We start from the raw sequence: 72089 nt of genomic DNA on the forward strand, positions 1-72089 counted from the left end.
TATTCAACATTGTGCTAGAAGTCCTAGCCAGGGCAATTAGGCTAGACAAAGAAATAAAAGGTATCCGGATTGGCAAGGAAGAAGTAAAGTTATCACTATTTGCAGATGACATGATTATATACACAGAAAACCCTAAGGAATCCTCCAGAAAACTACTGAAACTAATAGAAGAGTTTGGAAGAGTCTCAGGTTATAAAATAAACATACAAAAATCACTTGGATTCCTCTACATCAACAAAAGGAACACCGAAGAGGAAATAACCAAATCAATACCATTCACAGTAGCCCCCAAGAAGATAAGATACTTAGGAATAAATCTTACCAAGGATGTAAAAGACCTATACAAAGAAAACTACAAAGCTCTACTACAAGAAATTAACAAGGACATACTTAAGTGGAAAAACATACCCTGCTCATGGATAGGAAGACTTAACATAGTAAAAATGTCTATTCTACCAAAAGCCATCTATACATTTAACGCACTTCCGATCCAAATTCCAATGTCATATTTTAAGGGGATAGAGAAACAAATCACCCATTTCATATGGAAGGGAAAGAAGCCCCGGATAAGCAAAGCACTACTGAAAAAGAAGAAGAAAGTGGGAGGCCTCGCCTTACCTGACTTCACAACCTATTATACAGCCACAGTAGTCAAAACAGCCTGGTATTGGTACAACAACAGACACATAGACCAATGGAACAGAATTGAGAACCCAGACATAGATCGATCCACGTATGAGCAGCTGATATTTGACAAAGGACCAGTGTCAATTAACTGGGGAAAAGATAGCCTTTTTAACAAATGGTACTGGCATAACTGGATATCCCTTTGCAAAAAAATGAAACAGGACCCATACCTCACACCATGCGCAAAAACTAACTGCAAGTGGATCAAAGACCTAAACATAAAGACTAAAACAATAAAGATCATGGAAGAAAAAATTGGGACAACCCTAGGAGCCCTAATACAAGGTATAAACAGAATACAAAACATTACCAAAAATGATGAAGAGAAACCAGATAACTGGGAGCTCCTAAAAATCAAACACCTATGCTCATCTAAAGATTTCTCCAAAAGAGTAAAAAGACCACCTACAGACTGGGAAAGAATTTTCAGCTATGACATCTCCGACCAGCGCCTGATCTCTAAAATCTACATGATTCTGTCAAAACTCAACCACAAAAAGACAAACAACCCAATCAAGAAGTGGGCAAAGGATAAGAACACACATTTCTCTAAAGAAGATATTCAGGCAGCCAACAGATACATGAGAAAATGCTCCCGATCATTAGCCATTAGAGAAATGCAAATTAAAACTACCATGAGATTCCATCTCACACCAGCAAGGCTGGCATTAATCCAAAAATCACAAAATAATAAATGTTGGAGAGGCTGCGGAGAGATTGGAACTCTCATACACTGCTGGTGGGAATGTAAAATGGTACAACCACTTTGGAAATCTATCTGGCGTTATCTTAAACAGTTAGAAATAGAACTACCATACAACCCAGAAATCCCTCTCCTAGGAATATACCGTAGAGATACAAGAGCCTTCATACAAACAGATACATGCACACCCATGTTTATTGCAGCTCTGTTTACAATAGCAAAAAGCTGGAAGCAACCAAGATGTCCGTCAACGGATGAATGGGTAAATAAATTGTGGTATATTCACACAATGGAATCCTACGCATCGATAAAGAACAGTGACGAATCTCTGAAACATTTCATAACATGGAGGAACCTGGAAGGCATTATGCTGAGCGAAATTAGTCAGAGGCAAAAGGACAAATATTGTATAAGACCACTATTATAAGATCTTGAGAAATAGTAAACCTGAGAAGAACACATACTTTTGTGGTTACGAGGGGGGGAGGGAGGGAGGGTGGGAGAGGGTTTTTTTATTGATTAATCAGTAGATAAGAACTGCTTTAGGTGAAGGGAAAGACAACACTCAATACATGGAAGGTCAGCTCAATTGGACTGGACCAAAGGCAAAGAAGTTTCTGGGATAAAATGGATGCTTCAAAGGTCAGCGGAGCAAGTGCGGGGGTCTGGGGAACATGGTTTGCGGGGACTTCTAAGTCAATTGGCAAAATAATTCTATTATGAAATCATTCTGCATCCCACTTTGAAATGTGGCGTCTGGGGTATTAAATGCTAACAAGCGGCCATCTAAGATGCAGCAATTGGTCTCAACCCACCTGGAGCAAAGGAAAATGAAGAACACCAAGGCCACACAACAACTAAGAGCCCAAGAGACAGAAAGGGCCACATGAACCAGAGACCTACATCATCCTGAGACCAGAAGAACTAGTTGGTGCCCGGCCACAATCGATGACTGCCCTGACAGGGAGCACAGCAGAGGACCCCTGAGGGAGCAGGAGATCAGTGGGATACAGACCCCAAATTCTCATAAAAAGACCAAACTTAATGGTCTGACTGAGACTGGAGGAATCCCGGCGGCCATGCTCCCCAGACCTTCAGTTGACACAGGACAGGAACCATCCCCGAAGACAACTCATCAGAAATGAAAGGGACTGGTCAGCGGGTGGGAGAGAGACGCTGATGAAGAGTGAGCTAATTATATCAGGTGGACACTTGAGATTGTGTTGGCAACTCTTGTCTGGAGGGGGGATGGGAGGATAGAGAGAGAGGGAAGCCGACAAAATTGTCAAGAAAGGAGAGACTGAAAGGGCTGACTCAAGAGGGGGAGAGCAAGTGGGAGTAGGGAGTGAGATGTATGTAAACTTATATGTGACAGACTGATTGGATTTGTAAATGTTCACTTGAAGCTTAATAAAAGTTATTAAAAAAAAAAAACCACAGAAAAATTTGGAAATGGATAATGGTGATGGCTGCACAACAGGATTAACACAGTGATGCTGAATTGTACATGTGTAAATTGTTGAAATGGCGAATGTTTTGTTACATATATACTTATCACAATAAAATTTTTTAAATTAATTTTTATTAAGCTTCAAGTGAACATTTACCATTCCAATCAGTCTGTCACATGTAGGTTTACATACATCTTACTCCCTTCTCCCACTTGCTCTCCCCCTATTGAGTCAGCCCTTTCAGTCTCTTTCGTGCCAATTTTGCCATCTTCCCTCTCTCTCTATCTTCCCATCGCCCCTCCAGTCAAGAGTTGCCAACACACTCTCCAGTGTCCACCTGATTTAATTAGCTCACTCTTCATCAGCATCTCTCTCCCCCCCACTGACCAGTCCTTTTCATGCCTGATGATTTGTCTTCGGGGATGGTTCCTGTCCTGTGCCATCAGAAGTTCTGGGGAGCGTTGTCTCTGGGATTCCTCTAGTCGCAGTCATACCATTAGGTATGGTCTTTTCATGAGAATTTGGGGACTGCATCCCATTGGTCTCCTGCTCCCTCAGGAGTTGTCTGTTGTGTTCCCTGACAGGGCAGACGTCGATTGTGGCCGGGCACCAACTAGTTCTTCTGGTCTCAGGATAATGTAGGTCTCTGGTTCATGTGGCCCTTTCTGTCTCTTGGGTTCTTAGTTGTCGTTTGACCTTGGTGTTCTTCCTTTGACTTTGCTCCAGGTGGGTTGAGACCAATTAATGTATCTTAGAAGGCCACTTGTTGGCATTTAGGACCCCAGGCGCCACAATTCAAAGTGGGATGCAGAGTGTTTTCATAATAGTTATTTTGCCCATTGACTTAGAAGTCCCCTCAAACCAAGTTCCCCAGACCCCAGCCCCTGCTCAGCTGACCTTTGAAGCTTTCATTTTATCCCGGAAACCTCTTTGCTTTTAGTCCAGTCCAATTAGGCTGACCTTCCTTGTATTGAGTGTTGTCTTTCCCTTTACCCAAAGCAGTTCTTATCTACAGATTGATCAATAAAAAGCCCTCTCCCTCCCTCCCTCCCTCCCTCCCCCCTTTGTAAACACAAAAGTATGTGTTCTTCTCCGTTTTTTCTATTTCTCAAGATCTTATAATAGTGGTCTTATACAATATTTGTCCTTTTGCAACTGAATCATTTTGCTCAGCATAATGCCTTCCAGATTCCTCCATGTTATGAAATGTTTCAGAGATTCGTCACTGTTCTTTATCGATGCGTAGTATTCCATTGTGTGAATATACCACAATTTATTTACCCATTCATCCGTTGACGGACATCTTGGTTGCTTCCAGCTTTTTGCTATTGTAAACAGAGCTGCAATAAACATGGGTGTGCATATATCTGTTTGTGTGAAGGCTCTTGTATCTCTAGGGTATATTCCGAGGAGAGGGATTTCTGGGTTGTATGGTAGTTCTGTTTCTAACTGTTTAAGATAACGCCAGATAGATTTCCAAAGTGGTTGTACCATTTTACAATCCCACCAGCAGTGTATGAGAGTTCCAATCTCTCCGCAGCCTCTCCAACATTTATTATTTTGTGTTTTTTGGATTAATGCCAGTCTAGTTGGTGTGAGATGGAATCTCATGGTAGTTTTAATTTGCATTTCTCTAATGGCTAATGATCGGGAGCATTTTTTCATGTATCTGTTGGCTGCCTGAATATCTTCTTTAGTGAAATGTGTGTTCATATCCTTTGCCCACTTCTTGATTGGGTTGTTTGTCTTTTTGTGGTTGAGTTTTGACAGAATCATGTAGATTTTAGAGATCAGGCGCTGGTCAGAGATGTCATAGCTGAATATTCTTTCCCCGTCTGTAGGTGGTCTTTTTACTCTTTTGGTGAAGTCTTTAGATGAGCATAGGTGTTTGATTTTTAGGAGCTCCCAGTTATCTGGTTTCTCTTCATCATTTTTGGTAATGTTTTGTATTCTGTTTATGCCCTGTATTAGGGCTTCTAGGGTTGATCCTATTTTTTCTTCCATGATCTTTATCATTTTAGTCTTTATGTTTAGGTCTTTGATCCACTTGGAGTGAGTTTTTGTGCATGGAGTGAGGTATGGGTTCTGTTTCATTCTTTTGCAAGTGGATATCCAATTCTGCCAGCACCATTTGTTAAAAAGACTATCATTTCCCCAATTGACTGACACTGGTCCTTTGTCAAATATCAGCTGCTCATACGTGGATGGATTTATATCTGGGTTCTCAATTCTGTTCCACTGGTCTATGTGCCTGTTGTTGTACCAGTACCAGGCTGTTTTGACTAGTGTAGCTGTATAATAGGTTCTGAAATCAGGTAGAGTGAGGCCTCCCACTTTCTTCTTTTTCAGTAATGTTTTGCTTATCTGGGGGTTCTTTCCCTTCCATATGAAATTAGTGATTTGTTTCTCTATCCCCTTAAAATATGACATTGGTATTTGGATTGGAAGTGCATTCTATGAATAGATGGCTTTTGGTAGAATAGACATTTTTACTATGTTAAGTCTTCCTATCCATGAGCAGGGTATGTTTTTCCACTTAAGTATGTCCTTTTGAATTTCTTGTAGCAGAGTTTTATAGTTTTCTTTGTATAGGTCTTTTACATCCTTGGTAAGATTTATTCCTAAGTATTTTATCTTCTTGGGGGCTACTGTGAATGGTATTGATTTGGTTATTTCCTCTTCGGTGTTCTTTTTGTTGATGTAGAGGAATCCAAGTGATTTTTGTATGTTTATTTTATAACCTGAGACTCTTCCAAACTCTTCTATTAGTTTCAGTAGTTTTCTGGAGGATCCCTTAGGGTTTTCCATGTATACGATCATGTCATCTGCAAATAGTGATAGCTTTACTTCCTCCTTACCAATCTGGATACCCTTTATTTCTTTGTCTAGCCTAATTGCCCTGGCTAGGACTTCAAGCACGATGTTGAATAAGAGTGGTGATAAAGGGCATCCTTGTCTGGTTCCCGTTCTCAAGGGAAATGCTTTCAGGTTCTCTCCATTTAGAGTGATATTGGCTGTTGGCTTTGCATAGATGCCCTTTATTATGTTGAGGAATTTTCCTTCAATTCCTATTTTGGTAAGAGTTTTTATCATAAATGGGTGTTGAACTCTGTCAAATGCCTTTTCTGCATCTATTGATAAGATCATGTGGTTTTTATCTTTTGTTTTATTTATGTGATGGATTACATTAATGGTTTTTCTGATATTAAACCAGCCTTGCATACCTGGTATAAATCCCACTTGATCAGGGTGAATTATTTTTTTGATGTGTTGTTGGATTCTATTGGCTAGAATTTTTTTGAGGATTTTTACATCTATGTTCATGAGGGATATAGGTCTAAAATTTTCTTTGTAATGTCTTTACCTGGTTTTGGTATCAGGGAGATGGTGGCTTCATAGAATGAGTTGGGTAGTATTCCATCTTTTTCTATGCTTTGAAATACCTTCAATAGTAATGGTGCTAAGTCTTCTCTGAAGGTTTGGAAGAACTCTGCAGTGAAGCCGTCTGGGCCAGGACTCTTTTTTGTTGGAAGTTTTTTGATTACCGTTTCAATCTCTTTTTTTGTTATGGGTCTATTTAGTTGTTCTACTTCTGAATGTGTTAGTTTAGGTAGGTAGTATTGTTCCAAGAATTTATCCATTTCTTCTAGGTTTTCAAATTTGTTAGAGTACAATTTTTCGTAGTCATCTGAAATGATTCTTTTAATTTCATTTGGTTCTGTTGTGCTGTGGTCCTTCTCGTTTCTTATTCGGGTTATTTGTTCCCTTTCCTGTTTTTCTTTAGTCAGTCTAGCCAATGGTTTATCAATTTTGTTAATTTTTTCAAAGAATCAGCTTTTGGCTTTGTTAATTCTTTCAATTGTTTTTCTGTTCTCTAATTCATTTAGTTCAGCTCTAATTTTTATTATTTGTTTTCTTCTGGTGCCTGAGGGGTTCTTTTGTTGCTTACTTTCTATTTGTTCAAGCTGTCGGGACAGTTCTCTGCTTTTGGCTCTTTCTTCTTTTTGTATGTGTGCATTTATCGATATAAATTGGCCTCTGAGCACTGCTTTTGCTGTGTCCCAGAGGTTTTGATAGGAAGTATTTTCATTCTCGTTGCTTTCTAAGAATTTCCTTATTCCCTCCTTAATGTCTTCTATAACCCAGTCTTTTTTCAAAAGGGTGTTGTTCATTTTCCAAGTATTTGATTTCTTTTCCGTAGTTTTTCTGTTATTGATCTCTAGTTTTTTTGCCTTGTGGTCTGAGAAGATGCTTTGTAATATTTCGATGTTTTGGATTCTGCAAAGATTTGTTTTATAACCTAATATGTGGTCTATTCTAGAGAATGTTCCATGTGCACTAGAAAAAAAAGTATATTTTGCAGCAGTTGCGGGGAGAGTTCTGTATAAGTCAATGAGGTCAAGTTGGTTGATTGTTGTAAGTAGGTCTTCCGTGTCTCTATTGAGCTTCTTACTGGATGTCCTGTCCTTCTCCGAAAGTGGTGTGTTGAAGTCTCGTACTATAAATGTGGAGGTGTCTATCTCACTTTTCAATTCTGTTAAAATTTGATTTATGTATCTTGCAGCCCTGTCATTGGGTGCATAAATATTTAATATGGTTATGTCTTCCTGATCAATTGTCCCTTTTATCATTATATAGTGTCCTTCTTTGTCCTTTGTGGCGGATTTAAGTCTAAAGTCTATTTTGTCAGAAATTAATATTGCTACTCCTCTTCCTTTTTGCTTATTGTTTGCTTGATATATTTTTTTCCATCCTTTGAGTTTTAGTTTGTTTGTGTCTCTAAGTCTAAGATGTGTCTCTTGTAGGCAGCATATAGACGGTTCGTGTTTCTTTATCCAGTCGGTGACTCTCTGTCTCTTTATTGGTGCATTTAGTCCATTTACATTCAGTGTAATTATAGATAAATAAGTGTTTAGTGTTGTCATTTTGATGCCTTTTCATGTGTGTTGTTGGCCATTTCATTTTTCCACATGCTTTTTTGTGCTGAGACGTTTTTCTTAGTAGCTTGTGAGATCCTCATTTACATAATGTTTAACTTTGTAAATGTTGAGTCTTTACGTTTTTCTTGGCTTTTTTCTTGAGTTATGGAATTGGTATTCCTTTTTGTGGTTACCTTATTATTTACCCCTATTTTTCTAAGTAAAAACCTAACTTGTATCCTTCTATATTGCCTTGTATCATTCTCCATCTGGCAGTTCAATGCCTCCTATATTTAGTCCCTCTTTTTGATTATTTTGATCGTTTATCTATTGATTTCCATGATTTCCTGTTATGTGTATTATTTTGTATATTTATTTATTTTTTAGAATTAGTCTTTGTTTGTTTTTGTGCTTTCCCTATTTGAGTTGCGCTAATATCAGTATGTTCTGTTTTGTGACCTTGTATTGTGCTGGTACCTGATATTATTGGTCATCAGGCCAAACAATCTCCTTTAGCATTTCTTGCAGTCTTGGTTTAGTTTTTGCAAATTCTCTAAACTTGTGTTTATCTGTAAATATCTTAATTTCTCCTTCACATTTCAGAGAGAGTTTTGCTGGGTATATGATCCTTGGTTGGCAGTTTTTCTCCTTCAGTGTTCTGTATATGTCGTCCCATTCCCTTCTTGCCTGCATAGTTTCTGCTGAGTAGTCTGAACTCATTCTTATTGATTCTCCCTTGAAGGAAACCTTTCTTTTCTCCCTGGCTGCTTTTAAAATTTTCTGTTTGTCTTTGGTTTTGGCAAGTTTGACGATAATATGTCTTGGTGTTTTTCTTTTTGGATCAATCTTAAATGGGGTTCGATGAGCATCTTGGATAGATATCCTTTCGTCTTTCATGATGTCAGGGAAGTTTTGTGTCAGGAGTTCTTCCACTATTTTCTGTGTGTTTTCTGTCCCCCCTCCCTGTTCTGGGACTCCAATCACTCGCAAGTTATCCTTCTTGATAGAGTCCCACATGATTCTTAGGGTTTCTTCATTTTTTTTAATTCTTTTATCTGATTTTTTTTTCAGCTATGTTGGTGTTGATTCCCTGGTCCTCCAGATGTCCCAGTCTGCATTCTAATTGCTCGAGTCTGCTCCTCTGACTTTCTACTGCATTGTCAAATTCTGTAATTTTATTGTTAATCTTTTGGATTTCCACATGCTGTCTCTCTATGGATTCTTGCAACTTATTAATTTTTCCACTATGTTCTTGAATAATCTTTTTGAGTTCTTCAACAGTTTTATCAGTGTGTTCCTTGGCTTTTTCTGCATTTATCCTAATTTCATTTGTGATATCTTTAAGCATTCCGTAAATTAGTTTTTTATATTCTGTATCTGATAATTCCAGGATTGTATCTTCATTTGGGAAAGATTTTGATTCTTTTGTTTGGGGGGTTGGTGAAGCTGTCATGGTCTGTTTCTTTATGTGGTTTGATATGGACTGCTGTCTCCGAGCCATCACTGGGAAACTAGATTTTCCAGGTAATCAGCTAAAAAAAATGCAGTCAAATCCCTATCTGAATTCTCCCTCTGGCTCCAGGTATTCGGATGTTAATGGAGCCTCCTGGGGAGGGTGGGGGAGGGATCAGAGAGCTAGGAGTGTAGCACCACAGAATATAGAGCTGATCACCGCGTTCACGCTCCGCCCCCGTCCGCCAAAATCCGGGTGGCATGGCTCCCTGGTTGGGAGGCTACTCTCCCCACTCTGAGACCAGTGACTTCCTCCCGGGGACTTCTCCCTCTGGTGTGCCGCACTGCTCTTGCAAACTGGGTGGGCATCTCCCGCACGAACGGGTGGGCCCGCCCCCAGGGTCTATTCGGGAGAATATAATTGGACCCCACGCTAACTCCCCGCCCGCTTTCGCCAAACTCCCGGCGGGATGGCTCCCCGGCTGGGATGCTGCTTCCCCCACTCTGAGACCCGTCACTTCCTCCCAGGGACTCCTCCCTCCAGTGCACCGCACTGCTCGCGCGAACTGGGTGGGCGTCACCCGCACGACCAGGTGGGCCAGCCCCCTGGGTCAATTCAGGGGAGTATAATTGGACCCCGCTCTCATGCCCCGCCCGCTTTTGCCAAAATCCCAGCGGGACGGCTCCCCGGCTGGGATGCTGCTCTCCCCGCTCCAAGACCAATCACTTCCTCCTGGGGACTTCTCCCTCCGGTGCACCGCACCACACGCGTGAACTGAGTGGGCGTCCCCCCCGCACAAACGTGTGGGCCCCGCCCCGGGGTCGCTTAGGGAAATATAGCTGACCCCCCCCCCGCTCGCGCCCCGCCCGCTTCCCGCCAAACTCCTGGCGGGACGGCTCCCCACCTGGGACGCTGCTCTCCCCGCTCCAAGATCAGTCACTGCCTCCCGGGTGCTTCTCCCTCTGGCTGTGCCGCTACGCGGCCCACGCCAACCAGCTAGACTCTCTCCCGGGTTGGGTTCAGGCGAGTAGGGCTGGGCCCCTTGTCTGTGCCGTCTGCCCCCCTGAGCTCTGCCCCAGATCGGGCTCCGAAGGTCACCTGCCTGGTACGCTGGCTCCCAGTTCTGAAAACGGTCGCTGTCTGCCTGTATTTGTTCGTTTTCCGTCTCTAAGTCTGTGCTTGTTGTTCAGAGTTCGTAGATTGTTATGTATGTGATCGATTCACTTGTTTTTCTGAGTCTTTGTTGCAAGAGGGATCGCGGTAGCGTCCACCTAGTCCGCCATCTTGGCCCCTCCTCTGCTAAAATTTTTTTCATATAAAAAAAAGAAAGGAGAAGTGTCTTCAACAAATGGAGCAGAAAAATTGGGTTTCCACATGTAGAAAAATGAGTCAAGATTTATACATCACACCTTACACAAAACTAACTTCATATTGATCAAGACATAAGTGTTAAATCTACAACAAAGTTCTTGGAAGAAAATATAGAGGTGAAGCTATGGGACCTAGATTTTTGCTTGTTTCATTTTATGATAGATTATAAAATAAAGCAAATTCTCAAGCAACAGAAGACAAAATAGAACAATTCGGACCTCATAAAAATTAAATACGTATATTCATCAAAGGACTTTATCGAAAGAGTAAAAAGACAACTTATAGACTGGGAAAAAATCTTTGGGACCCATATATATGATAAGGGTCTGATATACAAAATATGTATAAAATTTCTACAACTTTAAAACAAAAAGGCAAATAACCCAATGAAAAATTAGCAAAAGACATGAACAGATACTTCACCAAAGAGAACATCCAAGTGGCCAACAACAAGAAAAGATGCTCAGCGTTCTTAGCCATTAGAGATGCCAATCAAAACTCTAATGAGATATCACTTCACTGCTATTATAATGACAATGATAACAAAAAAATAAAATAGGGAAGAAAAAGAAAATAACAAACGTTGAAGAGTGTGTGGGCAGATCAGAACACTTATCCATTGCTGGTGGTAACATAAAATGGTGAAAACTATTGTGTAAAGCAGTATGAAAATTCCTCAAAAAATTAAAAATAGAACTATCATATGACCCAGGAATTCCATTCCTAGGCATGTACTCTGATTTTGTTGTTAGGTGCCATCTAGTTGGTTCCGACTCATAGTGACCCTATGTAAAACAGAATGAAACAATGCCTGTCTTTTGATATCCACATAATTATTGATATGTTTGACTCTGTCTCGGAAGCCACAGTGTCAATCCATCTCATCTAGGGTCTTCCTCTTTTTCCTTGACCCCCTACTTTACCAAGCATGATATCCTTCTCCAGGGATTGGATGCTCCTGATAACATATCCAAAGTACGTGAGACAAAGTCTCACAATTCTCCTTCCAAGGAACAATCTGGCTGTATTTCTTCCAAGACAGACTTGTTTGTTCTTCTAGCAGCCCACGGTATATTCAATACTCTTTGCCAACACCATAATTTAAAAACATCAATTCTTTGGTCTTCCTTATTCATTGTCCAGTTTTCGCATGCATATGAGGTGACTGAAAATACCATGGCTTGGTTCAGGAGCACCTTAGCCCTAGAAGTGACATCTGTGCTTTTTAACACTTTAAAGAGGTCTTTTTGCAGCTGATTTGCCCAATGAAATATGTTGTTTGATTTCTTGAATGCTGCTTCCATGGGGGTTGATTGTGGATCCAAGTAAAATGAAATTCTTGAGAACGTCAATCATTTCTCCATTTATCATGAAGTTGCTTATCGATCCAGTGTTGTAAGGATTTTTGTTTTCTTTATGTTGAGGTATAATCCATACTGAAGGCTGTAGTCTTTAATCTTTATCAGTAAATGCTTCAAGTCCTCCTCACTTTCAGCAAGCAAAGTTATGTCCTCTGCATATCACAGATTGTTAATGAGTCTTCCACCAATCCTTATGCCCCATTTTTCTTTACATAATCTAGCTTCTCGAATTATTTCTTCAGCATACAGATTGAATAAGCATGGTGAAAGATAAAACTCTGACACACTCCTTTCCTGATTTTAAACCATGCAGTATCCACTTGCTCTGTTCGAACAACCATCTCTTGATCTAAGTATAGGTTTTACAACAGCACAATTGGGTGTTCTGGAATTCCCATTTTGACAATGTCATCCATAATTTGTTATGATCCATACAGTCAAATGATTTTGCATAGTCAATAAAACACAGGTAAATATCTTTCTGATATTTTCTGCTTTCAGCCAAGATCCATTTGACATCAGCAATGTTGTCCCTCATTCCACTTCTTCTTCTGAATCTGGCTTAAATTTCTGGAAGCTCCCCGTCAATGTACTGCTGCAACCACTTTTGAATGATCTTTGGCAAATTTTACTTGTGTGTGATGTTAATGATATGTTTGATAATTTCCTCATTCTGTTGGATAATCATTCTTTGGAATGGGCATAGATATGGATCTCTTCCAGTTGACTGGTCAGGTAGCTGTCTTCCAAATTTCTTGGCAAAGACGAATGAGCACTTCTAGCACAGCACAGCATTTGTTGAAACATCTCAGTTGGCATTCCATCAGTGCAGCTTGGACTTCTTCCTTCAGTATCATCAGCTCTTGACCATATGCTACCTCCTTAAAATTTGAACATCAGCCAATTCTTTTTGGTACAGTGACTCTCTATTCCTTCCATCTTCTTTTGATGCTTCCTGCCACGTTTAATATTTGGCCCATAAAGTTCTTCAAAATTGCAACTCCAAGCTTGAATGTTTTCCTCAGTTCTTTCAGCTTGAGAAATGCCACACATGTTCTTCCCTTTTGATTTTCTGACTCCATGCCTTTGCATATTTCATTATAATACTTTACTTTGTCTTCTTAAGCCTCCCTTGAAAGTCTTCTGTTTATCTCTTTTACTTCATCATTTCTTTCATTCACTTTACCTTCTCTCCACTCAAGAGCAAGTTTCAGAGTCTCTTCTGACATCCATTTTGGTCTTTTCCTTCTGACGCGTCTTTTTAATCACCTTTTGCTTTCTTCATATATGATGTCCCACAATTCATCTGGCGTTTAGTTATCAGTGTTCAGTTGATCAAATGTATTCTTTATATGATCCCTAAATTCAGATGGGATATACACAAGGTCAAACTTTAGCTCCTGTTTTAATTTTCTTCAGTTTCAACTTGAACTTGCATATGAGCAATTTAGAGTCTGTTCCACAGTTGGACCCTGGCCTTGTTCTGGCTGACAATATTGAGTTTTTCTATTGTCTCTTTCCAGAGATGTAGTTGACTGGATTCTTGTGTGTTCCATCTGGTGAGATCCACGTGGATAGTCACCATTTATGTTGTTGAAAAAAGGTATTTGCAAAGAATAATCCACTGGTTTTGCAAAATTCTGTCATGTGATCTCTAGTGTCGTTATTATCACCAAAGCCTTATTTTCCAACTGCCAATCCTTCTTCTTTGTTTCCAACTTTCACATTTCAATCATCAATAATTATCAATGCATCTTGATTGCATTTTTTTTTTTTTTTTATCAATTTCAGACTGAAGAAGTTGGTAGAAATCTTCAATTTTTTCATCTTTGGCCTTAGAGGTTGGTGCTTAAATTTGAATAGTATTTGTATTAACTGGTCTTCCTTGTAGGCATATGAATATGATCCTTTCCCTGACAGCATTGTACTTCAGGATAGATTTTGATGATGAATGCAACACCATTCCTCTTCAAGTTGTCATTCCTGGCATAGTAGACAATATGATTATCCAATTCAAAATGGCCAATACCAGTCCATTTCAGTTCACTAATGCCTAGGATATTTATCTTTAAGCATTCCATTTATTTTTGACTTGATGGCAATGAGTTTGTGTCTTGTGATCTTGCTAAGTTTACATACTAGTTGCAGTAGCTTTTTTGTAGATTCCACAGCTGATTTTATTTACTTGATCATTTGAATAAAACAGTTTTTTCTTTCTTTTTCCAATATGTATAACTTTTATTTTCTTATTGTACTAGTTAGAACATCCAAACCACTGTGTAAAGGTATTAGTTAAAGTGAGAATCATTGTCTTTTCCCTGGTCTAAGGAGTTGCTATCCAGTTTTTCATCATTAAGTATAATAATGTTAGCTTATATGCCTTTTATCAGATTGAAAACCTTGCCCTCTATTCTTAGTTTCCTTAGAACTTTTGTCATCAATGGGGGTTGAATTTTGTCATATATTTTTTCTCTGAATTTATGAGCATGATCATGTTATTTTTTTCCTTTTATATTTTGATGAATTGCATTCATAGTTTTTGGAATGTTAAACAAATCTTTCATTATGGGATGAACTCCTTTGGTCAGGATGTAATATTACCTGTAAATATGGCTGGATTCTACTTGCTACTACTTTGTTAAGACTTCATGCAACTATGTTCATGAGTGATAGTTTTAGTTTTAATATTTTGTTTGGTTTTGGGTATGAGAAATGATGGCCTTTTAAGTCAGTTAGATAGCATTGCCTTCTCTCTTTCCTTTTGTGTAAAGTTGGTGTTGTTTTTCTTAAATGCTTGATGGAATTTGCCATTGAGGCCATTTGATTCAGACATTTTCTCTGTGGAAAAACTTTATTTACAAATTAAATTTCTCTAATAGGTGCAACTCTATTCAGATTTCCTATTCCCTCTCTATTTTGTCTATTTCAAGGAATAATTCATTACAACTAAGCCATTTATTTTCATGTTTGTTATATCCTCTAATTACTTTTTGATATTGTAATAGCTGTAGTAAATTTTCCATTTTTCAGTCTGATATTGACAATTTGCATCTTTTCTTCTTGGTAAGTTTAGCTAGATATTTATAAATTTAATTAACCTCTTCAAAGAAACAGTTAATAAGAAAGAAAAATTGATAATTTTATTGTTTTCCTGTTTCCTATTTCTTTGGTTTTCAACCTATTTCTTCCTCTATTCTTTGGGTTTAATTTGTTCCCCTTTTTTGTTTGTTTTTAAGTTGAGAGATAAGATCATTCATATGATCATTAGCACGACTTCTTTTCTGGGCTATGCATTTAAAGGTCTAGATTTTTTCCTAAGCACTGTTTCAGCTACATCCCACATATTTTGATATGTTGTGTTTTCATTTGTATTCATTTCACATACTTTTGTAATTGCTTATGTGATTTCTTTCTTTGCCATGGAATACTTAAGAGTGTGTTGTTTAATTTCCACACATTTGTGAATTTTCCAGCTACGTTTTTTGTTATTTATTCTAATTGAATTCTTTTGAGGTCAGAGAACATTCTCTGCATGATTTCAATCCTTTTAAATTTATTGAGACATATTTTATAACCCAGCATATGGATTGTTTTGGTAAATAATCCATTTGAAAAGAATATAAATTCTGCTGTTGGGGGGAGTTAAATAATGTCAGTTAGGTTAAGTTGCATGATACCACTGTATAAGTCTTCTCTACGTTCTACGATTTCTGTGCCCTCTATGATTTCCTGTTTTCTTGTTCTACCAATTACTGAGAGAGAAGTGTTAGAATCTCCACCATATTGTAGATTTGTCAATTTCTTATTTAAATTCTATCAGTTTTTTCTTCATTTAATTTGAAGACATGCAATTATGGACAGACATTTAGGATTAGTATGTCTCCTTGATTATTTGACTCTTTTATCGACACCTTTCTTATTATTTCTTTTCCTGATGCCTACTTTCACTTAAATTAATACAGCCACTCCAGCTGGCATATGGTTAGAATTTACACTGTATGTTTTTTTTCCCATTCTTTTGCTTTTAACCTGTATATGTATGTATATAAATACATACAGGAAACCCTGGTGGTGTAGTGGCTAAGAGCTATGGCTGCTAACCAAAAGGTCTGCAGTTCAAACCTACCAGGCACTCCTTGGAAACTCTGTGGGGCAGTTCTACTCTGTCCTAGAGGGTCGCTATGAGTCAGAATCACCTTGATGGTAGTGGTTCTTTCTTAAAGACACACAGAGGTTGAGAGAAAAAGAATATACATATAGACAGCAACTAATTGCATTTTTAAGTCCTACTAACAATCACTGAATTTTATTTGGAATGTTTGGACTATTTACTTTTACTTTAATGACTCATATGGTTGATTTTGTCTATCATATTGCTGCCTTCTGTATAGTTCATCTGTTCTTTGCCCCTCTTTTTCTCTTTTCTTGCCACTTTTTAAAATTAATTTCTATAATTCTGTTTTATTTCCACTATTGGTTTATTAACTATGTATCTTTGTTTTATTTTTAGTTGTTCTAACGTACACAATATGCATCTTTAACCTATTGTAATCCATCTTCAAATAATACTGTACCACTTTGTGTTAAATGCAAGAAACTTACCGTAATATACCATATCTTTCTGCTTCAATATACAGCATGCAGTATACAGTATACTTCCATTTTTTTGTGTTAAATTTTTGGTATGTTTTATTCATACATATATAATAAAATCCATAATACATTGCTATTTTTTTCTTAAATTCAATTATTGTTTAAAAATGTTTAAAAACTAAAGGAATCCAAACAAAAAAAGTACATTATACTCAAGGGAACAGGTAAAGAATGAACCTAGATTTCTCTTAAGGAACAAAGACAAGCCATGCGACTGAAGATTAGTTCTGCATCCCTTCCCAGAACCATAGGAAAAAAGAATGCATCCAGAAAACCAAAGCACAAATTTATGAGGCTATAAAGCAAAACTATTTGTTTTATTCCTTTATGCTGTATAATACTATCTTATTCTGTCAAGCTCTTAACCCACTCCTTGTCAAAGTCCTATAGCTTTTTCATTCAATATGAAAAATCAAACGATATGAGGGCTTAATGTTTTTGTTATACCTTCCTCAGGAAACTTAATTGCCTATTCCAAGTCCCCAAGTGCAGGCAGAAAGAGGAAATTTTTTTTATTGTACTTTAGATGCAGGTTTACAGATCAAACTGGTTTCTCATTAAATAATTAATACATATCTTGTTTTGTGACATTGGTTGCCAGCCTAAGACATGTCAACACTCTCCACTTGTTGGCCTTGGGCTCCCCATTACCAACTTTCATGTCCCCTCCTGCTTTCTTGTCCTTGCACCAGGGCTGGTGTGCCCATTTAATCTCATTTTGTTTTGTGAGACTGTCTAATCTCTGGCTGAAAGGTGAACCTCAGGAGGACTTCATTACTGAGCTATAATGGTGTCAGGGGGCCATACTCTTGGGGTTTCTCCAGTCTCTGTCAGACCAGTAAGTCTGGTCTTTTTTGTGTGTGTACGAGTTAGAATTTTGTTCTACATTTTTCTCCAGCTCTGTCCATGACCATCTATTGTGATCTCTGTCAGAGCAGTCGGTGGTGATAACCAGGTACCATCTAATTGTGCCGGACTCAGTCTGGTAGAGGCTGTGGTAGTTGTGGTCCATTAGTCCTTTGGACTAATCTTTCCCTTGTGTCTTTGGTTTCATTCATTCTTCCATGCTCCAAATGGGGTAAGACCAGAGGAGTATCTTAGATGGACTGTTACAAACTTTTAAGACCCCAGATGCAACTCACAAAAGTAGACTGCAGAACATTGTCTTCATAAACTATGTTATGCCAGCTGAGCTTTATGGTCCCCACAGGCCTCAGCCCAGTAATTTTGTCCCTCAGAGAGTTTGTGGTATGACCTTGCCTTGGACAAGTTGGGTTGGCTTCCCAAGTATTGTCTACTGTCTTACTCTTCACCAAAGTTGCTACTTATCTATCATTTATTTAGTGTTTTTTCCCTCCCACCCCTCAGCTCCCTCATAACCGTCAAAGATTATTTTTGTGTGTAAACATTTTAATAAGTTTTTATAGTAGTAATCTCATAAAATATTTGTCCCTTTGTGATTGACTTATTTCATTCATTGTAATGCTCTCCAGATTCATCCATGTTGTGACATGCTTCACAGATTCACCATTGTTTGCTATTGTTGCGTGGTATTGTGTGTGAACCATAGTTTGTTTATCCATTCATCTGTTGATGTCCATGTAGATTGTTTCCATCTTTTTGCTATTGTGAACAATGCTGCAATGAACATGAGTGTGCATATGTCTATTTATGTGACAGCTCTTATTTCTCTTGCATGTATTCCTAGGAGTGGGATTGCTGGATCATATGGTATTTCTATTTCTAGCTTTTTAAGGAAGTGCCATATCATTTCCAAAATGGTTGTACCATTTTGTCTTACCACCAGCAGCGCTTCCAATCCCCCTGCAGCCTCCAAAGTTTGTTATTTTCTGGATTTCTTTTTTTTGTGTGTGTGCCAGTATTGTTGGGATGAGATAGAATCTCATTGTGCTTTTGACTTGCATTTCTCTAATGGCTAGTGATCTCGAGCGTTTCCTCATGTATCTGTTAGCTGTTTGAATGTCTTCTTTGAAGAAGTGTCTGTTCCTAACTTTTGCTCATTTTTAAATTGGATTATTTGCCTTTTTGCTATAGATGTGTCCCAGTTTCCTGCAGAATTCAGAGATTAGACTTTTATTGGATTTGTCATAGCCAAAGATTTTTTCTCAGTCTGTAGGTTCTGTTTTCACTCTTTTGGTGAAGTCTTTTGATGAGCATAAATGTGTAATTTTTAGAGGATCCCAGTTATCTAGCTTATTTTCTGGTGTTTTTGTATTGTTACTTATGATCTGTTTCCAGTTAATGCCATATATTAGGGCCTCTAAAGTTGACCCTATTTTTTCTTCTTGACCTTTGTAGTTTTTGGTCTTATATTTAGGTCTTTGATCCATTTTGAATTAGTTTTTGTGTATGGTATGAGGTATGGGTCCTGCTTTGTTTTTTTGGTTTTTTTTGCAGATGGACATCCAGTTTTGCCAGCACTATTTGTTAAAAAGACTGTCTTTTCCCTCTTTAATGGACATTGGGCTTTTAGGTAACCATGGGTGGATGGATTTGCATATGGTTTCTCAATTCTGTTCCATTGATCAATGTCCATTGCTTTTGACTACCATGGCTGTATAGTAGATTCTAAGGTCAGTTACTTCAAGGCCTCCTACTTTATTCTTCTTCTTCAATAGTGCTTAACTTTTCCAGGGCCTCGTCCATTTCCATATAAAGTTAATGATTAGTTTTTCATCTCTTTGACGAATGCTGCTGGTATTTGGATTGGGATTGCATTATATTTGTAGATTGCTTTGGGCAGAAATGACATTTTCACAATGTTATGTCTACTTATCCCTGAGCATGATATTTTTTTCATCTATGTTCATGACAGATATTGGTCTGTAATTTTCTTTTTTTGTAGTGTCTTTGCCTAGTTTTGGTGTCAGGTCGTTGCTGGCTTCATAGAATGAATTCGGGAGTATCCCTTCCATTTCTGTGTTCTGAAATAGTTTGAGTAGTACTGGTGTAAACTTTTCTCTGAACATTTGGTAGAATTCTCCAGTGCAGCCATCTGGGCCAGGGCTTTTGTTGTTGTTGGGAGTTTTTATTATTATTATCATTATTACATTTTCAATCTCTTCTCTCATTATGAATCTTTTCAGGTTTTCAACTTCAGTTTGTGTTAGTTTGGGTAGGTTGTGTGTTTCAAGAAATTTGTGCATTTCCTCTAGGTTTTCAAATTTGTTGGAGTATAGCTTTTCATAGTACTTTGTTATGACCCTTCTTATTTTAGTTGTGTCTATTGTAATGTCCCCATTTCATTTCTTATTTGGGTTAATTGCTTCCTCTCCTGTTTTTCTTTTGTCAATTAGGCAGATGCTTTGTTGATCCTTTCAAAGAACCAACTTTTGATTTTGCTGATTTTTCTATTCTCTATTTCATTTATTTCTACTCTGATCTTTATTATTTCCTTTTTCTGGTGGCTGTGGGCTTCTTTTGCTGTACTCTTTCTATTTGAGTTGTGTAGCTAATGTTTTGATTTTGTTCCTTCCTTCTTTTTTGATGTGTGCTTCTATTACTATAAATCGACCTCTGAGCACTGCCTTTGCTGTGTCCCAAAGGTTTTGGTATGAAGTGTTTTCATTCTCATTTGATTCTAGAAATTTTTAGATTCCATCTTTGATTTCTTCTATTAGCCAGTGGTTTTTAAGCAGGGTGTTATTCATTTCCCATGCATTTGATTTTTTTTTCCCTAGCTCTTCTTCTTGTTGATGTCTGCCTTGATAGCATTGTGATCAGAGAAGATATTTTTATTACCTCAATGTTTTGGATTTTGTTGAAGGTTGCTTTTTTGCCTAAGATGTGATCTATTCTGGAGACCGTACGGTGCACACTGGAAAGGAATGTGTAATTTGCTGCTGTTGGGTGGAGTGTTCTATTATGTCTATGAGGTCAAGTTGATTGATTGTGACCTTTAGATCTTCTCCATCTTTGTTGAGTTTCTTTCTAGATGTTCTGTCCTTTACTGAGAGTGGTGTGTCTAATTCTCCTACTACTACTGTGGAAATGATCAATTTCTCTTTTCAGTGCTGTTAGTTTGTTTTATGTATTTTGGAGCCTTGTCACTGGGAGTATAAATATTTATTATGGGTATGTTTTTACAGTGAATTGCCCTTTTAATCAATATATAATCCCCTTCTTTGTCTTTTATGGTGGATTTTGTTTTAAAGTCTATTTTTTCTGAGATTGGTATTGTTATTCCTGCTCTTTGTGGTAGATATTTGCTTGATATATATTTTTCCATCCTTTGATTTTTAATAAATGCATGCCTTTGTTTCTATGGTGTGTCTCTTGTAGGCGGCATATTGATAGATGCTGTTTTTTAATCCACTCTGTCACTCTCTGTCCCTTTATGGGTGCATTCAAACCATTTATGTTTATTCTAATTATTGATAGGTGTGATTTTATTGCTGTCATTTTCTAGTGCTTTTTTTGTGGTGCTTACATTTTCTTTGTTCCTTTTTCTCTTCTGACCTGAATTCCTTTTGTGTGTGGATTTTTTTTTTTTTGCTTCTTTCATTTTTGTAGATTTTGTGTTTACTGGGATTTTGTTTTCTTTATTTTGATGAGTAGGTTTGTTAACTTTCTTTGTTGCCTTGAAATTTACCCTGTCTTCCAAAATTTGAATCAGTGTTTTCCTACTTGATTATACCTTGACTTCCTCTTCATTTGAAAATTCTGTACGTACACTGATTATTTCCTTTTATTGTTCTGACATTGTCATTTACGGATTGATGTCTCCGGTTCCCCATTGTAGTTTAGGTTTTTTTTCCTTGAGTTTTCATTATCTTGGTTGGTATCTGGCTGATGCCACCTTAGGTGCGAGACTCAGGTTGTTGTCTGATGTTGTTGGTACTCTAACCAAAGGACTCCCTTTAATAAATCTTGCAAATTTGGTTGGATTTTTATGTACCCCGTTAATTTCTTTTTGCCTGGAAATGTCCTAATTTTGTCATCATATCTGAGTGAGAGTTCTGCAGGATATATTATTCTTGGTTGGCATTTTTTCTTTCAAGTCTTTATGTATGTCATCCCATTGCCTTCTTGCCTGCATGGCTTCTGCCGAGTAATCAAAGTTCAATCTTATTGTTTTTTCCTTTGTACGTGAGTTTTCATTTGTCTTGGGCTGCTGTCAGGGTTCTTTCTTTGTCTTTGGTGTTAGCAAGCATGATTATGATTTTTTTTTTTCTTTTACGGCCTATCCTATACAGGGTTCATTGAGCTTCTTGGATAGTTGGCTTTTCATCTTTCATGATATTAGACAAGTTTTATGTCAGCAAATCTTCAATGATCCTCTCTGTGTTTTCCATTTTCTCCCCATGTTCTGGAACTCCAAATGCATGCAAATTTTTGCCTTTGATTATATCCCACATCGTTTTCAGAGTTTCTTCATTTTTCTTTGTTTTTTTGCTGATTTTTCCTCAAAATGATATTCAACAATTTGTCTTCAATTTCAATGTTCCTTTCTTTCCTTGTTTCAAACTTGCTCATAAAACCTTCTGTTGCACTGTCCATTTTCAAAATCTGGTTGTTTATCTTTTGGTTTTCTAATTGCTGTTTTTGTATAATTTCTATTTATTTACTTTGACATTTTGTTCCTGTATTTTCCTGATTTCTGCCATCATTTTGTCTGTCTTTTTCATGATTTTGTCTGTATTTTCAATAATTTTGTCTATTTTTTCCTTATTTTTGCCTGAATTTTTTTTTCATCTGTTGGAGTACCCTGACTATTAGAGTTCTGAATTCCTTATCAGGTAGTTCCAGTGCCTTTTCTTCTAGCAGAATGTCATTTGGTGTTTTATTTTGGTCTCTTTCTGGAGCCACCCTCTCCCCTGTTTTTATATGTTTTGATATTTTCTCTTGTCTCTGAGACACTCAGGAATTATTTTCGTTATTTATTGATTGTGGATTTGATTGTTTCATCCTGATTTTTGTTTTATTTGGTTATGTCTGGGCAGGCAGGCTGGGTGTGTTTTGTTACTTGCTCCCATATGGGCATGACACCTCTCACCACCTTGTCCACGTAGGCTTGGATGGTCACTCAGCTATGGTGCAGTAGGGCAAGTCCAGCAGGGGTGGAGAGGCTGAGATGGGTAGTTTGTGGTGTGGCACTTAGTGCACAGTGCAGACAGGAAGGAAAGGAAAGGTTGTGATGTGCAGAACTAAAAGGGTGGGTAGAGGAAGAGAAAGAAGAGAGAGAAATAAAGGCAAAAAGTTTTAAAAAATGAAGAAAATAAAACAAAGAAAAAATGAATAAAATAAAATGGCTGTGGGGTAGAGTTTGGCTGGAGGGGTGGGGCAGAGCCATTGAGGCCATGTGCAGGTGGCTCTCTAGCTAAGTGGTGTGGCTCGGCCTGTTCAGAAGTGTGGGTGGCACATGGGGCCAGGTGGGCAGGGAAAAGGAAAGGAGAGAGAAGGAACCAACAATCAAATAAAAATAAATAATAAAAACAACAACAACAACAAAAAGTGGTGGGGGAACCGACCGTTGCAGTGGGGCAAAATTGGGGTGATGGCTAGCTGATGTCTCTGTCATAGGGTGGCACAGCAGGGGCTATCAGGAAGGGGTTGAGACAGCACAGAGCCCAGGTAGGAAGTAGAAGGGAAAAGATAAAGAAAAATAAAAAAATGTTGCATTGAGGTAGCTGGCCTGTGGTTGCAGTGCACATCCAGACTTGCTGTGGGCCAGCGATTCTCCAGTTGAGCTGTACAGCATGGCCCATGATGAAGATGAGGGTGGCACACAATGCTGGGTGGATAGCAGATAAGAAAGAATGCAGGGAGAGAGAGAGAAGAAACAATAATAAATAAATACAATAGTGCTGAGGGTGCTGGTTGGTGACAGCACCACAGGCCCTGGGAGGTCACACACTGGGACTCTTCAACAAAGCTGTGCAGCATGGTGCCTCCAGAAGGGACGAGGGCAGTGTATAGGACTGGGTGGGTGGGAGAAAGGAAAGGAAGGAAAGGAGAGAAAATAAACAGAAAAAAAGAAGAAGAAAAGGAGGAGGGGACAAGATGGAGGAGTAGTCAAACACTTCCGGTGGTCCCTCTTACAACAAAGACCTGGAAGAACAATTGAATCGATTATATATGTGACTAGCTAGGAGCTCTGAACATCAAAGGCAAAGTTAAGAAATTGTACTGAGCTGCAGGGAGTGGGAGAGATGGTTCAGAAATGGCGAGGAGTTGCCAGAACTGGCTTGGCAGGAACCAGCGCCCCTCAGCCCCAATCCCCTGGTGTGCAGTGAGTGGCAGAGCCCGGATCCCCTGGCGCAACAGCTGTGGGACTGGCAGTAGCATTTGGGATGCAGTTACTTCAGAGAAAGAAAGCGAGTGATGTGGCACAGCCCCATTCCCAGGTGAGACCATGGCAGGGCTGGCAGTAGCACTCAGCATGTGATTTCCATAGCCACACAGAGCCAGCTGCACGGAATCTACTCATGCCTCCAGAATCAGTGAAAAACACTGCTCTCGGCATAAGTAATTGCGTATAATTTGCCACACAGATCTAATAGCTCTCTTCTTGAAAGAACTTTCTCATGTCTATCTGATCCCTCCTCCCTCAGTCCTGAGCTGGCTTCAATGGCAGTCGATTTTCCTGGGCCTGAGATATGTTCTGCTGCACACCCTGAGCCGTTCTCCTGGCCTTAGAGAAGGAATAAATTAACAAAAAAGGGGGGGGATAATTTGCTGGCCCTAAACTGGGAATTTAGAGCAGAAGCAGCTCCTATTCAAGCACAACTGGTCCACAGATTTGAATGTCTTTCACCTCTGCTGGATACATGTGGCCCCATTTCAGCAGCCAAGACTTTGTTGTTAAATTGCAGGGGTGTATTTTTTTTTTTTTATGTGCCTGAGGTCTGACTTTAACTGTTTCAGCTGTGCAGTGGAGAGGTGGGTTTTTGACATTTGACATGGCTCTGCCCATTAAGCAGGGTCCTCTCCTACCCACATAAGGGCCTCAGGCTGGTGACACTACCCACTCCACCTAGGCACCGGCAACAGGGGTCCAGGGAAAAGTGGTGCCTCCCAGTCATCACAATTAAAAGCATTAGGTGCCTATGCTATGACTGCAGAGCCCACCCACCTGTGCACTCTAGAAAACTGGGATGCACCTTCCTCACAGACACTCAGGGTAAAGTTGTCAGCCCCTTACATTGCTAAGAGTGTGACCCCCTGTTGCAACTAGAAACCTGTGCACACACCAATCACCACTGCTCCTCTAAGACTATAGATGAGAGCCTGAAACACACACTTGGTGGCTGACTACCTGGAGACCTGCACTGAATCCATACAAGAAAGTGAATGAACTCCTAGGCTCATGTACCTGGTAACAGCTCTAGCCATCTGATAACAGACATTAGAACTTGAAAGCTCCAATAATCAAGTTAGCTCACTCAAGCAGCCTATTTGGGTATATCAAAACAAAAGAAAGCAAGAAAGTAAGAAAACATAAAATAAATTAATACAATAATTTATAGATGGCTTGGAGACAACAGTTAATATCAAATCACATAAAGAAGCAGGCCGTGATCGCTTCAACAAACTCCCGAATCAAGGAATCCTTCACATGAAGATGTCTTCCTGTAATTACCAGAGGTAAAATAAAAAATATAATATACATAATTCTTCAAGAAGACAGGAAGGAGATCAGGCAAAATGCAGAAAAAGCCAAGGAACACACAGATAAAACAGTTGAGGAAATTAAGAAGGTTATTCAAGAGCATAATGAAAAACTTAATATGTTGCAAGAATCCATAGAGAGACAGCAATAAGAAACTCAGAAGATTAACAACAAAATTTCAGAATTAGACAACTCAACAGAAAGTCAGAGGAACAGAATCGAGGAGCTGGAAGTCAGAATTAGTGATACTGAAGATAAAACACTTGGCACCAATATATTTGAAGAAAAATCAGATGAAAGAATATTTTTTTAAATGAAGAAACCATAAGAAGCATGTGGGAATCTATCAAGAGAAATAACCTACGGGTGATTAGAATACCAGACCATGGAGGGAAAACAGAAAATACAGAGAGAATTGTTGAAGATCTGCTGGCAGAAAACTTCCCAGATATCATGAAAGATGAGAAGATATCTATCCAAGATGGTCACTGAACACCCTACAATGTATATCCCAAAAGAAAGCCACCAAGATATATTATAAACAGACTTGCCAAAACCTAATTGGTTTTAGGGATAAACGAAAAGCCACCTACAAAGGAGAGTCGATAAAAATAAGCTTGGAGTACTCAGCTGAAACCATGCAGGCAAGAAGGCAATGGAATGACATACATAAATCCTTGAAGGGAAAAAGTTGCCAACCAAGAATCGTATATCCAGCAAAACTGTCTCTCAGATATGAAGGTGAAATTAGGATTTTTCCAGATAAACAAAAGTTTAGATAATTCACACACACACACACACACACACACACACACACAAACAAACCCAAACTACAAGAAATACTAAAGGGAGTCCTCTGGTTAGAAAATCAATAACATCAGATAACAACCCAAGGCTAGAACACAGGACAGAGAAACCAGGTATCAACCCAGTTAGGAAAATCATAAAAATGAATCAAGATAAGAAAAAATGCTCAAAACAGGGAAACGGAGGCGTCATTTTGTAAAAGATGACAACATTAAATCAATAAAGAGGAATTAAATGATGTAGTCATAGATCTTTCATATGGAGAGGAAGTCAAGGCGATCTACAGATACAATGTAGTCCCAACCCCAATACCAATAACATTTTTTAATGAGATGGAGAAACAAATCACCAACTTCATATGGAAGGGAGAGAGGCCATGGATAAGTAAAGCTTTACTGGAAAAGAAGAACAAAGTGGGAGGCCTTACTTTACCTGATTTTAGAACCCATTATGCCACCACAGTAGTCAAAACAGCCTGGTACTGGGACAACAACAGATACATAGACCAATGGAACAGAATTGAGAATCCAGACATAAATCCATCCATATATGAACAGCTGATATTTATTTGATAAAGTCCCAAAGTCCGTTAAATGGGGAAAAGATGTCTCTTTAACAAATGATGCCGGCATAACTGGATATCCATCTGCAAAAAAAAAAAAAAAAAAAAAATGAAACAAGACCCATACGTCACTCCACGCACAGAAACGAGCTCAAAATGGATCAAAGACCTAAATATGAAATCTAAAACAATAAAGATCATGGAAGAAAAAATAGGGACAATGTTCGGAGCCCTAATACATGGCATAAACAGTATACGAAACATTATTAAGAATGCAGAAGAAAAACTAGGTAACTGGGAGCTCCTAAAAATCAAACACCTACGCTCATCCAAAGACTTCACCAAAAGAGTATAAAGATTACCTACAGACTGGGAAAAAGTTTTTGACTATGACAAATCTGATCAGTGTTTGATCTCCAAACTCTACACAATACTGCAAAAACTCAACAACAAAAAGACAAATAACACAATTACGAATGGGCAAAGGATCTAAAGAGGCACTGCACCAAAGAAGACATTCAGGCAGATAACAGATACATGAGGAAATGCTCACGATCATTAGCCATTAGAGAAATGCAAATCAAAACTACAGTGAGATACCATCTCACCCCAGCAAGGCTGCCATTAATCCAAAAAACACAAAGTAATAATTGCTGGAGAGGTTGTGGAGAGACTGGAATACTTATACACTGCTGCTGGGAATGTAAAATGGTACACTGACTTTGGAAAATGATTTGGTGCTTCCTTAAGAAGCTAGAAATATAAGTACCATACTATCCAGCAATTCCACTCCTTGGAATATGTAGTAAAGAAATAAAAGCCTTTACACCGATAGATACAGGCACACCCATGTTCATTGCAGCACTGTTGGCAATAGTACAAAGGTGGAAGCAACCAAGGTGCCCATCAGAGGATGAATGGATAAATTATGGTATATTTATGTACTGGAATAATATGCTACTGTTAAGAACATCAATGAATCCATGAAACATCTCATAACATGGAGGAATCTGGAAGGCATTATGCTGGGTGAAATTAGTCAGTTGCAAAAGGACAAATATTGTATGAGACCACTATTATAAGAACTCTAGAAAAAGCTTAAACATAGAAGAAAATATTCTTTGATGGTTAGGAGGGTGGAGCGGGAGGGAGAAGGATATTCACTAATTAGACAGTAGACAAGAACTATTTTAGGTGAATGGAAAGACAACACACAATACGGGAGAAGTCAGCACAACTGGGCTAAACGAAATGCAAAGAAGTTTCCTGAATACAACCAAACACTTAGAAGGCCAGAGGAGCAGGGGTAGGGGTTTGGGGACCATGGTTTCAGGGGACATCTAGGTCAACTGGCATAACAAAATATATTAAGAAAAAGTTCTGCATCCCATTTTGGTGAGAGGCATCTGGGGTCTCAAAAGCTAACAAGCGGCCATTTAAGATACATCAATTGGCCTCAGCCCACCTGGAGCAAAGGAGAATGAAGAACACCAAAGACATATGATAAAGATAAGCCCAAGAGGCAGAAAGGGCCACATAAATCAGAGACCACATCAGCCTGAGACCAGAAGAACTAAATGGTGCCTGGCTACTACCCATCACTGCCCTGGCAGGGAACACATCAGAGAATCCCTGATGGAGCAGGAGAAAAATGCAATGCAGATCTCAAATTCTCATAAAAAGAACAGACTTAATGGTCTGACTGAGATTGGAGGGACCCTGGAGGTCAGGGTTCCCAGACCCTTTTTTAGCCCAAGACTGGAACCATTCCTGAAGCCAACTCTTCAAAGAGTGGACTGGAATATAAAGTAACTAATGATACCGGTGAGGAGTGTGCTTCTTGGCTCCAGTAGACACATGTGACAATGTGGGCAACTCCTGTCTTGAGGCAAGGTGAGAAGGCAGAGGGGGACAGGAGACGGTTGAATGGACAAGGGAAATACAAGGTGAAGAGGAGCAATGTGATGTCTCATTAGGGGGAGAGCAGCTAGGAGTACATAGCAAGGTGTGCATAAGTTTTCATATGAGAGGCTGACTTGGTTTGTAAACTTTCACATAAAGTTCAATAAATAAAAAAAGAATGGGTAATATTACAACAGACCCAACTGAAATTGAATGAGTCATATCAGATTACTATGAAACATTGTTCTCAAATTTGAAAACCTAGAAGAAATGGATGAATTCCTAGAAACACACTACATACCTAAACTAACACCAACAGAGGTAGAACAACTAAATAGACCCATAACAAAATAAGAGATTGAAAAGATAATCAATAAACTCCCAACAACAACAACAAAAAAAAAGCCCTGGTCCAGACAGCTTCACTGCAGAGTTCTACCAAACTTTCAGAGAGGAGTTAAGACCACTACTAATAAAGGTATTTCAGAGCATAGAAAAGGATGGAATACTACCAAACTCATTCTATGAAGCCACCATATGCCTGATACCAAAACCAGGTAGAGAGACCACAAGAAAAGAAAATTAGAGACCTATATCCCTCATGAACGTAGATGCAAAAATCCTCAACAAAATTCTAGCCAATAGAATTCAACAACATATCAAAAAAAAATTCACCAAGACCAAGTGGGATTCATACCAGGTATGCAGGGATGGTTCAACATTAGAAAAACACTTAATATAATCCAGGACATAAATAAAAGAAAAGACAAGAATCACATGATTTTATCAATTGATGCAGAAAAGGCATTTGACAAAGTTCAACACACATTCTTGATAAAAACTCTGAGCAAAATAGGAATAGAAGGAAAATTCCTCAGCATAATAAAGGGCATTTATACAAAGCCCACAGCCGGCATTGCCCTAAATGGAAAGAGCTTGAAAACATCCCCATTGAGATCGAGAGTCAGACAAGGACACCCTTCATCACTGCTCTTAATTGACATTGTGTTGGAGGTTCTAGCCAGAGCAATTAGGCTATATAAAGAAATAAAGGGCATCCAGATTGGCAAGAAAGAAGTAAAAGTATCTCTATTTGCAGATCACATGATCTTATACAGAGAAAACCCTAAGGAATCCTCAAGAAAACCACTGAAACTAATAGAAGAGTTCAGCAGAGTACCGGGATATAAGATAAACATACAAAAATCGGTTGGATTCCTCTACACCAACAAAAAGAACATTGAAGAGGAAATCACCAAATCAATGCCATTTACAGTAGCCCCCAAGAAGATAAAATACTTAGGCATAAATCTTACCAGAGATATAAAAGACTTATACAAAGAAAACTACAGTACACTTCTGCAAGAAACCAAAAGAGACTTATGTAAGTGGAAAAACATACCTTGCCCATGGATAGGAAGGCTTAACATCATAAAAATATCTGTTCTACCAAAACTGACCTATACATTTAATGCAATTCTGATCCAATCCCAGCAACATTCCTTAATGAGATGGAAAAAAAAAATCACCAACTTTATATGGAAGGGAAAGAGGCCCTGGATAAGGTATTACTGAAAAAGAAGAACAAAGTGGGAGGCCTTACTCTACCTGATTTTAGGACCTATTATACTGCCACAGTAGTCAAAACAGCCTGCTAGTGGTACGACAACAGATACATAGACCAATGGAACAGAATTGAGAATCCAGGCATAAATCCATCCACATATGAGCAGTTAATATTTGACAAAGGCCCCAAAACTGTTAAATGGGGAAAAGACAGTCTTTTTAACAAATGGTGCTGGCATAACTGGATATCCATCTGCAAAAAAAAAAAAAAAAAAAAATGAAACAAGACCCATACCTCACTCCACGCACAAAAACCAGCTCAAAATGGATCAAAGACCTAAATATGAAATCTAAAATGATAAAGATCATGGAAGAAAAAACTAGGGACAGTGTTAGGAGCCCTCATACATGGCATAAACAGTATACAAAGCATTATTAGGAATGCAGAAGAAAAACTAGATAAAAAATCAAACACCTATGCTCATCCAAAGACTTCACCAAAAGAGTAAAAAGATTACCTACAGACTGGAAAAAATTCTCAGTGCCTGATGTCTAAAATCTACATAATACTGCAAAAACTCAACTACAAAAAGGCAAAAACCCTATTAAAAAATGGGCAAAAGATATGAATAGACACTTCACTAAAGAAGACATTCGGGTAGCTAACAGATTCATGAGGAAATGTTCATGATCATTAGCCATTAGAGAAATGCAAATCAAAACTACAATGAGACCTCATCTCACTCCATCAAGGCTGGCATTAATCCAAAAAACACAAAATAATAAATGTTGGCGAGGCTATGGGGAGCTTGGAACACTTATACACTGCTGGTGGGAATCTAAAATGGTACAACCACTTTGGAAATCGATTTGGTGCTTCCTTAAAAAGCTAGAAATAGTACTACCATACGATCCAGCAATCCCACTCCCCAGAATTTATCCTAGAGAAATAAGAGCTTTTACACGAACAGATATATGCACACCCATGTTTATTGCAGCACTGTTTACAATAGCAAAAAGATGGAAGCAACCAAGATGCCCATCAATGGATGAGTGGATAAATAAATTATGGTACATACACACAATGGAATAGTACACATTGATAAAGAACAGTGAGGAATCTCCAAAATATTTCATAACATGGAGGAACCTGTAAGGTGTTATGCTGAGTGAAATTGTTCAGTTGAAAAGGACAAAGATTGTATAAGACCACTATTATAAGAACTTGAGAAATAGTTTAAACCCTAGAAGAAAACATTCTTTTGTGGTTACAAGAGGGGGGAAAGAGGGAGGGAGGGTGGGAGAGGAGTATTCACTAATTAGATAGTAGATAAGAACTACTTTAGGTGAAGGGAAAGACAATACACAATACAGGGGAGGTCAGCACAACTGGACTAAACCAAAAGCAAAGAAGTTTCCTGAATAAACTGAATGCTTTGAAGGCCAGTGTAGCAGGGGCAGGGGTTTGGGGACCATGGTTTCAGGGGACATCTAAGTCAATTGACATAACAAAATCTAATAAGAAAACATTCTGCATCCGACTTTGAAGAGTGGTGTCTGGAGTCTTAAACGGCAGCAAGCAGCCATCTAAGATGCATCAATTGGTCTCAACCCACCTGGATCAAAGGAGAATGAAGAACACCAAGGACACAAGGCAATTACAAGCCCAAGAGACAGAAAGGGCCACATGAACCAGAGGCTACATCATCCTGAGACCAGAAGAACTAGATGGTGCCCGGCTACAACCGATAACTGCCTTGACAGGGAACACAACAGAGAACCCCTGAGGGAGCAGGAGAGCAGTGGGATGCAGACCCCAAAGTCACATAAAAAGACCAGACTTAATGGTCTGACTGACTAGGGACCCTTGTGGTCATGGCCCCCAGACCCTCCGTTGGCCCAGGACAGGAACCATTCCTAAAGCCAACTCTTCAGACATGGATTGGACTGGACAATGGGTTGGAGAGGGATGCTGGTGAGGAGTGATCTTCTTGGATCAGGTGGACACTTGAGACTATGTTGGCATCTCCTGCCTGGAGGGGAGATGAGACGGTAGAGGGGTTTAGAAGCCGACAAAACGGATAAGAAAAGACAGAGTGGAGGGAGGGAGTGGGCTGTCTCATTATTTTTTTATTTTATTTTTTTTGGGGGGGGGGCGGTTTATGTAGCAAGGTGTATATAAATTTTTGTGTGAGACTGACTTGATTTGTAAACTTTCACTTAAAGCACAATAAAGTTATAAAAAATGAAGGAAGGAAGGAAGGAAGGAAGGAAGGAAGGAAGGAAGGAAGGGAGGGAGGGAGGGAGGGAGGGAGGGAGGGAGGGAGGAAGGGAGGCAGGGAGGCAGGGAGGCAGGGAGGAAGGAAGGAAGGAAGGAAGAGCGAAAGAAAGGAAGGAAGAAAAAAGAGAAAGAAAGAAAACGTGAACAAAGCAAATAAACCAAAAAATCATGGCCCATCAAGAAAGGGAAGGAATGGCACATGGGGTTAGCTGGATGGAAGAAAGGAAAAGAAGGGAGAGAGAGAGAAGCAACAACCACAACAAAAAAGCCAAAAATATATACATATATATCATAAAACAAAAACACAAGCCAAAAAACAAAACAAAAGAAAAAATTGCACTGAAGAGGCTGGCTGGTGGGGGCAAGGTAGATGCCAGTGGCAGTGACCTAGTGTCTCTTTGGCCAAGCAACCATTGCCAGTTGGGAAAGCAGCAGAGACTGGGTAGAGGGAAGAAGGATGGGGGTAGGAAAGCCTGTATCCCTGTTTACCAGGTGTTCTGCTCCTGCTGGAAGCTTCGTGGAGTTGCCTTCCAGTACTCCCTGTCTGTAGTCCTTGGTGGCTGAGGTCCAAGATGGCAAATCCAGGCGGCATTGAGCTGGTATCTCTCCTACCAAGCAACTATGGACCAGTGGCAAGCCTCATGCAGGGAAAAAGGGTGTGGGGAGGGAAAGCAAACATCCCTGGCTACCAGGTGCTCTGTCTCCTGTGGGGAGCTCCATGAAGTTGCCTTCTCATACTCCCTGTCTGAGCTCTTTGGTGGTGGTAGCCCAAGATGGCAAATCCGGCCACTTTAGCTGGTATGGGACCTCCACTCCATAGCTCTCCTCATTCTCTGTTCTCTGTCAGTTTCTTATTCCATTCAGTGCTTGATCGAGTTCTTTATTCCTTCATTTGGTACTCAGGGTTCCAGGATGGATGTTTGTATCGGTTTTACTTAGTTTTTCGGGTGTTTGCTGCAGAGGGATGGCATGGTGCTTCTGTCTATGGCGTCATGTTGGCTCTGCATCCCAGAAAGAGAAAAATCTTGAGGAGTAAGGCTTAGGCTGGACTTTTCAGTAAGACACCAAAAAGTAGTTCATCAAATACTAGGAGCTCAGAGAGAATGAGTTGCTGGCAGGTAGAATATCACAAGCTCCATCTCTGTCAAATTTTCCATTAGCAGCCAAGAGCAAACCAATTGTGCCACACAGGTACCCATGGAATCTAAATTCTTTGGCCCTCTCTATTTTTTTAAAGTCATTTCATGTCTTTACAACCTTAGCTCTCTTCCAGCCTACATGCATACTTCTTAGCCCAAAACATCCATACATCACCTCCTCCCTCTCCCCTGTTTACTTCATATCCTACTACTCCTGAGAACCAGAACAGGTCTGAAGAAAAATATTCAAATGTGGCTTTGGACTTCACTTTAAAATTATAATCACAGATTTTTGCAGATTTCCATGACAAAGTAAATCATTATAGCCATGGCCTCCCACTTTAAAATCTAGAAACTGAATAAAACACAGTGGGTTCTCATTATTCACAGTAGTTACGTTCTAGAAAGTAAACGTGGACAATGAATTAGCAAATACTGAACCATTGCTCCTAGGGGAAATACCAGGTTAGATTTCTGTGAGTCTTTGCTCACAACATTTTCTGTACAGTACAGCTATAAAAATAAGGAAAGTCTTGAAAAAGTATTTAAAAATACTAAGCATTTAATGTGTTTTTATACTTTAGAAATAATGTTTTTTGTTGTTGAATATTTACACAGTAAAACAAACGCACAGCAAAACATTCAACGATTTGTTGTTGTTAGGTGCCGTCGAGTCGGTTCTGACTCATAGCGACCCTATGCACAGCAGAACAAAACACTGCCCGGTCATGCGCCATCCTTACAATCGTTGTTATGCTTGAGCTCATTGTTGCAGCCACTGTGTCAATCCACCTCATTGAGGGTCTTCCTCTTTTCCGCTGACCCTGTACTCTGCCAAGCATGATGTCCTTCTGCAGGGACTGATCCCTCTTGACAACATGTCCAAAGTATGTAAGTGTAAGATGCAGTCTCGCCATCCTTGCCTCTAAGGAGCATTCTGGCTGCACTTCTTCAAAGACAGATTTGTTTTTTCTTTTGGCAGTCCAAGGTATATTCAATATTCTTCGCCAACACCAAAATTCAAAGGTGTCAATGCTTCTTCGGTTTTCGTTATTCATTGTCCAGCTTTCATATGCATATGATGTGATTGAATATACCATGGCTTGGGTCAGACACACCTTAGTCTTCAGGGTGACATCTTTGCTCTTCAACACTTTGAAGAGGTCCTTTGCAGCAGATTTACCCAGTGCAATGGGTCTTTTGATTTCTTGGCTGCTGCTTCCATGGCTGTTGATTGTAGATCCAAGTAAAGCGAAATCCTTGACAACTTCAATCTTTTCTCCATTTATCATGATGTTGCTCATTGGTCCAGTTGTGAGGATTTTTGTTTTCTTTATGTTGAGGCGTAATCCTTACTGAAGGCTGTGGTCTTTGATCTTCATTAGTAAGTGCTTTAAGTCCTCTTCACTTTCAGCAAGCAAGGTTGTGTCATCTGCATAACGCAGGTTGTTAATGAGTCTTCCTCCAATCCTGACGCCCCGTTCTTCTTCATATAGTCCAGCTTCTCGGATTATTTGTTCAACATACAGATTAAATAGGTGTGGTGAAAGAATACAACCCTGACACACACCTTTCCTGACTTTAAACCAATCAGTATCCCCTTGTTCTGTACGAACAACTGCCTCTTGATCTATGTACAGGTTCCTCATGAGCACAATTAAGTGTTCTGGAATTCCCATTCTTCACAGTGTTATCCATAGTTTGTTATGATCCACACAGTCGAATGCCTTTGCATAGTCAATAAAACACAGGTAAACATCCTTCTGGTATTCTCTGCTTTCAGCCAGGATCCATCAGACATCAGCAATGATATCCCTGGTTCCACATCCTCTTCTGAAACTGGTCTGAATTTCTGTCAGTTCCCTGTTGCTATACTGCTGCAGCCATTTTTGAATGATCTTCAGCAAAATTTTGCTTGCGTGTGATATTAACGATATTGTTCTATACTTTCCACATTCGATTGGATCACCTTTCTTGAGAATAGGCATAAATATGGATCTCTTCCAGTCAGTTGGCCAGGAGGCTGTCTACCATGTTTCTTGGCGTAGACAAGTGAGCACCTCCAGCACTGTATCTGTTTGTTGAAACATCTCAATTGATATTCCGTCAATTGCTGGAGCCTTGTTTTTCGCCAATGTCTTCAGAGCAGCTTGGACTTCTTCCTTCGGTACCATTGGTTTCTGATCATACACCGCCTCTTGAAATGGTTGAATATCGACTAATTCTTTTTGGTATAATGGCTCTGTGTATTCCTTCCATCTTCTTTTGATGCTTCCTGCATCATTTAATACTTTCTCCATGGAATCCTTCACTATTGCAACTCGAGGCTTGAATTTTTTTTTCAGTTCTTTCAGCTTGAGAAACACTGAGCGTGTTCTTCCCTTTTGGTTTTCCATCTCCAGCTCTTTGCACATGTCATTATAATACTTTACTTTGTCTTCTCGAGAGGCCCTTTGAAATCTTCTGTTCAGTTCTTTTACTTCATCAATTCTCCCTTTTGCTTTAGCTGCTCGATGCTCAAGAGCAAGTTTCAGAGTCTCCTGTGACATCCATCTTGGTCTTTTCTTTCTTTTCAGTGACCTCTTGCTTTCTTCATGGATGATGTCCTTGATATCATTCCACAACTCGTCTGGTCTGCGGTCACTAGTGTTCAATGCATCAAATCTATTCTTCAGATGGTCTCTAAATTCAGGTGGGATATACCCAGGGTCATATTTTGGCTCTGTTGGAGTTGTTCTGATTTTCTTCAGTTTCACCGTGAAATTGCATATGAGCAATTGATGGTCTGTTCCAAAGTTGGCTCCTGGCCCTGTTCTGACTGATGATATTGAGCTTTTCCATCATCTCTTTCTACAGATGTAGTCAATTTGATTTCTGTGTGTTCCATCTGACGAGGTCCATGTGTATAGTCGCTCTTTATGTTGGTGAAAGAAGGTATTTGCAATGAAGAAGTCGTTGGTCTTGCAAAATTCTATCATTCAATCTCCGGCATTGTTTCTATCACCAAGGCCATATTTTCCAACTATTGATCCTTCTTCTTTGTTTCCAACTTGCACGTTCCAATCGCCAGTAATTATCGATACATCTTGATTGCATGTTCGATCAATTTTGGGCTGCAGCAGCTGATAAAAATCTTCTATTTCTTCATCTTTGGCCCTAGTGGGTGGTGCATAAATTGGAATAATAATCGTATTAACTGGTCTTCCTTGTAGGCATATGGATATTATCCTATCACTAACAGCGTTGTACTTCAGGAAAGATCTTGAAATGTTCTTTTTGACGATGAATGCAACACCATTCCTCTTCAGGTTGTCATTCCCAGCATAGTAGACTATATGATTGTCCGAGTCAAAATGGCCAATACCAGTCCATTTCAGCTCACTAATGCCTAGGATATCGATGTTTATGCGTTCCATTTCATTTTTGACGATTTCCAATTTTCCTAGATTCATACTTCATACATTCCAGGTTCTGATTATTAATGGATGTTTGCAGTTGTTTCTTCTCATTTTGAGTCGTGCCACATCAGCAAATGAAGGTCCTGGAAGCTTTACTCCATCCATATCATTAAGGTCAACTCTACTTTGAGGAGGCAGCTCTTCCCCAGTCATCTTTTGAGTGCCTTCCAACCTGGGGGGCTCATCTTCCAGCACTATATCAGACAATGTTCTGCTGCTATTCATAAGGTTTTCACTGGCTAATGCTTTTCAGAAGTAGACTGCCGGGTCCTTCTTGCTAGCCTGTCTTAATCTGGAAGCTCAGCTGAAACCTGTCCTCCATGGGTGACCCTGCTGGTATCTGAATACCAGTGGGGTAGCTTCCAGCATCACAGCAACACACAAGCCCCCACGGTACGACGAACTGACAGACATGTGGGGGTTCAACGATTTATACATGTACAATTCAGTGACATTAAATTCTTCATGTTATGCAATTCTCACCTTCCTTTTCTCAATTATTCCTCCACCATTATCATGTACTCACTATCCCGTAAGTTTTTTCTTTAAAACTTCTGAGCTGTTGTCAATTTGTTTCATTCAAATAGTTATTTAAAGAGCACAATCCTCAAGGCAAACATTCTTACTTAATAAACTTTTTTTTTTTTAAGAATACTTCAGGGGATATTTTTGGTTTAGGTTTTAAAGCTAACAGATTATCTCAGGCTGATAGTCTAGGGGTTCCTCTAGCTTCTGTGGCTCCATAGATTCCCTCTCTCTCTCGGTTACCACTAATAACCTTTGGTTTCTATGTATTTGCTTATTTCATATAAGCGAGGCCATATAGTATTTGTCCTTTGTGTCTGACTTATTTCACTCAGTAAAATGTTTTCAAGGATCGTCATGTAGTAACATGGATCAGGACTTCATTTCCCTTTATGGCTGAGTAGTATGCCATTGTATGCACACACCACATTTTGTCTATCCATTCATTTGTTGATGAGCATTTTGGTTGTTTACACCTTTTTGCTATTGTGAAAATTCCTGCAATGAACATTGGTGTACAGGCTTCTGCCTGCATTCTGCTTTCATTTCTTCTGGGTATGTACCTACACTTAAAGTTTTACAAAAAACATTAAATAAAATCCTACATGTGGTGGAACTTCAGGATGTGTGGTGGAACAGTGAACTATGGGATTAAACCTCTTGACTTTCACTTGTCCCACAAAAAACCAAGCAAGAAGTTGTTGGGGTGTTGAAAACCTCCTTTCCGTGTAAACTTTTTTTTTCCTGGGTAGCACGGAGAGGGGGGAGAATGTTGCCTCTTTTTACCCTCCCTCATCTTCCCACTTCTCCATCCCTCTGAGCTTGAAGTTTTGACTAGTAGATTGCATGGTGTGTTCCACAGAGTAGCCTAGATGTTGACCTCACTTGATTGACTCACTTTGTTTCTCTGCCTTGATTTCTTTTGGTACATGTGGGCGCTGAGCTCCAAAGTGGGTTAATTGGGCTCCTGACGTAGGTATGTTAGAGACAATGTAAAAACTGGAATGGAAAGAAGACTTTAACTTGACAAACCATGTGGTAATGGCGTGAAGGGCTCAACAGTTAGCAGAAATAGAACAGAACAGCTGCAGGAATAGTTTCTTTCATTTCAGAAATGTCCAGTATTTCCCTATTACCTTTATTTTACACTCCAGTCCTAGATAAAACGATTGAGTAGGGTTCACATTACATCCCATATATATAAGCCCACTGCAGAATGCTTGAAATTAAGGAAATTCAGAAAAAATAGTGTCCGGGCCATGTATGTAGAGAAGCTGAATGTGAGGAGCAGCTGCTGGCATGCCCTGGGTGTGGTAGGGGGAAGGGAGACAAAGGCAGTCTTCTTTATGCAGTAAGAGGTCTCCAAACAGGGCTTTGTGTGCTGAGGGGTCCTTTTTGTGCCTGTGCCCTTTTACTCATTCACAGGAGAGGTGAACTGCTGGGGGAAGGGTGTTGTTGGGGGCTGGGGAGCTCCTGGCTCTGCTGCTTTTCTATTCTAACCCTTGCTGTTTATTCTTTTCTCTGGGCTCAAGAGCCCTAATTATCCATCTTATATTCTATAACTGTTCAGACAGACTTAAATTTCCTCCACTTAAATTTCCTTAATCTGCTGGCCTGCTACAGAAAGATCTAGAGGGACCCTTTGTTCATACATGCAGTAAAAAATAAAAGGTTAACAAAAAGCATGAGAGTGTCTGGATTCAGACAGGGAAATCACATAAAGCTGGGACTGGACAATATAAATAAAGAGTTTGAAAGAGAGAAGCCTCCGTGAAAACTGAATGAATAGATCATTAAAGCTTCAGAGAGTTCAGCCATAATTTCTGAAATGTTAACAGCCACATTCATTAATTCATACATCCAAAACCGAAAATTATTTTACAGCTAATAAGCAAGGATGGAATTCAGAAATGATGTCCCCATAATTTGAAAAGATTAATAACGGAATGTCTGAGATTTGGGTATTCTGGGGAAATCCGGTGCACTAGTCTGTGTCTGAAACCTTTGTTTCTGAGAACAAATGTGTGGACAGACAGCTGGGAGGAAGAATATGGGAGAGGGAGGGGGTAAGTAGTGGGCCTTTCTATTGAGAGGAGGGGGATTCCAGCCTTGCATTCTCTTCTGTGATGACCTGGCAAGTTCTTCACTGTGCTTGGGTTTCCTCTGGGGCACAGCAGAAGCAGGAATGGGAATACAATGGAGATACAGAAGGCTGATGCTTTGCCTTCCCTTCTTACCTGATCATTCTTTGGGCTAAGGGTGTTTCATCAGCCCTTTTCTTCTCTATTACCATGAAGGCAGCCTTTAGAGGCTCCAAAGAAACTGCCCCTTCTGTCCATCGGTTGCCATCCAAATGCAGGCATTGGCATTTGGAATGGAATATTGGAGTCTTCGATTCACGTGTGGATTAATGGAGAAATTGTGATCATCTGTGTTTAAGATGTGGAATTAAAAGTGATGTAATTCGACAAGAGGTAAGTTTAAAACTTGTTGGAGGCATGGGTGATTTCAAGAATAACTAAAAAATTTAGGAGGCCCTGGTATCATAAATAGAAATTGCACTGAATGAAAGCCTTCCCCCCCCCGCGGCCCCCCGCACTTAACCTTTATAACCCCCGAAGTTTGCCTAGCTCTGGATGGGTAGAGTGCTGAAGATGTTCTACTTGCTCCTTCCAGAATATTTGAAGTTTTCATCTGGCCAGTGACATATCCACGCAGATTATTCTTTTCTGTCCTTTTGATGGCAAAGCTGAGAATAGCCTGCTGGAAAGGACGCATTTTTAAATATCTGCTATATTCTTCAGTGTAGTCAGATTTGGATGTTTGAAATTAGGATTTGAGTAAAAACTGTCTTCAGGTCCTTCAAGAATAAGCTCTGTTTCCGAGAACAAAGCTGATGATGAACTACTTGTGTTTGTAACTACAGGGGGGAGGGGAGGGGGCCAGTGTTTCTCCGCGCTGGGAGGGGTCTTCTGGAAGCCTGTGCACGCCCCATGCTGTACTGCAGAATCTCTGCTCCTGCATCAGCACTGCACCCTTGGTTGGTGGCAGGGGCCAGGGGAGGTTTGTGGAGAAGAGGAGAGGGTCCTGCGCATTTGTACTTATCTCCCTGCTTCTCCCTCCTGCTCAGTGACGCCCTGATATTTAATAGCCCATTTTCTCACTGATCGCCACAGGTGTAAACACTGCACTAACATTGTTGCTGTTCTTGCTTGGGCTGCGCTGTTCACGTAACAGGCGGGCTGTGATTTGGCATGGAATATGAGTGTCTTATTTAGATGTAGAATAGATGTAAAACACTGGTCATCTCGGAATTATGATGTGGAATAAAAGGACAACCGACCTCTCAAAAGGTGTAATTAAAGGCTTGAGGGAATGAGGAAAAATCTGAGCACTGCTCTGTTGAGCTCCTCCATACTTCTCTAATCGCCAGGAACGCTGTCTGTCTCTGGGGAGGTGTCTGTCTATCAACACCTAACAGAAATCTGAACATTTACATCAGGCCTTTTCAAGAGTGATAGGAAAGGTTCTAGTTCAGACATAAAGGTGGTGGTGAAAGAACAGAGTTTGGAGTAGAAAGTCTGGGATACTTGAGAATGAATTTTTTGCCTCTGTGCTACCAATAATTTTTCTGACATAAAAAAAATACTCATGGGAAAGGACAGGGTGTTTTCACGTTCATTTGACTCTAAGTATTTTCTGATTTCCCTTTTGATTTCTTCTTTGACCCATTGGTTGTGTCAGTCTGTTGTTTAATTTCCACATACTTTCGAATTTTCCAGTTTTTCTTCTGTTATTAATTTCCGCCTTCATTTCATGTAGTCAGGGAAGATATTTTTTATGGTTTCAATCTTTCTAGGTTTACCGAAACTCATTTTGTGGCGTAACATATGATCTATCCTGCAGAATGTTTCATGCGTACTTGCTGCTGGGTAGGCTGTTCTGTAGGTACCCATTAGGTCTAATTCATTTATTGCGTTTAAGTCCTCTATTTCCTTACTAATCCTCTGCCTGAATGTCTTATCCAATGGAGTATTTAAATCTTCAATTATTATTGTAAAGCTGTCTATTAATATAGCCACTCCAGCTCTCTTTTGATTACCATTTGCATGAAATATGTTTTTCATTCTTTCTCCTTCAATGTACTTGTGGCTTTGAATCTGAAGTGTCTCTTGTAAGCAGCATATAGCTGGATATGTATTTTTTATGCATCCTGCAATCCCTGCTTTTAGACTGTGGCGCTTAATCCATTCGCACTTAACATGATTACTGATATGGAATGACTTACTTTTGCAATTTTGCAATTTGTTTTCTATATGTCTTATACATTTTTTGTTCCTTATTTACTCCATTTATTTACTTTTTTACTCCATTACTCCTTCTTTTGTATTTAATTGATTTCTTTGTAGTGTACCATTTTGATTCCATTTTATTGTGTGTGTGTGTGTGTGTGTGTGTTTTAGATATTTTCTTGGTGATTATCATGGATGTTAGTTAACATCCCAAATTTTTAACAATCTGATGTGGATTGATACCATTTAGCTTTAATATACAAAACTCTGCTCCTACACAGCTCTGTCCCTCATTTTATATTGTTATCACAAATTGCATCTTTATATGTTGTATACCAATTTATGCATATTTATATTTCTTATGCATTTTTCCTTTAAATTGTATAGGAAATAAGAGAGGTTACATACCAAAAATAAATTATTACTTTATTTTATATTTATCTTTCTAGTTACTTTTATTGGAGTTCTTTGTTTTTTTTTTATACGGCTTCAAATTACTGCCCAGTGCACTTTCATTTCAGCCCAAAGGACTAAGACTCCTGTCATGGATTGAACTGTGTCCCCAAAAAATATGTGTCAACTTGGTTAGACCGTGATTCCCAGTATTGTGTGGTTGTCCTCCATTTTGTGATTTTCCTATGTGTTATAATTCATAATCCCTGCCTGTGGTTAAAGAGGATTAGGGTGGTACATAACACACTTGCTCAGGTCATATCCATGTTCCAATGTAAAGGGAGTTTCCCTGGGATGTGGCCTGCACCACCATTTATCTTTCAAGAGATAAAAGGAAAAGGAAGCAAGCAGAGAGTTGAGGACCTCATACCACCAAGAAAGTAATGCCGACAGCAGAGTGTATTCTTTGCACCCAGGGTTCCTGCCCAGAGAAGCTCCTATTCTGGGGGTCGATTGATAAGAAGGACCTTCCTCCAGAGCCGACAGAGAGAAAGCCTTCCACTGGAGCTGGTGCCCGGAATTTCGGCTTCTAGTTGACTAGACTGTGAGAAAATAAATTTCTCTTTGTTAAAGCCATCCACCTGTGGTATTTCTGTTCTAGCAGCACTAGGTGACTAAGACAACTCCCTTTAGCATTTCTTCTGGGGCATACCTGCTAGCAGTGAACTCCCTTCAATTTTGCTTATCTGAAATTGTCTTAATTTCTGCTTCATTTCTGAAGGCTTGTTTTGCCAGACACGGAATTCTTGGTTGACAGGTTTTTCTCCCCTTGAGCACTTTAAACATACCATCTCACTCTCTTATGACTTTCATGGTTTCTGATGAGAAATCTGCAGTCAGTCTTAATGAGGACTACTTGTAAGTGATGAGTAGCTTCATTCTTGATGGTTTTGAGACTGTTTTTTGACAGTGTGTGGCAAGCTTCAAGTTTTTCCTACTTTGTGTTCATTGAACATGTAGATTCATGCCTTTTGTTAAATTTGGTAAGTTTTCGGGCATTATTTTTTTTCTTTCTTCTTCTGGGTCTCCCAAAATGCATATGTTGGTACACTTGATGCCATCCCACAGATGTCTTAGGCAATTTTCACTTCTCTTTATTCTTTTTTTCTTCTGCTCCTTAGACTAGAAAATTTCAATTGTGTTATCTTCAAAATTGTTGATTCTTTCTTCTGCTTGTTCAAATACGCTCTTAAACTCCTCTAGTGAATTTTTCATTTTAGTATTGGACATTTCACCTCCATTATTTCTATTTGGTTCTTTTAAAATTTGTCTCTTTTTTTCTTTAAAATTTATTTTGTTGTTATTGTTGAGAATATACACAGCAAAACATACACCAATTCAACAGTTTCTACACGTACAATTCAGTAGGATTGATGACATTCTAGTTGTGAAACCATTCTCACCCTCTTTTTTTGAGTTGTTTCTTCCTCATTAACATAAAGTCACTGCCATCTAGTGTTCCCATCCAATATTTTGAGTTGCTACTCGATGGCACTGAGCTTTTGGATCTGGGATTGTCAATTTGATCCTGTATAGTTCTTAAAAGAGCATAATGATCGATGCAGACGTTTTTACTAGTCAGGCTAAATTATTTTTGGTTTTAAGAAGACTTAAAGGGATTTTTTGGTTTAACGTTTAGAGATTATCTCAGAGTAATAGTTTCAGGGGTTCATCCACCTTCAATGGCTCCAGAAAGTCTAGAGTCTGTGAGAATATGAAATTATGTTCTGCATTTTCCTCCTTTTGATCAGGATTCTTCTGTGGAATCTTTGATCAAAAGTTTCAGCTGCACAACATCCAGTTCTTCTGGTCTCATGCAAAAGAGGCAGTTGTTCATGGAGGCAATTAGTCATGCAGTCCATATCCTCCTTCAATTTCTGACTCTCCTTCCTTTTTTTGTTCCAGGTTAGTAGAGACCAGCTGTTGTGCCTTGGAAGGCTGCTTGCAAACTTTTAATACCTCAAGCACTATGCTATGAACTAGGAGGTAGAACAGAAGCACTAAACACATTATTAGGCCAATTAACTGAGATGTCCCAAGAAACCATAACCCTAAAGCTCCAAACCAAGGAACCAAATCCCATGAAGTATTTGGTTGTAGATAAGCAGCCTCAACAGCTACTCTTTTTTTTTTTTTTGCATTTTGTAACGATATCTGTTGCACAACTTTTGCTAATTCAACTTTATACAGGTGTACAACTTATTGACACCAATTAGAATAATCAGCTGTGTAATCTTACTCTTAATCAATGTGGCTTTTCCATAATTGCTAATTATCCTTTCCCCCTCTCTCTCACCCCCAGTAGCCACTAATAAACTCTGGTCTGTACACATTTGCCTTTTCTTGTCTTTTTATAAGTGAGGCCATACAATATTTGTCCTTTTGTGATTGGCTTATTTCACTCAGCATAATGTCTTCAAGCTCCATCCTTACTGTAGCATGTATCTAGACTTCATTTTTCCTACTGGCTGAGTAGTAACTGATTTATGTATGTACCACATTTTGTTTATCCAGTCATCTGTTGGTGGGCATTTAGGTGGTTTCCACTTTTGGCTATTTGTTTATTTATTTAATGACTTTCCAAGCTATTTTTCCAAAGATTATATTTCTTGTCATGCATGGTCCCTAATGTCTCTATTCTGTTATCTCAGTGGTTAATTGGTGATTTGACAGATATTTTCTTAAATGCCTGGAGAAAAAACAAAAAGAATCCCCATCTTTGCAGCTTGAAGCTTGGCTCTGAACTGGAGCAGTACTTACCCAATTAACTTCCTCACTGGCCCCCCCCTTAACTGATTTTTGGTTTCCGTCATCAGCTTGCCCTCTCTGCCCCAGGTGCATGGTATATGTACAATGTTAAATTTTTGACAGGTTTTACAGCCTCCCAGATAGTCACTCCAGCCTAAGGGTAGGGGTGAAACAAAAGTCAACTTCGGAGCCAATCTCCCAGGTCAAAATTCACAACCAAAATATTTTAAGAATAAGGTTTATATTCATGCCTTGGCACCAGTTAACTGCACGAGGAACACAGGCCACCTTCCCACAAAGCTGTTGCTAACACTGTGCTAGGCATGGGGGATGGTAGTCAGTGTGCAAAATGACCACAATACTCTTCCCAAATTTTAGCTGCTTCATTAATCAGTCTCCTCATTGCTGTAAATTTTGGATTACATTCCAGAGCTCAAAAAAGTTGATTTTATCAATCTTTGCCAGTCTGTGGTTGTTTCAGTAGAGATACCGATATTTTAAGTGCCAATTTTAAGCTCACTATTTTCTACCACCTAACTCCCCAATCACTCTTTCCTTTTATTGGTTTATAGTACTTCATTGTATAAGCATTCCAGTTTGTTTATCTATTCATTTATTGCAGGACATCTTGGCTGTTTCCACTTTTCAGTTATTTAATTAAAACTGCTGTAAACATTCTTGTGCAGGATTTGTGTGAACCCGAGTTTTCAAATCAGTTGAGTAAATACTTAAGAGAACATTAGCTGGCTCATGCGGTATTACCTGTTTAACTTTGTAAGAAACTGCAAAACCGTCTTCCAATTTTACTGTGCCATTTTGCAGACCCGTTATCAAAAAAAAAAATCATTTTATTCTGAATCCTCACCTACAATTCGTATTGCCAATTTTTTGGAGTTTAGCCATTCTAACAGGTATGTAGTGGTATATCATTGTTGTTTTAATTTGCGTTTCCCCAGTGACAAATTATGCAAGCATCTGTTCATATGTTTGTTTGCCATCTGTGTATCTTCTTTAGTGATGTGTCTGTTTAATTTTTTTGCCTATTTTTAATGGTTTGTTTGATTTCTTATTGTTGAATTTCAAGACATCTCTTTATATTTTGGATAAAAGTACTTTATCTGATACATGCTTTGCAAATATTTTCTCCCATCTGTGACTTGAATTTTTATTCTCTTAACTTGGATCTTTTGCAAAGCAAATATTCTTAATTTTACTAAGGTCCAATTTGTCAATTTATTTTCTTTCAAGGAGCATGCTTCTGATGAGCCAAAAACTCGTTGCCAAACCCTAAGTCACCTAGATTTTCTCCTATGTACTATAGTTTTATAGTTTTCATTTTACATTTAGTTCTATGGTCATTTTTGGTTAATTTTTGCATAATCTGTATGGCCTGTGTCTGGTTCATCTTTTAGCACATGAAGTCCAATTTTTCCAGCACCATTTGTTGAAAAACGATCCTTTCTCCATTGGATTGCCTCCACACCTTTGTCAAAAATCAGTTGACTCCATTTGTGTGAGTCTGTTTCTGGACTCTCTATTCTGTTCCATTGATCTATGTCTATATTTTCTCCAATGTCATTACGTCTTGATGACTATAGCTTTATAGTAAGTCTTGAACTAGGTAGTGTGAATTGGAACTTTGTTCTTCATCAGTACGGTGTTGGCTATTCGGTTCTTTTCCCGGTTTACATATATTTTAGGATTAGTTGGAGAATATCTGCAAGATAGCTTAGTGAAATTTAGAGAAATTTTTATTTGGATTACAGTACATGTACAGGTCAACTTGGGAGTAGTTGACATTTTGGTAATATTGAATCTTTCAATCCATGAACACTGAATATTTCTGTTTATTTACATCTTGCTTGATTGCTTTTAACTGGTGTTCAATAGTTTTACACAGAAATCCTGTACAAATGTACAACCAAGTCCTTCATTTTTTTGTGCTATTGTAAATGGTTTATTCTTTTTTATTTTAAGATCCAATTATTGAGTTTTGGGTTATAAGAAAAACAATTGACTTTTGCGTATTGATTTTGTTTCCTGCAACTTTGTGGTATTTGCTTATTAGTTTCAGAGGCTTTATTCTTAGAGATTTACTATATAGAGAATCATCTTGTCTGCAAATAAAGAAAAAAAATCATTTATTTCCCATCTGTATACCTTTTATTTATTTTTATATGATTGCACTAGCTAGGACTTCCAATACAAGGTTGAATAAGAACAATAAAAGAGGACATCCTTGCCTTGGTCTGATTTAAATGGAAAGCATTCAGCCTCTCACCATTAAATATGATATTAGCTGTAGATTTTCCATATATATCTTTTACTATATTAATTCCCCTCTGCCTTAATTTTTTGGTGTTGCTATAACAGAAATACCACAAGTGGATAACTTTAATGAAAAAGATTTCATTTTCTCACGGTTTAGGAGGCTAGAAATTTGAATTCAAGGCACTGGCTCTAGGGGAAGGCTTTCTCCCTCTTTCTGCTCTGGGAGAAAGTCCTTGTCTTTTTTCAGCTTTTTTTCCTCAATTCCCCAGCAAACTTCATGTGGTATGTATCTTCCCCTCCGTTTGTGTTTACTTCTCTGTGATGAATCCCCTCTTTTTGATATTTCTTGTTCTTTGTGAGTTTTTATCAGACTGGGTTTTGAATTTTGCCAAGTGCTTTTTCTGCATCTATTGATAAGATCGTATGGTTTTCCTTATGCAATCTGTTAATATGATCAATCGCATAAATTAATTCACAAATGTTGAACCAGAAGTGCATCCCTGGAGTTGACCTCCCTTGCTCATGTTATATTACCTTCCTTATCTATCGCTGGATAGTAGTTTGTTAAGGATATTTGCATCTATATTTGTGAGACATATTGGTCTTCAGGTTTCTTTTCTTTTAATGCATTTATCTGGATTTGGTATTAAGGTAACGATGGCCTCATAAAATGAATTAGGAAATGTTCCTACTGCTCCTATTTCATGGAAGATATTGTGGAAAATAGGCAATATTTCTTGCTTAAGTCTTTTATAGAATTCACTGATGAATCCTTTTAGACTGAGTACTTTTTTTAAAGGTTTTAATGATAAATTAAATTTCTTTAATAGATATTCGGCTACTCAGGTTTTCAGTTTCTCCTTGAGTGAATTTTTGTAGTTGTGTCTTTAAAAAAGTTATCTTTCATCTATCTTATCAAATTTGTAGACATACAGTTATATAGTTATTCATAATATGCCCTTATTAACCTCTTACTATCAGTCTTACTCATCTAGTGCTGCTATAGCAGAAATACCACAAGTGGATGGCTTTAACAAAGAGAAGTTTATTCTCTCACAGTCCAGTAGGCTAGAAGTCCCAGTTCCAGGGGATGGCTTTCTCTGTCAGCTCTGGAGCAAGGTCTTCCCTTGGTCTGGGAGCATCTCACCTCAGGAACCTCAGGTCTCAAGGATAGTCTCTGCTCCTGGTGATGCTTTCTTGATGGTATGAGGTTCTCCCTTTCTGCTCACTTCCCTTTCTTTTTTATCTCTTGAGAGAGAAAAGGTGGTGCAGGCCACAACCCAGGGAAAGTCCCTTTACATGGAATCAGGGATGTGACCTGGGTAAAGGTGTTACAGTCCCACTCTAATTCTCTTTAACATAAAATTACAATCACAAAATGGAGGACAACCACACAATACAGGGAATCTTGGCCTAACCAAGTTGATACATATTTTTGAGCGAAATGGTTCAATCCATGACACTACCACAGGATCATTAAAGGACCACAGGATCAGTAACAGTCCATAGGATCAGCAATAATCTGTAGGATCTGAAAGTGCATTTTACCATTGAGCTTGCAAAGGCATTCTTCATTTTTTGTATTCCGTATTTTTAACATTTTCTTTTGAATCCTTGTTAGAATTTGTGTCTCTCTGCTTACATTACCAATCAGTTTTTGTATGTTTTCTACTTTTTCCACTAGACCCTGTAACATATTGATCATTTATTTTTGTTTTTAGTTGCTCTTGAGTCAGCTCGGACTCATGGTGACGTTATGTATATCAGAACGTTGCCTGGTACTGTGCCATCATCATGATCACTGCTTCCCTTATTGTGACAGTCCATCTTTTTGAGGGTTTCTCTTATTTTCACTGACTTTCATTTTACCAGCTTTGACGTTCTTTTCTAGCTGTTGTTCTTTCCCGATGATGTGTGCAAAGTAAGAGAGCTGAAGTCTTGACATCTTCTCTTCTTAGGAGCATTTCAGTTATATTTCTTCTAAGACTGATTTCTTTGTTCTTCTGGCATCCCACAATAGATTCATATTCTTCAACAACATGACAGTTCACATCCATCAATTCTTCTTGTGTCTTCCTTTTTAACTGTCCAACATTTACATGTATATGAGAAAAATGGAAAAGACTATGGTTTTATTCAGGCACACCATAGTCATCAAAATGGCATCTTTGCTTTTTTAAAATTTAAATAGGCCTTTTCCAACAGATTTGCCTAATGCAACACATCATTTGATTACTTGACTGCTACTTTCAATGGCATTGACCGTTTGTCAAAGTAGAAGAAAATGTTGGCAACTTCAAGTTTTCTCCTTTTCTCAATTTTTCAACTTCTCTCAAGTTTATGGGTTCAGGATTTTTGTTTTCTTAGCGTTCAGGTGTAATCCATACCGAAGGCTTTAATCTTTGACCTTCATTAGTAAGGGCCTCAAGTCAGCTTCATTTTCAGCAAGGTTGTGTCATCTGCATATCACAGTTTGTTAATGAGCCTTCCTCCAATCCTGATGCTGTGTTCTTCATCATATAGTACAAATTCGTAGATTATTTGTTCAGCATACAGACTGAATAAGTGTGGTGAAAAAAAATAACCCTGACATACAGCTTTTCCAATTTTAAGCCATGCAGTATTCCTTTGCGTTGTCTGAACAACTGCCTCTTGATCCATGTACAGGTTCTGCATAGCACAATTAAGTCTTCTGGAATTCCTAGTCTTCATAATGTTATCCATAATTTGTTATGAACCACACAGTTGAATGCCTTCAGGTAGTAAATAAAGTACAAGCAAACATATTTCTAGTATTCTCTGCTTTCAGCAAAGATCTGTCTGACGTAAGCAATGATACCTTTAATCTAGTGGAGCCCTGGTAGTGCAGTGGTTAAGGGCTCAACTACTAACCAAAAGGTCAGCAGTTTGAATACACCAGCCACTCTTTGGAAACACTATGGGGCAGTTCTACTCTGTACTATAGGGTTGCTATAAGTCGGAATCTACTGGATGGCAAAAGGTTTGGGTGTTTTGTTGTTGTTGTTTGTTTTGTCTTTAATCTAGGCTCTCTTTTAAATCTGGTGTGAACTTCTGGCAGTTCCCAGAACTGCCAGATGTATGGCTGCAATTTTTTTTTCTTCAGCAGAAGTTTGCTAGCATATGATATTAATGATATTGTTAGATCAAGTCATCATTTCCTTTGATCTCCTTTCTTTGGAACGGGCACAGATACAGATATTTTCCAGTCTGTTGGCCAGGTAGCTGTCTTCCAAATTTCTTGTCATAGATGAGTAAGCACTTTCAGCATTGTATCTTTTTGTTACATCTTCTCAATTAGTATTTCATCAACTGCTGGAGCCTTGTCTTTCTCCAATGTTTTCAATGCGGTTTGAACTTCTTCCTTCAGTACTTGACAGTGGTTCTTGATCATATGCTACTTCCTGAGATGGTTGAATATCAACCAATTCTTTTTGGTATAGTGACTCTGTGTATTCCTTCCATCTTTTGATGCTTTGTGCGTCATTTAATATTTTCCTCACAGAATCCCTCACTGTTGCAACTCGAGGCTTGAGTTTTTTCTTCAGTTCTTTCAGCTTGAGAAATGTAGAGTGTGTTCTTACCTTTTGATTTTCCATCTCCAGGTCTTTGCACAAGTCATAATAAAACTTTACTTTGTCTTCTGGAGCTGACCTTTGAAATCGTTTGTCATGGATTGAATTATGTCCCCCAGAAAATGTGTGTATCAGTTGGGCTAAGTCATGATTTCTGGTATTGTGTGATTTTTCTATATATTTCAAATCCTGCCTCTATGATGTTAATGAGGGAGGATGGGCAGCAGTTGTGTTAGTGAGGCAGGACTCAATCTACAAGATTGGTTTATGTGTTGAGGCAATCGCTTGAGATATAAAAGAAAGAAGGGAGCAGAGAGACAGAGGGACCTCATATCACCAAGAAGGCAGTGCTGGGAGCAGAGCACATCCTTTGGACTAGGGTCCCTGCACAGAGAAGCTCCTAGTCTGGGATAAGATTGATGAGAAGGCCGACAGAGAGAAAAAGCCTTCCTCTGGAGCTGACACCCTGAATTTGGACTTTCAGTCTACTTTACCAAGAGAAAATAAACTTCTTTTTGTTAAAGCCATCCACTTGTGGTATTTCTGTTATGACAGCACTAGATAACTAAGACATAGTCTGTTCAGACAGCACTGGGGTTTTTTTTTTTATTGTCTGTTCAACTCTTTTGCTTCATCATTTCTTCCTTTTTTACTCAACATTCAAGAGCAAGTTTCAGATCCTAAATATGACATCCAATTTGGTCTTTTTTTCTTCCCTGCCTTTTTAATGACCTCTTGCTTTCTTCATATATTGTGTCCTTGATGTCATTCCACAACTTGTCTGGTCTTTGGTCATTAGTGTTCAATGCACCAAGTCTATTCTTGAGATGGTTTCTAAATTCAGATAGGATATATTCAAGGTCATACTTTGGCTCTAGTCAACTTGTTCTAATTTTCTTCAGTTTCAAGTTGAGCTTGCATATGAGCAATTGATGGTCTGTTCTACAGTAGGCCCCTGGCCTGGTTCTGACTGGTGATATTGAGCTTTTCCATTGTCTTTTCCCACAGATGTAGTCGATTTCATTCCCGTGTGTTCCATCCGGCGAGGTCCACGTGTATAGTCACTGTTTATGTTGGTCAAAAAAGACATTTGCAATGAAGCAGCCACCAGTCTTGCACAATTCTATCATGTGATCTCTGGCATCATTTCTATTACCAAGGCCATATTTTCCAACTACAGTAATTGTCAATGCATCCTGCTTCCATGTTCAATGAATTTCAGTCTGCAGAAGTTGGTAAAAACCTTCAATTTCTTAATCTTTGGCCTTAGTGGTTACTGCGTAAATTTGACTAATACTCATATTAACTGGTCTTCCTTGTAGGCATATGGATATTATCCTATCACCGACAGCGCTGTATGTTAGGATAGATCTTGAAGTTTTTTGTTTTTTTTTTTTGGCGATGAATGCAATGCCACGCCATTCCTTTTCAAGTTGTCATTCCCAGCAGAGTAGACCATTTGATTGTCAGGTTCAAATGGCCAATTCCAGTCTATTACAGCTCACTAATGCCTAGGATGGAAAACCTGGTGGCATGGTGGTTAAGTGCTACAGCTGCTAACCAAAACGCTGGCAGTTCAGATTCACCAGGTGCTACTTGGAAACTCTATGGGGCAGTTTTACTCTATCCTATAGGGTCGCTATGAGTTGGAATCAACTCAACGGCAGCAGGTTTTTAATGCCTAGGATATCAATGTTCATGCATTCCATTTTATTTTTGAAGACTTTCAGTTTTCCTAGATTCCTACTTCATACATTCCACATTCTGATTATTAATGGATGTTTGCAGCTGTTTTGTTTCATTTTGAGTTATGCCATACCAGCAAGAGAAGATCCCAAAAGCTTGGCTTCATCCACGTCATTGAGGTTGACTCTATTTTGAGGAGGCAGTTCTTCCTCAGTCGTATTTTGAATTACTTCCAACCCGAGGGACTCATCTTCTGGCACCGTATCAAACAATGTTCCACTGCTATTCATTAGGTTTTCACTGGTTAAACTTTTTCAGAAGTAGACTGCTAAGTCCTTCTTCCTAGTCTTTCTTAGTCTGGAAGCTCAGCTGAAACCTGTCTGCCATAAGTGACCCTGCTGGTATTTGAATACTGGTGGCATAGCTTCCAGCATCACAGCAACACGCAAGCCCCCACAGTATGACAAACTGACAGACGCATGGGGGATAAAAGGCATAGACTGAGGAAGCTAATTTTCAATGTACATATAACACAAAGGATTAATATCCAGAATTTATTTAAAAAAAAAAAAACAGAAACAAAAAGCCTTCAAATCAATAACAAAAAGACAGGCATACGCATTAAAAATGGACAAAGTACTTGAGCAAACATTTCACAAAAAAAACCCACCCAGTGCCGTTGAGTCGATTCCGACTCATAGCGACCCTATAGGACAGAGTAGAACTGCCCCGTAGAGTTTCCAAGGAGCACCTGGTGGATTTGAATTGCCAACCCCGGGATTAGCACCCATAGCACTTAACCACTACGCCACCAGGGTTTCCATTTCACAAAAAAGTGTGTTTATTTCACAAAAGGTGACACTCAAATGGCCAACAAATATGTGAAAAAGTGTTTACCACTATTAACTATTATAGAAATGTAAATGAAAGTAAGAATGAGATATCAATATATGCCTACATGAATAACTAAAACTACTGACGTTGCTAATTTTTTTTTTTGCAGAAAAATTGAACTGTCAAATACAGCTTGTGGAGAGTAAATTGGTACAACCACTTTGAGAAAATATTTGGCAGTATCTAATAAAAGTAAACACAATCTATGACCCAAAGATTTGTATTCAGAATATACATAGAGATATGAGTGCTTAAGTTTACTAAAGGCATGTACAGTAATGTACATAGCAACTTCATTCATAATAGTCAAAAATGGTATCATTCCACCTGTGCATCTGCAGTAGAATGGACAAATTACGGCATAGTCACACAAATTAAAACCATAGGTATATGTATTATCAAGGATTAACCTCACATAATACTGAATGAAGAAGACTACATACTGTATGACTCGATTCATGAGCACTTCAAAAACATACAAAACAAATCTCTGGTGAAAGAGGTTAGAATACTTGTTAGCTCCAGAAGGCCACTTATTAGCCATATGGGAACAATCCGTGTCTTGAAATTCTCCATATCTTGGTCTGGGTGACTGATTGCTTTGGTATATACTTGGGCTAAACTTCATCAAGTTGTATATTTAAGATTTGTGTATTTACTGTATATAATTTATACTTCAGTTAAAAAATAAATCAAAGTTAACTTTTAAAATTGGTGTTCATGACCTTGCAAACCCACCTCTGAAGAGGCTGTGTTTGTGAAAATGAAGCTGATGAAGAGCAGCTTGTGTATTGCTTTGCGGTTAGAAGACAATTAGTAGTCCTTCTGCTTCTAGGAAGTCTTGGTAGAAAGTTGGCCCACAGTATCTCGGCAACAAGGGGTTTTCTTTTCCCCATCTCCCGTAGACAAATGGAGAGTGGTGGTGCCGATTTACCACTGCCATTCCTTGCCTTCCCTTTTTCTTTCTATGAGCTCATGGTTGTTAGGGTGGCATTCTGAATTGTCACTAAAATTGATGATAATTAATGTGATTTCCCACAAATGGAAAAACAAATATACGTCAGGAAAATATAGCTTGGTGTGGGATGTGGGGGCCCTGCTTTTCGGATACAATAAGCACATTTAAAACTTCATATCTTCAGAATTATGATATGCAATGAATGGGCAGTTGTTGCAATTTAAGAACTAGAACTTTAAGATCTGAGAGCCTGAACAGTTTTATGGGAAACTATTGAAAAGAACAGAGATGTCAGAAACCCAAGATCAAAAATTTAAGATCTGAAATTAAGAATGTTATTCAAGAACATAAAGAAAAAATCAATAAGCTGCAAGAATTCATAGAGAGACAGCAATCAGAAATTCAGAAGATTAACAATAAATTACAGAATTAGACAACTCAATAGAAAGTCAAAGGAGCAGAATTGAGCAAGTGGAAGGCAGAATTGGGGAGACTGAAGATAAAGCGCTTGGCACCAATATGTCTGAAGAAAAATGAGATAAAATGAAGAAACACTAAGAATCATGTGGGACTCTATCAAGAGAAATAACCTATGAGTGACTGGAGTACCAGAATAGGGAGGGATAACAGAAAATACAAAAAGAATTGTTGAAGATTTTTTGGCAGAAAACTCCCCTGATATTGTGAAAGATGACACGATATCTATCCAAGATGCTCATTGAACTCCACATAAGGTAGATCATAAAAGAAAGTCACCAAGACATAATCAAACTTGCCAAAACCGAAGATAAAGGGAGAATTTTAAGAGCAGCTAGGGATAAACGAAAAGTCACCTACAAAGGAGAGTGAATAAGAATAAGCTTGGACTACTCGGCAGAAACCATGCAGGCAAGAAGGCAGTGGGATGAATTATATAAAGCACTGCAAGCCAAGAATCATATATCCAGCAAACTGTCTCTCAAATATGAAGGTGAAATTAGGACATTTCCAGAAAAACAGAAGTTTAGGGAATTCATAAAAACCAAACCAAAACTACAAGAAATACTAAAGGGAGTTCTCTAGTTAGAAAATCAATAATATCAGATATTGACCCAAGACTAAAATACTGCACAGAGCAATCAGTGGTCAACCCAGACAGGGAAATCACAAAAATAAATCAAGATAAAAGAAAATACTCAAAACAGAGAAACAGTGATGTCGTTATGTAAAAGAAGACAACATTAAAACAATAAAGAGGGACTAAGGAATGTGGTCATAGATCGTTCCTACAGAGAGGACAGCAAGGCAATATAAAGAAATAAAAGTTAGGTTTCAACTTGGGAAAATAGGGGTAAATATTAAGGTAAGCACAAAGAAGACTAACAATCCTACTCATCAAAATAAAATACAAGGAAAAAATAGAGACTAGGCAAAAACAAAATCAACTACAACAAATAAGAGGAAAAGGCAATGCATAAACTACTCAGCACAAAAAATTAAGTGGGAAAAAGAAACTGTCAACAGCACACAAAAAGACATCAAAGTGACTGCACTAAACTCATACCTATCCATAATTATGCTGAATGTAAATGGACTAAATGCACCAATAAAGAGACAGAGAGTGGCAGAATGGATAAAAAAAATCCATCTATATGTTGCCTACAAGAGACAAAACTTAGAGACACAAACAAACTAAAACTCAAAGGATGGAAAAATATATCAAGCAAACAACAATCAAAAAGGAACAGGAGTGGCAATATTAATTTCTGACAAAATAGACTTTAAAGTTAAATCCACCACAAAGGATAAGGAAGGACACTATATAATGATTCAAGGGACAAGATACCAGGAGGATATAACCATATTAAATATTTATGCACCCAATGACAGGGCTGCAAGATACATAAAACAAACTCTAAGAGCATTGGAAAGTGAGATAGACAGCTCCACAATTATACTAGGAGACTTCAACACACCACCTTCAGTGAAGGACAGAACATCTAGAAAGAAGCTCAGTAAAGACACCCTAGATCTAAATGCCACAATCAAACAACTTGACTTCATAGACATATACAGAACACTTTACCCAACAGAAGCCAAGTAAACTTTCTTTTCTAGAGTATATGGAACGTTCTCTAGAATAGACCACATATTAGGTCATAAAGCAAGCCTTAGCAGAATCCAAAACATCGAAATATTACAAAGCATCTTCTCTGACCATAAGGCCATAAAAGTGGAGATCAATAACAGAAAAAGCAGGGAAAAGAAATCAAACACTTGGAAACTGAACAATACCCTGCTCAAAAATGACAGGATAGAATAAAGAAATTCATAGGATCCGATGAGAATGAAAACACTTCCTATCAAAACCAGTGGGACATAGTGAAAGCACTGCTTAGAGGTCAATTTATATCAATAAATGCACACATCCAAAAGAAGAAAGGGCCAAAATGAAAGAATTATCCCTACAACTTGAACAAGTAGAAAAGAGCAACAAAAGAAATCCTCGGGCACCAGAAGAAAGCAAATAATAAAAATTAGAGCAGAATTAAATGAAATCGAAAACAGAAAAACAATTGAAAGAGTTAACAAGGCCAAAAGGTTCTTCTCTGAAAAAATCAAACAAAATTGATAAACCATTGGCCAAACTGACAAAAGGAAAACAGGAGAAGAAGCAAATAACCTGAATAAGGAATGAGATGGGTGTTGTTACAACAGAACCAACTGAAATTAAAGGAATCATATCAGATTACACAAAAAATTATAGTCTAACAAATCTGAAAACCTAGAAGAAATGTATGTTTCTAGAAAAACACTACCTACTTAAACTAACACAGACATAGAACAATGAAATAAACCCATAAAAAGAGATTGAAAAGATAATCAAAATCTCCCAACCAAAAAAAAAAAAGCCCTGGCCCAGACAGCTTCACTGCAGAGTTATACCAAACTTTCAGAAAAGAGTTAACACCACTACTACTAAAGGTACTTCAGCACATAGAAAATGACAGAATACTCCCCAAATCATTCTATGAAGCCAGCATATCCCTGATACCAAAACCAGGTAAAGACAACACAAAAAAGAAAATTATATACCTATATCCCTCATGAACGTAGATGCAAAAATCCTCAACAAAATTCTAGCCAATAGAATTCAACAACATATCAAAAAAGTAATTCACCATGACAAAATGAGATTCATACCAGGTATGCAGGGATGGTTCAACATTAGAAAAACAGTCAGTGTAATCCATCACATAAATAAAACAAAAGACGAGAACCACATGATCTTATCAATGGATGCAGAAAAGGCATTTGACGAAGTTCAACACTCATTCATGATAAATGCTCTCAGCAAACTAGGAATAGAAGGGAAATTCCTCAACATAATAAAGAGCATTTATACAAAGCCAACAGCCAACTCATCCTAAATGGAGAGAGTCTAAAAGCATTCCCCGTGAGATCAGGAACCAGACAAGGATGCCCTTTATCATCACTCTTATTCAACATTGCACTGGTGGTCCTAGCCAGAGCAATTAGACTAGATAAAGAAATAAACGGCATCCAGGTTGATAAGGAAGAAGTAAAAGTATCTCTATTTGCAGATGACATGATCTTATACCCAGAAAACCCTAAAGAACCCTCAAGAAAACTACTGAAACTAATAGAGGAGTTTAGCAGAGTATCAGGATACAAGATAAACATAAAAAAATCAGTTGGATTCCTCTACACCAACAAAAAGAACATTGAAGAGGAAATCACCAAATCAATACCATTTACAGTAGCCCCCAAGAAGATAAAATACTTAGGAATGAATCTTACCAGAGACGTAAAAGATCTATACAAAGAAAACTACAAAACACTTCTGGAAGAAACCAAAAGAGACCTACATAAGTGGAAAAATATACCTTGGTCATGGATAGGAAGACATAACATTGTAAAAATGTCCATTCTACCAAAGCCATCTATAGAAAAAAAAATTTTTTTTCTATAGATACAACACAATTAGGATCCAAAATCCAAAGACATTTTTTAATGAGATGGAGAAACAAATTGCTAACTTCGTATGGAAGGCAAAGAGGCCCCAGATAAGCAAACCATTACTGAAAAAAAAGGAACAAAGTGGGAGGCCTTACTTTACCTGATTTTAGAACCTATTATACCACCACAGTAGTCAAAACAGCCTGGTACTGGTACGACAACAGATTCATGGACCAATGGAACAGAATTGAGAATCCAGACAGAAATCCATCCACACGTGAGCAGCTGATTTTTGACAAAGGCCCCAAAACAGTTAAATGGGGAAAAGACAGTCTTTTTAACAAATGGTGCTGGCATAACTGGATATCCATCCGCAAAAAAATGAAACAAGACCCATACATCACAGCATGCACAAAAACTAACTCAAATGGATCAAAGACCTAAATTTAAAACCATAAAGATCATGGAAGAATAAATACAGACAACGTTAGGAGCTCTAATAATAACAGTATATAAAACATTACTAACAATGCAGAGCTCCTAAAAATGAAACACCTATGCTCATCCAAAGACTTCACTATAAGAATAAAAAGACTACCTCCAGACTGGCAAAAAGTGTTTAGCTATGACGTTACTGATCAGCATCTGATCTATAATATCTACATGATACCTCAAAAACTCAACTACAAAAAGACAAATAACTCAATTAAAAAAACGGGCAAAAGATATGAACGGACACTTCACTAAAGAAGACATTCAGGTAGCTAACAGATACATGAGGAAATATTCACAATCATTAGCCATTACAGAAATGCAAGTCAAAACTACAATGAGATTCCACTTCACTCCAACAACAACAACAAAAAAACTGGTATTAATCCAAAAAACACAAAATAATAAATGTTGGAGAGGTTGTGGAGAGACTGGAACACTTATAAACTGCTGGTGGGAATGTAAAATGGTACAATCACTTTGGAAATCAATTTGGCGAGTCCTTAAAAAGCTAGAAATAGAACTACCATAACATCCAGCAATCCCACTCCTTGGAATATACCCTAGAGAAACAAGAGCCTTTACACGAACAGATATATGCACACCCGTGTTTACTGCAGTATTGTTTACAACAGCAAAAAGCTGGAAGCAACCAAGGTGCCCATCAATGGATGAATGGATAAATAAATTGTGGTATATTCACACAATGGAATACTACACATCGATAAAGAACAATGATGAATCCATGAAACATTTTTTAACATGAAAGAATCTGGAAGTCATTATGCTGAGTGAAATTAGTCAGTTGCAAAAGCACAAATATTGTATAAGACCACTATTATAAGAACTCAAAAAATAGTTTAAACAGAGAAGACAATATTCTTTGATGGTTATGAGAATGGGGAGGGAAGAAGGGAGAGGGGTTTTCACTAACTAGATAGTAGATAAGAACTATTCTAGGTGAAGGGAAGACAACATACAATACAGGAGAGGTCAGCACAATTGGACTAAACCAAAAGCAAAGAAGTTCCCAAAATAAACCGAACACTTTGAAGGCCAGAGTAGCAGGGGTGGGGGTTTTGGGGCCATGGTTTCAGGGGACGTCTAAGTCAACTGCATTAATAAAATCTATTAAGAAAACATTCTGTGTCCCACTTTGGAGAACGGATTCTGGGGTCTTAAATGCTAGCAAGCAGCCATCTGAGGTGCATCAATTGGTCTCAAGCCACCTGGAGCAAAGGAAAATGAAGAACACCGAAGACGCAAAGTAATTATGAGCCCATGAGACAGGAAGGGCCACATAAACCAGAGACTACATCAGCCTGAGACCAGAAGACCGATGACTTCCTTGACAGGGAACACATCAGAGAACCTCTGAGGGAGCAGGAGAGTAGTGGGATGCAGACCTCAAATTCTCGTAAAAAGACCGGACTTAATGGTCTGACTGAGACTAGAAGGATCCCAGAGGTCATGGTCCCCAGACCTTCTGTTAGCCCAAGACAGGAACCATTCCCAAAGCCAACTCTTCAGACAGGGCTTGGGCTGGACTATGGGATAGAAAATGATACTGGTGAAGAATGAGCTTCTTGGATCAAGTAAACACAAGAGATTAAGTGGGCAGCTCCTGTCTGGAGGGGAGATGGGAGGGTAGAGGGCGTCAGAAGCTGACTGAATGAACACGAAAATAGAGAGTGGAGGGAAGGAGTGTGCTGTCTCATTAGAGGGAGAGCAACTAGGAGTATATAGCAAGGTGTGCATAAGTTTTTATGTGAGAGACTGACTTGGTTTGTAAACATTCACTTAAAGCACAATAAATTTTAAAAACTTAAAAAAAAAGAGAAATCTAAGACCTGCTTGCCATTAGTCAGTCCCATTTCTCATTGTTGATCCTTCAATGCCCTTTCTAGGGTATGTCCATGGCATTCAGAACATGTTTTATGGTTTCATCAATTGTAGCCAAAGTAATTGCATTGAGCTTGTCTTAGGGACAAGAGCAATACTTCTGCTACTGGTCTGTGGCAGCTTCTGGACTGGAAGATCTCTTTCTGGAGTGGGGACACTCTCCATGTGATGGACTGCTTTCCTGGTACTCCACCCACCTCTTAACTTTATATGGGATGAGGAGAAGCGTGAATAGTAGAATTTGAAACTGTATGCATAGAATGGACAGAGGGACACTGGCACTGCTTTCTCTTCTTGCATTGCCCTCACTCCTGATTAGTTGTCACTGTAGATGCAGACCAAATAAGGCTCTTTGTAAAGAGATTCAATAGTTCTGCCATATTGTGCCCAACTGTGCCCTCATGTAAGTAGCAATCAAGTGAATGAGGAAACGCCAATAATATGGGCTAATACTATGAAACAGGATGGGACTTTGAAAAGCAGGAGTTGCAAGGTAAAAAGAGCAATTTTGATCCCCAAACTATGAGGGGTGCCAATGTCAGCCACATTCTTCACTGGAAATAGCTAAACCCCAGAGTATTTTTCTGTGTAAAGGGCAGAGACTTCAGATGGAAAGGATAAATATGAATGTCCTAATAAATGCAGAATATCTTCACTGGTTGAAGCAAATTAAAAACAAGGGCTGGCATCAGGCCTGTCAGGGAATCACCTGTGTTTCTGAGATTAAAGCTGGAGGTGATTGGTTGCAGTTTGGGGGGTGGGTGCAAGGAAAGAGAAGGGCTGCACTGTGAGTAGGTGATGTCTCTCTGTGCTGCAACCATACCTGTCTTTGACTAGAGTCTGGCTAAAGAGAAGAGGAGTGATGACTGTTCATGTCTCTTTCCTAGCCTGATCCCTCTTCTTATTGAGCTCATGATTATTAGTTGGAAATTTTCACTAGTTATTATAGAATCCCAAGTGTGATATCAAATCAATTGCCTCACACTTTTCTCATATTTCCATATACACATGCAAACTAACAGCAAGATGTTGAGATTTCTATGGAGCGGTAGTTTAGATGTAGTCCCTGGGGAGAGCAAACGGTAAAGTGCTCAAATGTCACTATTAACCAAAGGGTTGGCAATTTGAGTCCCCCCAGAGGCACCCTGAAAGAAAGGTCTGGTGATAGGCTTCTAAAAGGTCTCAGCCTTGAAAACACTGTGGAATGCAGTTCCACTCTGTGCACATGGGGTCAGCAAGAATCAGAATTAATTGTTGTTGTTACGTGCCATTGAGTTGGTTCTGACTAATAGGAATCTTATATACAACAGAACGAAATGCTGCTTGGTCCTGTTCCGTGCTCACAATCGTTATTATGCTTGAGCCCATTGTTGCAGCCACTCTGTCAATCCATCTCATTGAGGGTCTTCCTCTTTTTCGATGACCCTCTGCTTTACCAAGCATGATGTCCTTCTCCAGGGACTGATCCCTCCTGACAACATGTCCAAAGTATGCAAGAAGCAGTCTTTCCACCCTTGCTTCTAAGGAGCATTCTCATAGTACTTCTTCTAAGACAGATTTGTTTCCCTTTTGGCAGTCCATGGTACATTCAATTTTCTTCTCCGACACCACAATTCAAAAGCTTCAATTCTCCTTCAGTCTTCCTTATTCAGTGCCCAGCTTTGCATACATTTGATATGATCGAAAATACCATGGCTTGGGTCAGGCGCACCTTAGTCTTCAAGGTGACATCTTTGCTTTTCAACATGTTAAAGAGGTCTTTTTCTGCAGATTTGCCCAATGCAATGCGTCTTTTGTTTTCTTGACTGCTGCTTCTATGGGTGTTGAATTAATCAAAGTAAAATGAAATTCTTGACATTTTCAATCTTTTCCCTGTCAATCATTATGTTACTTATTGGTCCAGTTGTGAGAATTTTTGCTTTTTTATGTTGAGGTGTGATCCATACTGAAGGCTATGGTCTTTAATTTTCATTAGGAAGTGCTTCAAGTCCTCTTCACTTTCAGCAAGCAAGGTTGTGCCATTTGCATAACGCTGTTGTTAATGAGTCTTTCTTCAATCCCGATGGCCCGTTCTTCTTCATATAGTCCAGCTTCTTGCATTATTTGTTCAGCATACAGATTGAATAGGAATAGTGAAAGGATACAACCCTGATGCACACCTTTCCTGACTTTAAACCACCCAGTATCCCCTTGTTCTGTTCATACAACTGCCTCTTGATCTATGTACAGGTTCCTCATGAGCACAATTAAGTGTTCTGGAATTCCCATTCTTTGCAATGTTATCTATAATTGTTATGATCCACACAGTTGAATGCCTTTGCATAGTCAATAAAACACCTGTAAATATCTTTCTCATATTCTCTGCTTTCAGCCAAGATAACATCAGCGATGATATTCCTCATTCCATTTCCTCTTCTGAGTCCATCTTGAATTTCTGTCAGTTTCCTGTTGATGTACTGCTGCAACCATTTTTTGTCTTCAGCAAAATTTTACTTGTGGTGATATTAATGATATTGTTCTATAATATCTGCATTCTGTTGGATCACTTTTCTTTGGAAGGGGCACAAATATGAATCTCTTCCAGTTGGTTGGCCAGGTAGCTGTCTTCCAAATTTCTTCTCATAGACAAGTGAGCACCTCCAGCGCTGCACCTGTTTGTTGAAATGTCTCAGTTGGTATTCCGTCAATTCCTGGAGCCTTGTTTTTTGCCAAAGTCTTCAGTGCAGTTTGGACTGCTTCCTTCAATACCATTGGTTTTGGTCATATGCCACCTTCTGAAATGGTTGAACATCAACCAATTCTTTTTGGTACAGTGACTCTGTCCATTCCTTCCACCTTCTTTTGATGCTACCTGTGTCATTCAATATTTTGTGCATAGAATCCCACGATATTGCAACTTGAGACTTGATTTTTTTTCTTCAGTTCTTTCAGATTGAGAAATGCCAAGCGTGTTCTTCCCTTTTGGTTTTATAACTCACTCACTGTGTGTTTTCGAACCTTTATAATATTTTCGTCATCTTCTCAACCCACCCTTTGAAATCTTCTGTTCAACTCTTTTACTTCATCATTCCTTCCATTCATTTTAGCTACTCTATGTCCAAGAGCAAGTTTCAGAGTCCCTTTTGACACCCATTTTGATCTTAAATTTTTTCCTGTCTTTTTAATGACCTTTTGCTTTATTCATGTATGGTTTCCTGGATGTCATCCGACAACTGTCTGGTATTTAGTCATTAGTGTTCAATGCATCAAATCTATTATAGAGATGGTCTCCAAATTCAGGTGGGATATACCAAGTTTGTATTTTGGCTCTTATGGAATTATTTTAATTTTCTTCAACTTCAACTTGAACTTGCATATGAGCAACTAATGGCCTGTTCTGTGGTCCATCCCTGGCCTTTTTCTAACTGATGATTTTGAGATTTTCCATGGTCTATAATTTTTTATTTCCACAGATGTAGTCGATTTAATTCCTGTGTTTTCCGTCCACCAAGGTCCACCTATATAGCCACCATTTGTGTTGTTGAAAAAAGGTATTTGCCATGAATAAGTTGTTGGTAATGCAAAAGCCTATCATGTGATCTCCAGCATCGTTTCTACCACCAAGGCCATATTTTCCAGCTACCAATCCTTCTTCTTTGTCTCCAACTTTCGCATTCCAATCACCAATAATTATCAACTGCATGTTTGATCAATTAAAGATTGCAGAAATTGGTAAAATTCTTCAATTTCTTCATCTTTGGCATTAGTAGTTGGTGCATACATTTGGTTAATAGTCATATTAACTGATCTTCCTTGTAGGCATATGGATATTATTCTATCAGTGACAGTGTTGTACTTCAGGATAGATCTTGAAAAGTTCTTTTTGACAATGAACGTTACACTGTTACTCTTCAATTTGTCATTTCCAGTTTAGTAGACAATATGTTTGTCTGATTCAAAATGGCCAATACCAGTCCATTTCAGCTCACTAATGCCTAGGATATCTATCTTCAAGCATTCCATTTCATTTTTGACAGCTTCCAATTTTCCTTGATTCATACTTTGCATATTCCACTTTCCAATTACTAATGGATGTTTGCAGGTGTTTCTTCTCATTTTGAGTGACGACACATCAGCAAATGAAGGCCCTGAAAGTGTTACTCCATCCACGTCATTAAGGTTGACTCTACTTTGAGAAAACAGCTCTTTGCCAGTAGTATTTTGAGTGCCTTCCAGCCTGGGGGCCCATATTCCAGTACCATATTGAACAATGTTCCATTGCTATCCATTAAGTTTTTGCTGAATTTTTTTTTTCCGGAAGTAGATCTCCAGTTCCTTCTTCCCAGTCTATCTTAGCCTGGAAGCTCTGCTGAAACTTGTCTATCATAGGCAACCCTGCTGGTATTTGAAATACCAGTGGCATAGCTTCCAGAATCACAGCAACATGCAAGCCACCACTGTAGGTCACCACTCTTCTGTCAGTTTGTTATATATATATATACATACGTGTGTGTGTATGACATATATGTATGTACATGGCATAAGATAAAGTAATTCATCTTGATAATCTATGAAAAAAAATTCAGTAAAATGTGAGGGCAATTGCACTTTCATAACGTTTGGTTTAAGGTACGTGAATGACATTTCAAGAAGACTGGAAGGAGAAGCCCTTCTCGACAACTGAAACTCATTTGCAAAATCTTCCCTATGCTCTCCCACACCTCCCTTCCTTATCCAGCCTGTTTTTTTCTAAGCAGAGACAAAGATGAGAGGTTGAGGCCATGCTGTGTGTGACTCATCCAGTCGTAGGCAAGGTGTTTGAAATTGCATCCAAATGTTTAAATTGGTGCTGTTGAGATTAGCTGATCTCTGCAAACATCTCTGACTGGAAAAATGCCTGTTTTTCACGGAAGTCCAGATAATAGACTGTAACCCATGCTCTTAGTTGGACTCATTATTCCTACTGCCAATTTTCAGAAACACTGTCTGGAGAATGAATGGGCAGTGATAAAGTGAAGCCAGTACAGATATTTTGAAAATAGTATCTTTATATTAAAGAATAAAAAAAATGTTTTCAGGACAATTTCTTTAGGGTTATGATTCTGAAAGCCTTTCATGGACAATTTATTTATGTAGAGAAAGAAGGGCAAGTGGGTTTTTCTTGGGCTGAGAGGACCCTTTCTGAAGCCTGCCCATTATTCCTGGTGTAACATGGAGTCTTCTTCATGCCTTTGCCTCCTCACGTGGGATGGAGGGTATAAAGGAGGTGCCTCTCTCTATCCTAGGGGGTAGTTCTTCCAGGTCACATACCCTCTGTTTACTGTTCTCTCTCTGCCTTGACTCATGAGCAGGGGGAGAAGGAAGGTAACTAATTGTTTGTCTCCCTGCTTGCCCTTCTGTCTTTCTGAGCTTATGTTTGTTAATGGATTTCCCATAACACACTGTATTTATTTACTTACGAAGTGTTGGGTTCTGAATGAATCACGGATGTAAAGCCCTGGTTTAGATGTGTAATTAACAAGTGATTGTGATGATTCATGAACGCTGATGTGGAAAACAAGGGCAGGCACAGTTTCATTCACTTTGGAAAAACTGATCAAAGTAAGAAATAGAATAAGGGAACAAACTAAGCTTTTTCTTGTCAACCCCAATTCTCTTTTTTTTAAATAAACATTTTTTTTTACTGTAGAAGAATTTTAGAGTTACAGAAAAACTGGGAATATAGTACATAGAGTTTCCATACACCTCACACGTAGATTTCCCTATTGTTAACATCTCAGTACGTGCATTTGGCAAAACTAATGAACCAATAAAACGACATCATTATTAACTAAAGTCCACATTTTATTCATATTTCTTTAATTTTACTTGATGTCTTTTTTCTGGTTCAGGGTATCTGGCAGGAAAAAACATTATATTTAGTTATCTCTTGGTTATGACAGTGTCTCAGTCTTTGTTTTTTATGACCTGACGAATTTTGACTAATACTGATCTGTTTTGTAGAAAGTCCTCCAAATGGGATTGGTCTGATTTTTTTTTTCCTTATTAATGGACTGGTGTTACGGGTTTTTTCAAGGAAGACCCCAGAGAAGTGCCTTCGTCATCAAATCATATCAAGGGTACTCATTGCTCATGAGTTGATTTTGACTCATAGTGACACTATAGGAGAGAGCAGAACTGCCCCATAGGGTTTCCAAGGAGAAGGTGGTAGATTTGAACTGCCAACCTTTTGGTTAGCAGCTGAATGTTTAACCGCTGTAGCTACCAGGGCTCCTATAACAAGGGTGCACACTATCAATATAACTTATCACTGTAGGTGTTGACTTTAATCAACTGGTTAAGGTAGTGTTTCTCAGGTTTCTCCACTCTAAAGTTACTCTTTTTCTGCCTTTTCATACTATACTCTTTGGAATGAAGTCACTATGCACAGTCCATCTTTAAGGATTGTAATTTATGTTCCCCTTTCTTGATACTCAAAGGCAACAGGTTTAGTTTATGGTTTGATTTTCTTGATACTGGAGTATCTAAATAAGTTATTTGGAATTTTTCTGTACTCGGTCCTACTTTTAACCCTCTGATCCGCAGAATTCCTGAAGAGAATGGACTGTCAATTATAAGCAAATAGAAGTTAAGCATTTAACTTGAAGTATCTTGCATAATCGGTTGTCCAGGCTCATATTTATTAAAAGTGTTACATTTTTTCCCCCAGGGAACAAAGCTGGTAGCAGATATATGGGACAGTGTTTAGAAAACTGGTCTGGGATGAGTTTTTTTCAAGAGTCCACATACTAACCATGTTCAATGCTGTGGTATCCTGAGTTCCTGAATCCTCTTCTGGAAGCATGGAAGGGGGGCAAGGAAAGTTGCAAGAGCAAAGTCATGGGGGGGTCAGAGGGAGATAGCTGTAAGCTGACCATCGCTTGTTCCAACTGAGCTCGTGTATACTCATACTCCTGTTTGTCACTGGGGTTACAGGCTAAAACAAGACTACATATATATTGTCTCACTGTTCCTACTCTAACTTGTCCATGAGTGACTATAGTATTTTGACCTTGGGGATCAATGATGTAGTTGTCTTTAAAGTAAATAAGCTACTCATTTTCCTTTTACGTCCCTTACCTTCCTGAACAATTAACTACAGAGCTCTTTGGTGGGACCAAGCAAGGTGGGCATCCATTTGGTTCTGGAGGGAGAGGGGTTTGGAGGTATCTGTGGTGGACCAACACACAGGTGAGGAGGTGTTCTTGCTGGAGGGCAGCCCGGCATAGGGTGTCAGAGCAAGAGACACATGAGGGGGGTGTGCACAGTATGTCTCTGTGGTGATTTGTTGTGTACAAGATCAAGCAAGGTGAGGAAGCATGGCATGAGGGTAGAGACCATTATGGGTGACTGGTTACATAAGAGAACACATCAAATAAGTACATACATACTTTAAGGATAATGGAGAATGGAGTAAAAACATAGAGAGAATGCACTACAGATATGTAGCACGTTTTGGGGATTAACTCATGTAAACACATTCCTTCACATATATATAGGTAAATACAGAAATAAATACAGATGTAAAGGTGGTGTGTGTACGCCTGTGTGTGTATGTGTGCGTGTGTGTTTGTGTGCACTTGTGCATATACATGAACATCCACTGCTAGGGCCTGGGAGCAGGAGCACCTGACAGCAGGGAGCACTGCTGGTATTCACACAGAAGAAAAGGAGACCAGAGACATGACAACATGTGCAATGAATGACTTTGAACTGAGTCTGATGGCTATTCTGAACAACTGGCAAAATGCAAGTAGGGTCTGAGCCTTAGATGGAGTAATGCATAAAAGCTAATTTGGTGATGATAGTGTGCTTGTGTAGGACCCTGGACTAGTTTGGAGGAAATACACACTAAGGATTGGGGGATGTAGGCAACTTGCCCTCCAATGGTGCAGAAAAAAAAAAAAATGTTCCTAGTGGGTAACTTTTCTGTTTATTTGAGATTGTAAGATTTTTTTTTTACATAAATAGAATGAATGAACCAACTGTGAATAGAAACTGAAGCTGTGTTTTGATTCAAGGGCTGTTAACCCTGTGTGTATGTATGTATGTGTGCAAGTGAGAGATAGAGAGAGAGAGAGAGGACACTTTGAAGGTTTACAGCAGAAAGACTGAAACTTGTGCAGGGACTTTTGTGATGATCACAATAGGGCAGCAGCCCCCTCCAGGGGGTTGCACTCTTTATCTCCCCTGGAAACAGTGTCTAGCTACCAGTTACCATTGAGTTGAGTCCTATTTGTGGTGACTCTATGTATACAGAGTGTGTATGAGCAATGTTCAATAGGGTTTTCAGAGGTGTGACCTTTCAGAAGTAGATTTCCAGGCCTTCCTACTGAGGGACCTTTATGGGGATTTGAACCACCAAAACTTTGTTTAGTGTTTGAGAGCTTAACCATTTGCACCACCCATGGAATCCTGTCTGGATCCAGGGTGGACTAAAGTGCTAGGAAATAAAGTGTGGTGTCACCTATGAGAAGACAGAATATTTGAAATTGTGACAGAATTCTTTCTCTTCACCTACCAATTAGTGTTTGGGTACTCCTGGACCAGATGAGGGTATAACTATCTGGGACTAATTTTGGCATCTCATTTTACAGTCACAGGTATATGGCTTTCAGGGAAACTTGAAAACTACTTTAAAAAAATTGGAAAGTGATCTAATGTGAAAAAGAAGGATGAGATATGGAAAAGATTTTGAAGGATTAAAGATTAAGGTGGAGCTAAAAATTCTCAATAAAATAGGTATAGAAGGGAAATTCCTCACCATAATAAAGAATCTTTATGAAACTAACAGGCAGCATCGATCTTAATGGAGACAGGCTGAAAACATTCCCCTTGAGAACAGGAAAAAGACAAGTAACGATACACTTTATCACCACTCCTATTTATACACTGTGCTGACAGTCCTAACTAGTGCAATAAGGCAAGAAAAAGAAATAAAGTGCATCCAAATTGGTAAGGAAGAAGTAAAACTGTCCCTGTTTGAGGATGATATGATACAATACATAGAAAAGCCAAAGACTGCATAAGAGAATTACTGAGACTAATAGAAAGATTCAGCAGAATATCAAGATATAAGATACACATACAAAAATCAGTTGGATTCCTATATACCAATAAAGAGAATGACAACAAGGAAATCAGGAAAACAATACCATTTATAATAGCCCCTAAAAAATAAAATACTTGGGAATAAATCTAACCAGGGATGTGAAATGCCTATACAAAGAAAATTACAAAACACTGCTGCAAGAAACCAAAAGAGATCTATATAAATGGAAAAACATATCATGCTCACAGATAGGTAGACTCAATATTGTGAACATATCAATTCTACCTAAAGCAATCTACAAATACAATGCAATCCTGATCAAATACCAACAGCGTTCTTTAAAGAGATGGAAAAATTAATCATTAACTTTATATAGAAAGGGAAGAGGCCCTGAATAAGTAAAGCATTGTTGAAAAAGAAGAATAAAATAGGAGGACTTGCACTACCTGACCTTAGAACCTACTGTACAGCTACAGCAGTCAAAATAGCCTGGTAGTGGTACAACGACAGGTACATCAACCAACAGAGCAGAACTGAGAACCCAGATGTAAACCCATCCAGCTACAGTCACCTGATTTTCAATGAGGGTCCCAAGTACATCAAATGGGGAAAAGACAGTCTTTTTTTTGACAAATGATGCTAGGAAAACTGGATGTCCATCTGCAAAAAAAAAGAAAAAAGACCCATACCTCAAACCATGCACGAAAACTAATTCAAAATGGATTAAAGACCTAAATATAAAACCAAAAACTATAAAGTTCATAGAAGAAAAAAATAGGATAAACACTAGAGGCCCTAATACATAGCATTAACAGGGTACAAACCATAGGTAACAATACACAAACTCCAGAAAATAAACTAGATAACTGGGATCTTCTAAAAATTAGAGTCGATGCTCTTCAAAAAACTTCACCAAAAGAGTAAAAAGAGAACCTACAGACTGGGAAAATATTTTTGGCTATGGAAAGTCCTACAAAGGTCTAGCCTCTAAAATCTGCAGGAAAATCCAACACCTCTACAAGAAGTCAAATAATTCAATTAAAAAATAGGCAAAGGAAATGAACAGACACTTCAGCAAAGAAGACATTTAAGTGGCTAACAGACACTTGAAGAGCAAAGATGTCACCTTGAAGACTAAGGTGCGCCTGACCCAAGCCATGGTATTTTCAATCACATCATATGCGTGTGAAAGCTGGACAATGAATAAGGAAGACCGAAGAAGAGTTGACGCCTTTGAATTGTGGTGTTGGTGAAGAATATTGGATATACCATCGACTGCCAAAAGAAGGCACAAATCTCTCTTAGAAGAAGTACAACCAGAATGCTCCTTAGAAGCAAGGATGGCGAGACTGCATCTTACATATTTTGGACATGTTGTCAGGAGGGCTCTGTCCCTGGAGAAGGACATCATGCTTGGCAGAGTACAGGGTCAGCGGAAAAGAGGAAGATCCTCAACAAGGTGGACTGACACAGTGGATACAACAATGAGCTCAAGCATAACAAAGATTGTAAGCATGGCTCAGGACCAGGCAGTGTTTCGTTCTGTTGTGCTTAGGGTCGCTATGAGTCGGAACCCACTCGATGGCACCAAACGACAACAACAGCAGACACATGAGGAAATGCTCAGGATCACTAGCCGTTAGAGAAACAAAAATTGAAACCACAATGAGATACCATCTCACCCTGGCATTACCGGCTGAAATAAAAAAAAAAAAACAGAAAATAACAAATGTTGGAGAGGCAAAAGGGAGATTGGATCTCTTATGCACTACGGGTGGGAATGAAAAATGGTACAACCATTTTGAAAAACCATGTGGTGCTTCCTTAGAAAGCTAGAAATAGAAATACCATGTGATCCAGCAATTCCACTCCTAGGAATATATCCTAGAAAAATAATCACCATCACAGGAAAAGACCTATGCACACCCATGTTTACTGCAGAATAGTTCACAATAGCAAAAAGATGGAAACAATCTAGATGTCCATCAGCATATGAATGGATAAACAAACTATGGTATATACACACAATGGAGTACTATGCAATGATAAGAACAATGATGAATCTGCGTAGCATCTCAAAACATGGATGAGTCTGGAGGGCATTGTGCTGAGCTAAATAAGTCAATCACAAAAGGACAAATATTGTATGAGACCGCTACTACAAAAACTCATAAATAGAGGTTTACAGACAAAAAGAAACAATCTTTGGTGGTTACGAGGGAGAGGAGGGGTGAGGATGCAAAAACACTAAATAGACAATAGATGAGTGGCAACTTTGGTGAAGGGCAAGACAGTACACA

This window comes from Loxodonta africana, chromosome 13 (assembly GCF_030014295.1).
Source record: "Loxodonta africana isolate mLoxAfr1 chromosome 13, mLoxAfr1.hap2, whole genome shotgun sequence".
Lineage (NCBI taxonomy): Eukaryota > Metazoa > Chordata > Mammalia > Proboscidea > Elephantidae > Loxodonta > Loxodonta africana.